At 32.3% G+C, this 61,027-nt stretch overlaps 5 protein-coding genes, 1 long non-coding RNA gene and 1 pseudogene across 8 annotated transcripts in view; 3 read left to right on the forward strand and 4 right to left on the reverse strand.

The window, feature by feature from the left end:
• Positions 1-593: 593 nt before the first annotated feature.
• LOC110667398 (serine hydroxymethyltransferase 3, chloroplastic-like) lies at positions 594-4,790 on the forward strand (annotated as a pseudogene).
• Positions 4,791-5,472: 682 nt separating this feature from the next.
• On the forward strand, positions 5,473-12,151 carry LOC110667400 (uncharacterized protein C6G9.01c). 2 transcript variants are annotated; one of them, XM_021828226.2, is made up of 2 exons: positions 5,473-5,769; positions 11,586-12,151. In XM_021828226.2, the coding sequence occupies exon 2, from the start codon at positions 11,611-11,613 to the stop codon at positions 11,986-11,988; it is 378 nt and encodes a 125-aa protein (XP_021683918.2). In that variant the 5' UTR covers positions 5,473-5,769; positions 11,586-11,610; the 3' UTR covers positions 11,989-12,151. The 2 variants fall into 2 exon arrangements, with proteins under 2 accessions (XP_021683918.2, XP_021683917.2); XM_021828225.2 differs by having other exon boundaries at positions 5,479-5,769; positions 11,600-12,151.
• A 1,531-nt stretch (positions 12,152-13,682) lies between these two features.
• LOC110667401 (uncharacterized) lies at positions 13,683-15,468 on the reverse strand. The gene is made up of 2 exons (XR_002497300.2): positions 14,104-15,468; positions 13,683-13,988 (listed from the first exon to the last, which is right to left on the reverse strand). It is a non-coding gene; the product is annotated as an uncharacterized LOC110667401 (long non-coding RNA).
• A 4,394-nt stretch (positions 15,469-19,862) lies between these two features.
• On the forward strand, positions 19,863-24,011 carry LOC110667402 (ferrochelatase-2, chloroplastic). 2 transcript variants are annotated; one of them, XM_058145819.1, is made up of 10 exons: positions 19,863-19,920; positions 20,086-20,153; positions 20,842-21,190; positions 21,286-21,429; positions 21,613-21,714; positions 21,832-21,935; positions 22,034-22,160; positions 22,300-22,452; positions 22,651-22,751; positions 23,432-24,011. In XM_058145819.1, the coding sequence occupies exons 2-10, from the start codon at positions 20,089-20,091 to the stop codon at positions 23,745-23,747; spliced, it is 1,461 nt and encodes a 486-aa protein (XP_058001802.1). In that variant the 5' UTR covers positions 19,863-19,920; positions 20,086-20,088; the 3' UTR covers positions 23,748-24,011. The 2 variants fall into 2 exon arrangements, with proteins under 2 accessions (XP_058001802.1, XP_021683919.2); XM_021828227.2 differs by lacking the exon at positions 19,863-19,920 and having other exon boundaries at positions 19,968-20,153.
• A 423-nt stretch (positions 24,012-24,434) lies between these two features.
• Positions 24,435-27,076, reverse strand: LOC110667403 (uncharacterized). Its single transcript, XM_021828228.2, has 3 exons — positions 26,737-27,076; positions 26,211-26,404; positions 24,435-24,825 (listed from the first exon to the last, which is right to left on the reverse strand). Exons 2-3 carry the CDS (start codon positions 26,390-26,392, stop codon positions 24,639-24,641), a joined length of 369 nt encoding a protein of 122 aa, XP_021683920.1. The 5' UTR covers positions 26,393-26,404; positions 26,737-27,076; the 3' UTR covers positions 24,435-24,638.
• A 24,070-nt stretch (positions 27,077-51,146) lies between these two features.
• On the reverse strand, positions 51,147-57,599 carry LOC110667404 (uncharacterized). Its single transcript, XM_021828229.2, has 6 exons — positions 57,220-57,599; positions 56,360-56,646; positions 55,987-56,076; positions 55,835-55,906; positions 55,519-55,635; positions 51,147-52,466 (listed from the first exon to the last, which is right to left on the reverse strand). Exons 1-6 carry the CDS (start codon positions 57,536-57,538, stop codon positions 51,297-51,299), a joined length of 2,055 nt encoding a protein of 684 aa, XP_021683921.2. The 5' UTR covers positions 57,539-57,599; the 3' UTR covers positions 51,147-51,296.
• A 1,493-nt stretch (positions 57,600-59,092) lies between these two features.
• LOC110667405 (NADH dehydrogenase [ubiquinone] iron-sulfur protein 7, mitochondrial) overlaps positions 59,093-61,027 on the reverse strand; it is a 2,750-nt gene continuing 815 nt past the window's right edge. The window contains exon 2 of the mRNA XM_021828230.2: positions 59,093-59,560. Within this exon, the coding sequence (XP_021683922.1) occupies positions 59,326-59,560 (235 nt within the window). The 3' untranslated portion in view covers positions 59,093-59,325. The remainder of the gene's footprint in view (positions 59,561-61,027) is intronic.

A 61,027-nucleotide genomic window follows, 5' to 3' on the forward strand; every position in this document is an offset into this window, starting at 1 on the left:
AATTATGTCATACTAAATGGTAGTATCTAAATTCTAAAGTATTCGGTTAATTTAATCAAATCAAATCAAATCAAATTTTTAACTAATTAACTCTAAAAATATTAATTAAACGAAATTGAAATCGAAGGAAAACTGAAATTAACTAAACTCGAAAATATTATGTTGATTATCGATGAATTAATCGAAAAAAATAAAAAAAATATATTTTATATTATTAATTATTTAATAAAATATTAATAAAAATAAATTTATATTTTTTCATTTAGGAAAATAGTAAATATAATTTAATATTAATAAAATAATAATTATAAGTTAAATATTATTATAAAATTATAAAAATAATAATTATAAATAATATATTATTAATAAAATTACAATTAATATATTTATTAATAAAAATTCAGTTATTTCTATTAGTTTATTTTTTAAATCAAATCAAAACATAATCTAACTGATAATAAAAATAAAAAAATTTTATTCCTGTTATCCAAAAATGAACCAAGTTAAATTTTGTCAATTAAATTCGTTTCAATCATTTTATTATAATAAAATAATGCACAACCTACTATTAGAATTCATTTCAAAATAAAACACAAAACTTGTAAATATGTATATTTCACGTTCTCTCAGCCTCCGCTCCAGCCGCTTCTGAGCTCTTCGTATAAGCTCTCCATTTCTTCTTCGACAATCTAGAGGCTAGAGCTAGCAGTTTCGCTCTCCATTCTCTGCTATCTCGGACTTTGTTTTCTAAATCATTTTGCTACAATTGTTCTTCTCGAGCAAGCTCTGTGTGAATATCTCTAATAGGTACGATGTGATTGCTTGTGAGCTTCTAATTTTGTTTGTGTTTGGTTTTCGAGAAAATGTAGTTAGAGAGTAGAAGATGAATGCTTAGACCAATTAGGTTTATTAGTTTCAAATTATAAATTAATACTATTAATCTTTCTGTGCCTATAATTTTTCTTTTTAATTTGTTGCATAAGGAAATTTCCTCCTTTTTTTTCTTTTTTTTTCAGCTCATAAACAGTGAATACAGAATACTCCATGAAGGTTTCATTTACTGTAATTATTGGCAATTACTTGGGTGATTAGTAGTTAATTTTCAGGCTTATTCAATATGGAATTTGATTCTTGTATTTATAATAAATAAAAGAATTTAATTTTGATATTTGAATTCTCACATCGGAAGGTCTACGAACTTTGTCAAGTGTACTGGTACTGGAAGCGAGAATGCAGGCTTGCACTGGAGCTGCAGTGATAGGTTCTTTACAACAACCCATTGAGGCCAAGGGATCAGCCTTCCCTCCAATAAGCTTCAATATAACTGGGTTTCCGCATCAGATTAAGCTCAATTCGTTGAAGCCCTGAAGATATTCCAGTGTTGAAGGGAACTTGGTCACTGGGAAGCCACCCTTTTATGTGTCTGTTCCTGTGACTGAAAGTGCAGGTAACTGGACTCAGCTTCCATTCTTGTGTCTGTCTCTCTTTCTCTTCTTCTAAATGATAATTACGTATTTATAAGGGAAACAACACATAATATTGATATTTATTTTTCTTCTAGTTGCATCTACTGCTTAATAACTGGCAAGAATTATACCAGCCTGACTTCTTTTTAATACAATTTTATATTACAATGTCTAGGTGACAGAAGCAGCTTTATAGACTATGGCCTTAGTGAAGCGGATCCTAAGGTGTGTGAAGTTGTTAACAAGGAAAAGGATAGGCAGTTCAAAAGCCTTGTGGTTATTGCCTCTGAGAATTTTACATCCCGAGCAGTGATGAAAGCAGTTGGATCATGCCTCACAAACAAGTACTCTGTAGGACCGCCTGGTAAAAGGTAGACAGGGTCCATTTAATTAGTCGTGCTGTGCTCCTTTTTTCGTCTAAAACAATTATGATTGAATATGGCCAGTAATCTTATTTTAAATCCCAGATACTATGGTGGAAATGAATACATTGATGAGCTTGAAAACCTTTGTAAAGAAAGGGCTTTGGCTGCATTCCACCTAGATGGAAAGAAGTGGGGGTTAATGTCCAACCAATGTCCGGTTCTCCTGCTAATTTTGAGGTTTATACTGCACTTCTTAAACCACATGACAGGATAATGGTAAAATGTTTTCTTCTTACTCTCTTCATTCAATTTCATTATTAGTGTGGTGGTTTCAGAATGCTGAAATCCTCAGGTTTTACTTGAGCTAAACTTAGGGTTTGGACTTACCTCATGGAGGACACTTGTCTCACGGGTTCATGAACCCTAAAAGACGGGTATCTGGAACATCTATGCCATATAGACTTGATGAATCTACAGGTGATGCATTTCTAATATCAGATTTGCTTTGATTTGATGGAATGGTTGATCATATTTGCAGTGTGTTTTGTTAATAATTCCCTCAACCTTTCCTACAGGCCTGGTTGATTATGATATGCTTGAGAAAACAGCTAATCTCTTCCGACCCAAGCTAATTATTGCTGGAGCCTGTGCTTATCCTCGAGATTTTGATTATCCTCGCATGAGGAAGGTAGTAGGTTGCGTTTAGTTAATTTTCTCTTACTTTCTTTTTCTTTTCCTTGCCTACCTTTCCAGTCTCTAGCAGCTAATTAATTATGATTGATATCCATTGGAAGATTGCAGATGCTGTTGGTGCTTTCCTCATGATGGACATGGCTCACATAAGTGGACTTGTTGCTGCTTCTGTAGTTGCTGATCCCTTTGAGCATTGTGATATTGTGACAACAACTACCCACAAGGTAAGATCAAGTAAGAACTTAAGAAGGATTTGTCTTACTATGCATTACTTTCTGTGTCTGAGTCCACTCTTACCAATATAGCATGGTATGTAGAGTGCTATGGATACTATTTCGAGGGTGATATGCATGTGAAATAGTGTTGCCAACAGAGTCCTAGTATCTTACTACCTGTACAAAATATTAGTTTTCTGTGCTATGATTTGGCCATGAATAACCTGATCTGTTCATATATTTCTCTTCAGTCTCTACGGGGTCCTAGAGGTGGCATGATCTTCTTCAGAAAGGGTCCTGTTCTTGGAGTTGATTTGGAATCAGCCATCAACAATGCTGTTTTTCCGGGCCTACAGGTTAGTTGCTAGTCCATATCAGAATTTCATTGAGGTTCATTTGCATCTGCGGATTTCCACCTCAATGCAAACTATATGGAAATTGTTGCAGGGTTGTCCTCATAACCATACAATTGGGGGCCTGGCTGTTTGCTTGAAGCATGCACAATCCCCTGAATTTAAACATTATCAGAAGCAGGTGGTGTACAATCATGATTAAGCCTGGTCTGAGATGTGTCCTAATCCATCTAATTTAGTCAGTTTGTGCGTGTTATAGGTCATCTCAAACTGTAGAGCTCTTGCAAACCTATTGGTTGAAGTAGGATATATGGAAGTGATAATCACCTGGTTCTTGTAGACTTGAGACCACTGGTAAGTTTCCTGCTTCTTCCTTGTACATAGGCTTACTATTGAATTAGTATGGTTTATGCCACAGCATGCTGTGTCATAGGAACCTATCCAATTTTCAAAAGAATCCTCAGTGCAGACATGATCCCACAGTGTATTTAGATTTACTCAGATATTATATTGGTACAAACTTTTCCATATGTGCATTGAATGTTCTAAGACGGTTCTTCTCAATATTTTATAGACTTGATTACTATTTTCAACTTTTAGCAATGATATCATGGTACAAAGTGTTCTATGAATCATATTTTGGGAGCAGTAAATTCTTCCATATGCTTGATAGCAATCAACAACCTCTATCAACAGGGAATAGATGGAGCTCGGGTAGAGAAAATTCTTGACCTGGCATCTATTACCCTCAACAAGAATTCAGTGCCCAATGAGCTTCATTCTCTGCCCATTTATTTTGTTCTGTTTCATTTCGCTCACTCTTGTAACCATCCCTATGCTATCTGTAGGAGATAAGAGTGCCCTAGTTCCAGGTGGCATTCGCATTGGATCACCTGTTATGACAACTAGTGGATTTACTGAGAAAGAATTTGTAGCAACTGCTGATTATATTCATGAGGGTGTGCAAATAACAATTGAAGCTAAGAAATCTGTGTCAGGATCAAAGCTTCAAGATTTTTTGAAATTTGTTGCATCCCTTGATTTCTCTTTAAAAGATAAAGTGTCAGATCTCCAGACAAGAGTTGAAGCTCTGACAACCCAATTCCCGATACCTGGAGTATGAGTGTCATGGCCGGTCTATATAAGGTCGCTTTTATGATGCCAGTACTGTGATTGACTAAGTTGTGTTTAAGCTTAGTCTCTACAAGTTATACCAATAACAAAATGAGAGTAAAAATGCTTTTTTAGTGCAGCTCTTATCGTCTAAGGAATGATAGGAAAGGGTAACAATATTACTAAAAGTTCTTACAGCATTTGCCTTTTTCAGATTCTTTACTGACTTTTTTTTTTCTGTGATGAGGCAATGCAGTTCTTTGTTAGATTCAATTGGCTTACCATTGCAATGTCTGTATTTTTCCTCTTGTGATGTAGAGTTTGGACTTTTCTCCCTGCATCCTCCAAATCTGAACTCGAAGGTAAACTGGAAACTGTACCTTAAAAAGAAAATTCAAGTGAAATGGAAGGGGCAAAAAGAAAAGGTGGACTCAAATGTGTAGTTGTTGATTTTACAGCAGGATTAATTTAATTTTTCGCATTTTATTTTTTATTCATTTCAATGACTTTGCTGGAATGAGTAAAACAGACCGAGCAATCAATCTATCCAATATGCTTATAAATGTTTCAAGTTGCTCATTGATACTCCAAAGTCCAAAGTGATTGAAGATATGACAGACTCAAGTATCTCCTTGGTTTTGATTTTCATAAGAATACCTGAGAATTTTTATCAAATTTCTTTTTGCTTTTATTTGTCGTTTAAGGCTTTTGTATGATGTTTATCGAGACTCAGACTTGATCTTTACTTGTGAAAATAGTTTTATAATTGACAGAAATTCTCAAAGGGATCATGAAAGAGTGAATATATATTTTGAGTGTTGAATCATTATAAATTCTTGATTTATTTTTGTTATATTTTTTTATTAATTTTCATCAGATAATAATAGTATTTTACTATTAAAAATGATTCTAATACCAACGATATTAATATTGTTAAATTATAATTTACTATATTCGAATTAAAGTAAAATTAATAAAATATATATTTAGGAAATAAATATTCTTTTTAGCAGAATAATTTTTATTTTTTCAATATCAATTGATATGCAGGAATTTAATTAATTTATAATGAAATTTTATTTATAAAATATATTAATAGAAGTCATCTTATTTTAAAGGATTCAGTTATCTAATCTCAATAATTATAACATTTTGTTAATTTAAATATAATAATAATTTTTTTTGAAAGAATTTAATTATAATTATTAATTTTTTTTTATATGTTAAAATGTCTAAAACTACGTAAACGATAAACAAACCTAAACCCCCAATAGCTCCTCTTTTCTCATTCGGCCACTGAGTCACGCCGCAGCCCCCTCCCTCATCTATTTCTCATTTTCTCCCAATCCCCTCGCTGTCGCTGTCTCTGTCTTCCCGTCGGACATCCTCACTGAGTCACGCCGCCGCCCCCGGCCAGGCCCCAGCTCCCTCTTATAACTTTCTCTCCATTCCCTCACTGTCACTGCCTTCGAAGCCGCAGTACAAGACATCGTCGCCTGCCCTCAACCTCGCCGCTTCTCATCGAAGCCGCATCACTGAAGCTACTCGGCGGTGCTCCTCGCAGGTTAGTACTCGGATTTACACTTTTCAGTTAACTGATCTTTTCATTTTTTTATTTTTTATTTATTTAAATTTTGTTTCCATGTGAAGATCTTTGCCATGGATCTTGAAATTTTGGTTTAATAATACAGAGGATCTGCGGTTGCATCTACTGTTCGGTTGAATAGGGTATTGGTTTTAATTCTTTAGAAACTTCCATTAGCACTTATTTAGCCACAAATCAGAAGCATTTTCTTTAGCTGTCACTTCGGCAATGCAAATTTTCCTTTAAATTCAATTTTAGGCATCGCGATTTGGTATTGGAACTTAGTTTTGTTTGTGGACTTGGAATTTTCAAACTGAATGAAGTCCTTTTTTTTTTATTTTAAAGATCATAGACCAGTGTATTTGCTTGATTACTTCTCTATTATGGTCAGGACCTAAGCATGCTGTTGTCAATGGGAAAGAAGAAAACAGAAAAAAAATATTGTTTTGGCTATATTTTAAAAAATCAGGGTGGAAGTAGTAGGGTTGTAAAAGATAAGGTCTGAGACGGGTTTAGGTACTACATATATAATCAGTTACGGGTTTGGGTACCCTTAATCTCACGAGTATCCTGTCCGGTACCATCTCTATTGGCACCAATGCCTCCTCATTGTTGTTCACAAATCACGATTGCCATTCTCCCATAATGTTGTGGTTGGTGAACCTGGCTAAGGAGCTCTAAATAGCTGTCTGCTCTTATGCATTGCTTCTTTTCCTTCTTTTTTACACAAAATCTGTAAATGAAAATGCAAACTTATGGTTAAACTGGAAACATACCTGTTGATGATGAAATTGTTGTGCTTCAGGAAACTGAATTTGCAGAATTAATTGACATCAGAAACTGAAAAATGCATAGACAATTCTTCATCCATGCCCAAAAAGGAGAACAGTTGGATAAAAACCGCCCCTATAAGTTGACAATGTCAGTCATTTGAGTTCCTATCTAAATGCAGATCAACTCCCAACAAAATCCCATAAAAAATACTGTTTTATCCTTTCAAACAAAAAAAATAACAAATGGAAGCACTTTTCAGTGTTTATTGATAAGCAGCAACTAAATACACAGTTTAACTTTCCAATTTCAGTGTTGTTTAGCTCCTTTAATGACTAAATTAAAGTTGACTGTTTTCACAAAAGTGATGGGTAACTTGACATAAATATTTCCTAGAGTTACTAAATTTAGCATGCAAAAAGCAAAGCATGAGACATGTATAGTATAATGGATTGATAAGCTCTAAGCTCTACTCTAAATTATTATTAGTTTTAAATTTTTTTTTTTTTTTTTACTTAGTCTAGAGTGCCATTGATCAAATCTTTTTTAGTTGGAAAAAGGAATTAAAAAGACCATTCAAAATTTTATAAAAATGATATAGTTTTGCTAACATTGCATGAGATACCATCTTCTTGAACCAAAAAACAAACTCTCAAATTTCTAGGAAACATTTAAAGTTCATCCGAAGCAACTGCAACATCAATTGAACTAAAAAATCCAACCAAAAGGGCAAAACGTGGCATACTAAGTGTAATTGAACCAGCATGTCACAAATATGTAGAAAACAAAAAGAAAGCCAACAAGCCTCCTTTTAAATTATACTATTTCTGATATGCTATTTCTATTCCATTTAGCTAGAATTTCATTGTAGAGTCCATCTGATTAGAATATTTTCCATAAGAATAACATTACCTGCCCACCAAACTTGAATAGAACTATAGCAATTTCTGGTGAAACCAATGCTAGAGGAGTTTAATAGGATTCTGTTGAAGTGTGGAACGACATGTGCATGTTAGATCTTTGTTGGATGCAGTTGTGCTGCATTACTAGACAGCAAACTTCTAGCGAAACAATTAAAAAAACAAGTGAACAATCAAAGATCTCACATCTACCCGTCAATCCAAACACATATATGAATATGAATACTAAAAAACAGAGATAAAGAGAAGAGAGGGAGGAAAGAACTTACTGATCTGTGCAGGTAGTCTTTTGAGCTTGGCAAGCAAAAAATACGAGGTGGGTATGAATTTGTAGCTAAAAAATGGAGAGACTGAAAGATCTAGAGATGCAAGGCAAAAACAGTGTTATTAAAGGTGCCCTGGAGGCGCAAGGCTCATTGGGCGTGAAGGGCAGCACCTTAGAGCAGCAAAGGTGCACCCAGGTGCCTGTAGGCGCGCCCGAGTGAGGTTAGCCCACCAATTGCAGAGAATGATTGGAGGAAGCAAAAAAAAAAAGAAGTTATGTAGCTGTATTGGATTGCCTTTGCTGCTCTCGATGAAGTGTTGGTCTTTTATTGATTGAAACTGTAATATGTAATAAGGCTTACAATGGTAATGGGCTGATGGTGGTAATGGATTGATGGTTATTGGGCTTATTTATTTTTATTAATTTTTTTTACATGTAGTTTTTTTACTCTATTTTTCATAGATTGAATATTAAATATAAATTATTTTATATGCAGTAAATAATTATTCAGAATAAATTTATAGAATTCAATTTAAATTAGAGCTAATTTATTTTATTAATGTTTTTTTTCGTGTAGTTTTTTTTAATTCTATTTTTCATAAATTGAATATTAAATATAAATTATTTATATATTCAATAAATAATTCTTCATAATAAATTTATAGAATTCAATTTAAATTATTATAGGTTATGTTTAGTAAGGTATTATTAAATTAAATATATAATGAGAATGAAAATTATAATGCAATAAAAATAAAAATTATTATTTTAATGTTAGATTTGATTGAAAAATAAAATTAATATAATATAATTTGATTATAATTTTCACTAATATGTATAGTTTTATTAACAATAGTGGTGATGCAATGAGTAATAAAATGAATAAGATATTACATATATTTTTATATATAATTAATATTCTATTAATTAAATTTATGGAGTTTATGTTTAATTAATTTATAATATAATTTATTTTTAGTGGATTTTTTTTTTAATTTTTGCGTTTTGCTTCGCTCGGATACGCGCCTTTGCCTTGCCCTAAGGCTTTAAGACCCCTTGGCATCTTGGTGCGCCTTGAGCCTTATGGGCACAAAGACGCAAGCAAAGTTTCTATGGAGGCTGTGAAATTGCAGAAGAAGTTAGCGATTAGAAAGTGAGAGTCAGGTCTTTACAAATAATTCTCTAAACCAACCAAAAAAGTAATCTTTTTAAGTACATTAACCAACCCGACCAGTAGTTGGGACTCAAACTAATACATTTGTTTGGGTCAGGTTGAGTTGGTTGGATCGGTCAGTTTCATTCAATAAGTGAATAGCCCTATTAGCTTCCAACATTTGGGATTCAAGGTTAGTGCCTACCTCTTTTTTGGTGTCTATCTGTGGTTTTGGGATTTAAGGTTACTATCTACTTTGCTTTTTGGTGTGTGTGTAAAGTATGGTTTTCTAGATTGCCTATTATGCTTTAGTTCAATCTTGAATAGTAATACATAGCTTTAATTGACAAGTAAGATATTGTTTGCTAACAGGAATGTGCGCAAAAAGAAAAAAAAAAACTAGATTTCAAATTTTATTCTTATTTAGGATTGAGAATGGGTCCTTGGTAAGTGTTTTAAGTTTAATATGTTTTGTTTGGCTGAACTAAATAAAGTTATAATTTATTCCAAACAATATAATTCAATTGAATTCTCACTTATAAATTGATTCCAAATAATAGAACTCTTTTACTAATTGAATTGAATTGAATTCTATTAATAGAATTGAAGTGAGTTCTTGCAAATGATTTGTTCCAAACAAAGCTTTATAGTTTCACGATCTTCACCGACTGAAAAGAAATACTTAATTTAAATGAGAAAGGTTCAGCAATTTCCTTTGAATCTCTATTAATTGAAGTAAAATCTCTAAATTAAACTGATTGTTTTGTTTGCAAATATATTTTCTAAGGCCTGTTTGGTTTAGTTGTTAGATATAGCTGATAATTGATAGTTGTTGCTGTTAATTGATAACTGATAGCTGATAGTTGACTGTAGCTGATTTATATTAAGTGTTTGGTAAACTACGTATAATTATTGTTGTTGATATATAAAATGACTGATAAGAGTATATTTTGCAATTTATTTTACTATTGAAATAAATATATAATTATTAATTTATTATATTATATTATATTATTTATTATTGAAATAGATAAATAAAAAATAATAAAAAAATAATTTAATAACTTAAGAAGAAATTAAAAAAATAAATGTTACAAAGAAAGTGAAATTAGAGTGATAAATTAAAAATAGAAAGAATGTATTCTAATAATATTAAAAATTTATAAATAAATAAAATAAATAAATATATATATATATATATATATATATATATATATATATATATTACTTAAGAGTGTTGCAGTTCATGAACAGCTCATATTATAAAGCTGATAGAAAAGGCAGCTGTCAATTATCAGCCGCCTTTTTAAAGAAACTACCGAACAACTTTGTTCAGCTGTTTGGAAGCCTATCAGCTATTATTTGCGTTCAACAGCTGAACTAAACACTGCCCTAAAGTAAGCTGCCTTTTTAAAGAAATTACCAAACAACTTGGTTCAGCTGTTTAGATAACTATCAGCTATTAGTTGTATTCAACAGCTGAATATGTGTGTGTGTGTGTGTGTGTGTGTGTGTGTGTGTGTGTTATTTAAGAGTGCTGCAGTTCATGAACAACTCATATTATAGGGCTGATAGAAACAACTTGGTTCAGCTGTTTAGATACCTATCAGCTATTAGTTGTATTCAACAGCTGAACTAAACACTCCCCTAAAGTAAGCTGCCTTTTTAAAGAAATTACCAAACAACTTGGTTCAGCTGTTTAGATAACTATCAGCTATTAGTTATATTCAACAGCTGAACTAAACATCCCCCTAAAGTAAGTTGGTTCTGTATTTCTGTATGTCCTATTGCATTTGAAAGTATGTGTTGTTTATCTTCCATTTGTTTAAAATTGTGGAAATGGAAGTAAAGACGAGACTTGTATTTTTTTGGGCTGGTTGAGCTCTAAAATTGTATATGCATAATGTTTGTATGTACACTGTACACAAATATTTGTGATGTGCAATAATTAAAAAAAAAAAAATCCTAATTTCCACCAACTATAAATTAGCTTTCAATAAAGAGAAATTTTAGCTTTCAATAAAGTTTGATTTTGAGAATCTTAGTTAGTTTACTAATATGAACCTGCCCAACTTCATCTCAAAAGCCAACTCTCAAGGGGAAGTTTGCAAATTCATATATATAACACCTAAGATCTCCCTGCAAAATAGATATGGGATGCATCATTTCTGACCCCTTTAGACTGAACGTCCTCGTGAAGCAACTGGAGTCATGATTCATTCATTCCGACCTCTCCCGGAGAGCGTCAAGGAACTTTTGTACATGGCTCACCGACTCATACAGAGTGAAACTCTAATATCAAATGATATGAACTCGCCTAACTCCATCTTAAAAGCTAACTCTCAAGGAGACATTTACAAACCTATATATATAACACCCAAGAGCTCCCTGCAGAACCGATGTGGGACGCATCATTTACTTATCAAGGAAATATTCTGGCTTTTTTATGTTTGGTTTTCGAGAAAATGTAGTTGGAAGACAAAAGCTTAGACCAATTAGGTGTATTAGTTTCAAATTATAAATTATTACTATTATCTTTCTGTACCTATATTTTTTCTTTTTAATTTGTTGCATGAGTAAATTTCCCCTTTTTTCTTTATGTATTTTCTTGCTCATAAACAGCCAATGCAGAATACTCAATAAAGTTTTAATCTACTATTATTATTATCAATTAATATGTGATCAGTGTTGAACTTTCAGGTTGATTCAATATGCCCAAAAAGAATTCTTCAAAGGCAACTTTGCAAGCAGAAGAATGTACTGTTGTAGGGCCAGAAAAACCCACTTCAACACTGAAGAAACCCAGCAATGAGATTGATGAAATCTTCTCTGGAAAGAAGAGGAAAAAACCTGAGAAACAAAAGAATGATAAGGCAAATGAAACTGAATCTGATAAACCAAAATCATTGAAGAAGAAAAAGAAGAAGACTGAAGAAGATAAAGAGGGAAGGCTTACAGACCCACCTTCTAGGCATCGAAAGAAAACCAAGGATGGACTCAATATCTATACTGAAGAGGAATTGGGTATTAACCACTCCAATGCTGGAGGTACACCACTTTGCCCATTTGATTGTGATTGTTGCTTTTGATGATTTTCATCAATGGAGCAGCTTCTTGGATTGGATGGAACAATTTAGATTTAAATATAGTTTTGTCATTCTCATTTTGATTCTGGAATTCTGGTTTGCAGAAAATTTTGTTCAACTTTTTCCTTGTCTTGTTACATGCTAGAATTAGATTAAGTGGAAATCATTTAACCAGTGTTACTTTATATAATGTTTACTGGTGTGGGTTTGTTGGTTCTTAGCGTTTTAGAAACATTAACCACTAGCAAATCCTTCATGATTTCCGTCTCACTGAAGCAACTCAAGCGAGGCCAATATTATGGTACATTGATGTCATAATTAGTAATGGAAAAGATTGCGAAGGAGTTGTGCACTTTTGTTTGCCATTTGGTAGCCTTTTTAGCTGATCTTATGGCAGTGATAACTAATACTTGGGCATTTGCAACTATGACCAAAGAAGGTTGCATTAGTAAGAACTGTTTGAGCTTCACTTGATAAAGAGGTTTTTTGTGTGCTTTATCAACCAAAATAAATAAATAAAATTTCGGGGGTGTGCTCTCATGAATCTACTTCAAGTTGCTCTTATGAATGGGATTAACTAGTGACAATGTTCTAATTTCAAATCAGCTATACTGGTTCCTAGCAATACTTTAGAGCCCCTTTGGTTTTCTAAAAGCCGACCCAGTAATGCAGATGGATGAATGGAATTTCTTGTGGAATGTTTGAAAATTCACTTTTTTTTTTTTTTTTCATTTCCATTTTTATAAGGGTACATCTAATATAAATTTGAATTCGAATAGGAATAAATTTAACAATTGTTAAATTAAATATTTATATTAAGATTTATATAAAATTAATTAAATATGCATATATAAATTTACTATAATATAAATATTCTCGAACCTTCTATGATCCCATTGTATCTACTATAATTTTTTTTATAGACACTGCTATATCTATTATATCTAAAAAATATTTATAAATTATTATTAATTTATGAAATTAATTATATGCAATTTAAGTTTTATTAGATAGGTTATAATTTAGAAATATATTAATAAGACTTAATTGATTTAGTATTAAAATTTAATTAGAATAATTAAATGCGCAAATAAATTATATATTAAATAATAAATAAAAATTTAATTATAAACTTTAATACTCTCATTTATAGAGAAATATGAAAATTTTAGGTTAAGTGCAAAATAATTTTGATTATGATTCATATATATATATATATATACGAATTAATCACAGGAATTCAGGAATTTAATTCTGATTCCAGTGAAAATTCATCATTCCATTTTTATATGAATTATACGATTCCAATTTATGAACCAAATCGACCTAGGTTTTAAATCATGTAAAGGAATTGATGATGTTCTAAATGACGGTGTGTTGTAGATAATTCCCATCATAGCAAGATGTTCATCTGTTTTATTAACAATTATTGGGATTAAATCCCATCCAACACTCAATTACATTTCATTTCACTTGCTTCTGATTTCTGAATTTGATTATGAACTTAGGATCATTAACCACCCAATCATCATTGAGATATATCATGGCTAAAATTCACAACCTGTGATCTCGTTTTTTTTAACATTTTTACATTTTCTTTTCAGAGCCTTTACCATGTATGTTCCAAGTTGGAAAAAATTCAATGCAGTGCAAGGACTATTTGTTCCCCATGATTCTGTTCTGTGGCAGACCAGCAATTGCAAAATGGAATAGCTATCCTAAGATATTCAGGCAATTTATAATCCAATACAAGTAATCATTGTTTCAAATTCTCATGCAGAGTTACAACAGCATCTACCCCAAAGACAAAGTTGTTTGTTGGCTTTGATTCTGCAGACCTAACCCCCATAAGGTCATGAGGGGCAGGTTTCTACTATTACACAACCATTTTAGCGTCCACCCTCCAGGGCAAGGAATACCTCGTGTATCGTATCAAAATGTTCCTATCCAGCTTGATCTTTGCCTCTGCTGCAAATTGTTCAGCCTCAAATGTCCTAAGGAGACTGACAAGTACAAAGCAAATATCATGGGATACAATCCAATTTCCCTGATTGAAAATGTCATTGAGAAATTTAGCAAAGCACACCAAGAATAAAAGTATGTTTTAGGAGCATAAACCATTTATCATCTGAAGGCTTCTAAGGCATCAACATCAGAAAATGCCGATGACAGTTCCATATCATATTCTTGTATCCATCAGCAACTTGAGATTGAAACAGATCCTCTTTCAAATATTATATCCACTCATTTCACATTATTCTTGTAATTTTGTTTTTGAAGGAAAAAGAATACCTTCGATATATGAAAGGTCATATTCTCATATTAGAATATCAACATGAATTTGAATAAAAACATAGCATTCACATATGCTATTCCCATCACACGTTCTACGGTCACTGTTTCCACAAACTTAAGACAAAACACATCTTGCAGAGAGGAATCCACTCAATGAAGTATCCCTTTTATTTGAGAACATAGAATCAGCCAAATAAAAAAGGTTTTTCCCTTCCCATAAGTTAAAATTGTTTAGAACCCAAATTAGGTGTTAATCTGCAGAGCTTTTCAAGCTAAACTGATTCCAAAAGCAAAATTTCTAAGCCAAGCTTCTTTAAAACAAAATTGCATTCTGCATAATTCAAGCAAAACCATTTTAGCTACCATCTGATAGAACTTAACTTATAGCCAATTTGGTTATATAAGATGAATAATTATAGAATTTAGCTGCTCAAAATTTGAAGAAAGCAATGATTGCTCCTCCAATCGTGAAGAGTAGCTCTTTCTAGGCACCATGCAAAAGGTGAATTGGCATTAGATTAAATCAAACACCCGTGTCTGACTGAGTGCCATCTTACAAAGCAAAAAGGCTATATAATCAAGTTCTATAAAGGATTTGCAAGTTCATACACACAAGAGCAGATCGAACCATAAACCATTAACAAAGGAAAAAAAAAAAAGTATAGCCGGATTATTGTGACATGAAACAACAGTGAGTTTCAAGAATCTTCATCCGGCCAAGAAAATTCAATATTGGCTCTATGCGGCAGACGGATCACCATGAATTGGTGCCTGCTGTTGACTCAGGTTCAGAGCCATTAACAAACAAAACCAGATTGCAAGTTAGATACACCTGAAAGTTATTCTCTGAAAACTTTGGAAACCCTCAATAGAAAAAAGAGCTAAATTCCACTCCTTTTGAAGTATCTAGAGATTATACGCCCGCAAACTACAGAGTTCCTACCAAACAGAGTTACTTAGAGGCATTGAAATAACAGGAGAGCTTAGATTGTTGAAGCTCATGCTCCAACTCCTACTTATATAGTAGTTTTTTCAGAACCCTAAAACCAAAGTGAGAGCTAAATTACAATGGTAGACTTGTAAATTATGTCATCTGTTTCCTTATGGAAAGGGTAGATTTGGGAAAATGACCTATAAATTAAAAACGGACAAAATCTAAATATACCCTCAATTTTCCATAAAGCCAAATAAGCCTAATTTTAAATTATAACTTAAATAAACCCTCAACTTTTTATTTAAGATAAAATAAATCTATTTTTTTTTTAACAATACAAAATAATAATTTTAATTTTTTTAATAATTAAATATTAATTTTAATTTCAAATCAAATTATTTAATATTAAAAAAATAAAACCTAAAATTAATAATCCATATTAGAACGCATCCTGATTAAACACTGTCGGCGAAACAAGGGTGGAGGGTCCTTAAAAACCCGGAATCACTGTTGGCAAGAGTTTTCAAGGGGAAGTAATTCCCATTTATAAATTCATGAATAAGCCCTAGGCTCCAATCCTTCGTGGGGATGAAAAAGTATACTATGGGGCAGGGATATTCTCAATCGTGGTATTCGATGGCAGGTCCACGACGGCAGGTCTATTCTTTGCAAGGAGGACTCATGGATTCCTCGGTCATTCCCAAATTTTCCAAAGCTCAAGGCGGTACCTAATCCAGCTATTAATTGGGTGGTGCAGTTAATTGACAGACAACGAGGATGTTGGAACAGTGCTGCCTTAAGGGAAGTATTCGTAGGGGATGAAATTGTGAATATTATGGCCATCCCTATTCCTCTAATTCAAAGGGATGATCAACTAATCTGGCACTTCACTAGGGATGGGAAATACTCGGTAAAATCCAGGTATCACCTAGCACATGACATCCATGCTACCAATGCTACTGCCTTGCAACCAGGACCAGGACCCTCCTCTCAATGACAATGTTGAATTCTGGAAAAAAATTTGTGGAAATTACAAGTTCCCTGTAAGTTATCAATTTTTCTATGGAGATCTTGCAAGGAAAGTCTTCCTACTAAGCACAATCTTCACTCTCGGTTTCCTCACATAGCCCCAGAATGCAGTTGTTGTGGCCACCTTGAAACAAGTGAACATTTATTTTTTCTGTGCCTGAGAGCAGCTGAAGTATGGATCCACTCCCCCTTCCAACTTAGATTAGCTTTGTGTCGCAGCAATTCCTTCATAAACTGCTGGTTAGAATTGAGCTCTGCTATTCGTGGTATGGATGATAGAGCTGACCTCACTTCTCTCTTAGTATTTTTATCTTTGGCACATTTGGAAGGCAAGAAATAGCCTTACTTTTGAAAACCAAAGGATTCCATATCAGCAAGTGATAAATGCAGCAATGAGTCGTCATCAGAACTTCCTACAGTGCAAGATCCCAAGGTAGCAACTCTTTGGGAGGTCAACCAGCCTCAGATTTGGACTACCCCGCTCCGAGAAGTGGTGAAGGTAAATTTTGATGTTGCTGTTAGTTTGAATAAAGTAGAAGGTGTAGCGGCAGCTGTTGTTAGGGATAGCTTGGGGCATATCTTGTGTTGGAGTTGCAAAAGAATGACCAATGTGAATGATCCTCTTGTTCTTGAAAGTTTGGTTTGTAGGCATGCAGAGCAACTTGCAATCAGCAAAGGATACTCTAGAGTGATTATTAAGGGAGATTCACAAACAGTCATTCAAAGTTGCTGGGGTGCTGATTCTCCGATTAATATTCGGGGGATTATTAATGATATCACTGTTCTTGCTCTTTCAGTGCCTAATATTTCTTTTATGTTTAGTAGAAGAGAATGTAATAAAGCTGCACACAATCTAGCAGCAAAAGCCTTGCATGATGCAAATTTTCTATATAACCCCCTGAATCGGGCACTGTTTGTGCCATCTTCTTTGCCTTCCTAGGCTTTAATGAAAGCCTCATCTTTGGTTACCATAGCCCAAACGGTAGGCGGCCATAAATCTGGACATGTTCCAGATGGGTTTTAATTTTAAAAATTATAAAAAATCAAATCATTTTATAATTTATGATCTTATTTTTTTTTCCTCAATTGTATTTTTAGGTCTTTGCAAATTGAATCTTTTATACTTTTCAGTTTTTATAAATCTTCTTTTTACAGCATTTTAAGTTTTTTAAATAATATTAAACGAATAATATAAATTATTGAAAACGTATACACTTAATCACATATCTACTTATTCTAATCATTTGATAATTTAAATTTTTTATTAATTTCCAATTACTTAGTAAAAGACCATTAAAATTTATAAAGCCATGAAATTAATTATATTATTATAAATTAGTAAATTAGTTATTTTATTGAGAACAGATAAGAAATTATTTTGGTATTTTTATTACAATTATTTAGATAATTATCATTTTTAATGATCGGTTTGCAATAAATTGTAAAGAAAATTTTCAGTATTGAAGGTTACATATGTGTCTTTTAAAAAATTAAAATAAAAAATTAATTTTAAATTTTAAAATAATTTGATTAATAATTTTATTTAAATTACATGCTATATGGTAATTTTTTTAAATAACTTTACTAAATGAGATGGCATTTGGTGTGTTGATTATTTCACACGAGAATAGCAATTTATTAGAATAAAGAAAAATTTTGTAATATTAATTATTTTTTTTTAATTTTTATTATTTTCTTTTTCAATTTTTTTAGGCTCCGTCAAAATAAATAAAGGTCATTCAGATAAAAATTTTAATTCAATGCAATTTGAATTTGATATTTGATGTTTTTTTTTTTTAATTTAAGGATAAATTTCAATTTAATTTAATTTTATTTTAAATACTTATTTAATAAAAATCACTCTAATAAAATAAAAAAGATAAACTAAAATGAAATTTTAAAGATTTCTATCAATATATTTATTTTTTAAATTATTTATAATATTTTAAAAATACATAAAATTAAATAATTTAAGAAAAAAAAAGTTAAAAGAACAAGAAACAGAAGTAAATTAAATAGAAGTCATTTTCTAAAAGAGTTACATCTTAACTTAATAAAACAATACAAATATATTTAAAACATAAAATATTAATATAAGAGAATAAATATTATATAACTTTTTAATAAACACATTAAATTAAAAAAAAAAACTTTTCTAGATATTTTTTTTCTTTTGATCTTTCATAATTTTTTAATATATCTTAAACTAAATAAAATTTTATCAATATGCGTGAAAATATAGTACTATTAAATTAATATATTAAAAATAAATATAATCATAAAAATTTAAATAAATGAGTTTAGTGTATTGTTTTTGTTATTTTAAAATTACAAAAATAAATTAATAAAATGTTTAAATTTCAATTTTTTAACTTATATTGTGTTTGGACAATTTCGATAAAAGGGTAGTATTAGGGGTGTGCAAATGGTCAGTTCGGTTTTAAATCAAACCAAACCGATAAATTTGAAAATCAAAAATAAAAAATTTTAAAAATCGAACTAAATCAATTAATAAGAGAAAATCGAACAGAACCAAATCGATAAATATCTGTTCGGTTCAGTTTTAAACCGATCAAATCGAAATTTATAAATTGAGCATTTGATTTCCAATTGGGTTCGGTTTGTTTTAAACTGATCAAATCTAAATCTTATGGTTCGGTTTGATTTTTTTGATTTCCTTGATATATATATAAAAATAATTTCGGTTCGGTTTGATTTTTTTTATGAAAATAATCAAACCGAATCAATTAACCAAAATTATCAAAATTATAAATCGAACCGAACCGAACCGATTAAGTTTTAAAACTGAACCGATTGAATCGAATTGACTCAATTCTCTTTGATTTTTCAATTTAAACTGAAAACTGCTCTCCCCTAGGTAGTATGATGGCTCATAATGGTAAATTCAATTAATTAATTGATTTAATAGGCAGTTAAAAAATTAAAATTCATCTAATTATTTTAAATTATTTTAAATATCATATAAAAATAATATATTTTAAAGTTTTGATCAAACATATTTAGTATGAGGGTGGACTAAAAATAAACATATTACATAAATTAATTGGAAAAAAAATTTTAAATTGAAAAAGACATTATATTCTTTTAATTTTAACAATTTTATCATAATTTTAAAAACTTATATTAAACATGTCAATTTATTCATTCAAACCTAATTTAATAAAACAATAGTTGAAAAATATTTTTTAAATAAAAAGTGAAAAAAAAACTTTAAAGTGGGTTTAAAAAGAAATAAGAGAGAGAATAATTAAAAAAAATAACGAGAGTAAAATTTTTTTTTGTTATTTTAATTAATAAAATAATAATATATTATTATAATTTAATTATTTAATTAAATAAATGAAAGTATATAAACTTTAAAAATTTAATAAAAATATTAAAATTAAATAAATGAAAAATAATTATATAAAATAGATAAATTTCAATTTTATTTAAGTTGTAAATATACATAATTAACATGATAACAGTGTAATGCATATAAAAAAATTAATATTATTAAAATTAAATAATAAATAATTAATGTAATTTTATTTTAGTATTTATTTATTTACTCTTTATATGTCAACGATTTGATTTCGCCAGCCAACCCTGGCTTCCAGGAAACGACTTACCTAACCTAAAACCGACATTGAAGAACGTTTTAGCATTTTTGACTTGTACCTTTCAAACTTTTATTTTATTATTATATAAGAATAAGATCTCTTACCATTTTTCATTTCATTCCGACTTCTTCAATCCTAATCTTCTTTGCTTCTTCTCTTTGAATTTTTTTTTTAATATTTCTTTTCTATTAGCTTATTATTATAATTCATAAAATCCAGGTTATGGAGGCGGCAACCTTCTCTGCTGCTCGTCCACAGATGAGATTTTCTGTTTCCAATCATAAATTGTAAGTCTTTTTAGCATATTGTTTTGATGGTTTTGTTTTTCTTTTAATTGTTTTCTTAATTCGTAGAGTTGAATAGTTGGATCAAGTGGGCGACTTCTGAGTCAAGTGATTCTACTATGATCGCAGCCATGCATTTTGACCCTTTCATTGAAAACCCTTTGAACATGTAACTTTGACATGATTTTGTTGGATTTTATTAGATAACCATAGTGATTGTGCTTAAATAGAATTTGGGGGTTGCTGGGATTTGTTTATTGAGTTTGCTTTATATTGTATTTGGCACTGGAAGCATCATGCAATGGTAAAGATTATGTTGCTTGAAAATTAAGCCGATTGTTCCAGAATGCCACTCACTTTATGAAATTATAGTTAGAAATCTACAGCTCTGTTGGAATCATAATGTGCTCGAGCTCTGTCTCATTCGTGGAGTTTGTGAGTATGTCCATGGTAAATATCGTTTCTCGAAATGGGAAATGGTAATTAAATTTTTTGTGCTGCAAGGAGATATGTTACATGGGTTATCATTTGAGTTTTAGAGTATTTTTTCAAATTGACTGTGTATAGATTTCTAAGAATGAGTGTTAAAGAATTTCTGAAATATTTTGGCATTGTATTTTGTTTGTGTCTTATATCTAGTTTGTGATTTATCAAAGCTGTCAAGATTTCAATTGAGTTCTTTCATTTACAGGTCATGGCCTCGGGCCAAGTCTATGTCTGTTTCTTGCCACTCAAATGGTGAATTACCAAATTTTGATAAACCACCTTCTCAAGCATTGGGTGTTTTAAGTTCCTGTTCAGCTGATAAAAGCATTGCCATCAGTGGGGGATTATACCTGCTCAGTCCTGCTCAAAAGAGAAATCCAGCTGGGCAAACATTTTGTGCAGCCTCAGCAGCAGGATACACACATGTTGAAAATCTCGTTGAATCTCATACAGACACCACAGAAGACAGGGTTGGTGTGCTGCTCCTGAATCTTGGAGGGCCAGAAACACTTCATGATGTTCAGCCATTTTTATTCAATTTATTTGCAGACCCAGTATGCCTTTCTATCATTTCACTATGTTTGTTATGTTTCCTTTGTTCTAACATAAAATTCGTTAGTGTACTAATAGTTATCATATTTTAATATAGGATATTATACGACTTCCCAGGCTCTTTCGGTTTCTTCAACGACCTTTAGCTCAATTAATTTCTGTGCTCCGTGCTCCTAAAAGTAAAGAAGGGTATGCTGCCATAGGAGGTGGCTCACCTTTGCGTAAAATAACAGATGAGCAGGTTAAACACAAATTCTTTAGATTTTTTTTTTTTAAAGTTGGTATTTCTTTTCATTCATTCAACCTTTTTTGTGTAAAGTTCATGGTTAGTGTTCTTCTTTGTTTTCTTTGTCACTTGTATGTGTAAAAAATTTGGATTCTTTATTTTAGCATATGCATATAAATGTTGAGATACTTGTTGCAGGCAGATGCAATCAAAATGGCCTTGGAAGCAAAGGGCATGCCTGTAAATGTCTATGTTGGAATGCGGTATTGGTACCCATTCACTGAGGAGGCGATTCATCAGGCAAGACTTCAAATTATATGTTAAATTTACACATATTATGAAGTTGATTGTGAACTTCTCAATGATGACTTCTTTGCTTGCAACTCTATTTATATTTTCTTTTGTTTTATCTGGCAGATCAAGAGGGACAGGATAACAAGGCTTGTTGTGCTGCCACTTTACCCACAATTCTCCATCTCCACAACTGGCTCAAGCCTCCGTGTTCTTCAGAATATATTCAGGTATTATATCTCTATCAGTTTCTATTCCTTCATTTTAAAGCATATTAAGAGTTATCGTTGACCTTTGTCAACCTTTCCCGATGTGAGTGATCTTTCAGTGAAGATGCATATCTGTCAAGGTTGCCTGTTTCTATTATACAGTCCTGGTATCAAAGAGAAGGTTATATTAAGGCAATGGCCGACTTGATCAGGAAAGAACTAGAGCAATTTACTAAGCCTGAGGAGGTGTGTTTCAATGTCACATAGGTTTATTTTTCGTACTTTTGCTATGCCAACTTATATATTTTTGAGATTGGTGTGTCCAGGCCAGTATCTTTAATTCTGACTTCTTTGATAATCTTTCTTATTTTATATGGAATCTTAGGTCATGATATTCTTCAGTGCTCATGGAGTGCCTGTGAGTTATGTGGAGGATGCAGGAGATCCATACAAAGATCAGATGGAGGAGTGCATTTACTTAATCATGCAAGAATTAAAAGCTAGAGGATTTGACAATGATCATACTCTTGCCTATCAGGTTGGTGGCGATATCTAAGCTTATAAATTATAGCTTTCTAGTTTTGTCCCTTGGTGATTGTGATATCATGTTGGGCTGCTGTGTCCATTGCTTATTAATTTCTCTCAACTCTATCACAGGTTGTTGCTGTTACATTAGATTTGTCACAACTTATTTGACTTTTCACTTTTTTCCTTTTCCCACTCATTTTTTGTCCAGAGCCGAGTTGGGCCTGTTAAATGGCTGAAGCCCTACACTGATGAAGTTCTGGTTGAGCTTGGCCAGAAAGGTGTGAAAAGTCTCCTAGCTGTCCCTGTAAGGTATGCTAGTTGAAGTTTTCTCTGCATGTAGTTAATCACAGCTTTAAATAATGAAAAATTGAGAATTGTAGCAATCAAGTTTGTTTCAATGGGTTTATGCATATGTGTGTTGGTACTCGTTTTATTTATTTGCTCTTTTCTAGACTGTTGGCTTCTTTAGCTCCAACGATGTTTAGGAATGAATCATTGACATGTGGATTTTCAGAGACTATGATTATGAAGTATTAACTTTGAGGGCAATATCAATTTTGTTAGGTAAATGATTGATTTTGTCCTGGTATAAGATCCCCTAATACACTGTGCATCCTATTTCTCATTTAACAAACAAAATACTTAATGGCATGTATTCTTAGTTGTCTGATATATCTACAAACCTGAACGTTCTCCAGATGGATTTTAAATAATTTGAAGTTATAGGATCTCTGGAAATTCATTTTGGATGCATCTTTGGCAACAGTAGATAATTCCCTGCAGGATGAATGCGTGTACTCTGTCTAGACTGGAGCCATTATTTTTATTTGTTCATCAGGTTTTAAGTCTTACAATTGCATGTGTAGATAATTCTATGAGAAGCTTTCCCCAGTTATGCAAATACATTGTTGTAGTGCCATAGGTTGTGACAAACTTAGAACTTTTTCTCACAACAATATTTTTTGTTTTTGTCCTATTTGAAATTCCAGCTTTGTGAGTGAGCACATAGAGACCCTTGAAGAGATTGACATGGAATACAAGCATTTGGCTCTTGAATCTGGCATTGAAAATTGGGGCCGCGTGCCTGCTCTAGGTTGCACCTCAACCTTCATTACAGATCTTGCAGATGCAGTGATAGAAGCCCTACCTTCAGCTAAAGCCATTTATACCTCCAAGAGCACCTCACAAGAAGCTGATTATGATCCCTTGAGCTATGCTATCAAAATGTTTTTTGGTTCAATCTTAGCATTTGTTTTACTTTTGTCCCCAAAAATGATCCTCGCATTCAGGAACCATGTGTTTTGAAGGTGATAAGACTACTACAAGAAGTTTCATACAGGCTGCCTCAGATAATTAAGTACATAAAGATTGGGCAAGTTACACATAGTCATCTAGTATTCTTCTTAATGTAGTTGTTTTGTGTTTTTACTTGTTCCCAGATGCATGCGAGGCAAGAACTGACAATCTGAGATTTAAATTTTTTACATCGGGATGCGGCAGTAATTAGTGGAATTCTTTCCAACATTCTATTAACTTGTTCTCTCAAATGCGCAAGTCCTGTTGACCAAATATTCTGAGTAGTTGCCATTAACATCTCACAAATTGCATGTATGTGTATAATATTTTGGGTATCATCATCTGGTAAAGGTGGATCTGGAGTTAGTCATTACAACACACTGAAAACAGTAGTGGATTTGGTATGGTAACTAGCTATTGCATAACTGGGTAAATGGTATATTTGTGTCCAAGGACTCTGCTTGCCCAACTAAAAGGCCTGCTAGAGAAAGGAATTTTACTACCAATTCGAACCTACTCGATTGAATTCAAGTCAATTGAGTCTGCCATGAGCCGGAACTGAGATTTAAAAATCTTGATCTGGCTTTTGAATAGGGTCTATATAGAACTAGAAGCCAAAGTCCCAAAACTGACCACAATAACTCCCCACACAATTATTAGAGAGTGAATATTTCCATCCCATTTGAAAATAGACCATTTCATCAAACTCAAATTGCCAGAGGAAAGTGCATATTGTAATAGAGTAATGAGTTATTCCTAAATTGGTTTCAAATTTTATGCTGAATAACATATCTGGTCATGTATGTTGTGATCAATTGACAATAAAAGGGAAAAAGAAAAGGGTTGACACTTAATCAATTCAACTCTGAAAGCACTAGGCAGATCAACTTGAAGCAGCAATCAAACATAGTACCCAGTAAATGTAAATCCTCGACCTACAATTTCTCCAGCACAAAACCATGCAAAGCACTCCAATCCAAACAAAGCAGCAATGCCAGCATCCTCAATCCTAAGCTCCTGCCTATTTTTCCACAGATGCTTGACATAATCAAGCTCCTTCCAGAATGCTTCATACCGCCCAGGAATACTGTTTAAAACAACCAAATAGATAGATTTTTAAGCTTGAAAACATATGAAAAAAATGTGCAAATGCTGCATCGACTGTTATATATAATTACCCCATGCAAAGAATGTAGATTGGCCTGTCACATGCTAAAGCACACTATACAGATACAGATAACCTATGATTGACATCTTACCACCAAGTTCTACTAAAAATGCCATTGTGTAGAACCCCGACCCCGTTTTCATAATATTAGCTTAAAAAGCCAGTAGGTTGTCAGCTTCATTGGAGGACATTGCTTTCGTCGTCTAGTGTTTTGAGTTCTATTAGAATACCTTATCCTCCATGTTGTGACTTATTTTCTTCCTCCTTTAAATAAAATTTCTTTCCTCACAAAATAATAATAATAACAATAAAAAAGATGTACTGTTAACCCTCATTGCAAATATGTCACCATCTACTATGTTACCAATAATTACTAATCAAATGGCAGTGCAATGGGGATTAGCCTTCACGTTTCGAATATGAGAAGGGTATAAAACTGTGACTAGTGCCTTCTCCCCTTCAAGAACCTATGAAGTATGAACTATATCATATTGGATAACTAAAATATAATCTTCCAAATACAATGACTATGATAAAGTTGGAGACATTAACTCTCTGGCCAATTTATTTCATGGAAATCAATTACTCCCTTCAAAATGATTTCTTAGAGAACCAGGGAGATTAATGGTCACTTGCAGCAAGAAAAACTAGGCCAAAGTTACCATTTAGCATGTAAATGTAAAATAATAAAGAGGGGGGAAGATCTGCCAGTGATAAACATGAATGGCATTAAAAACTAGCATAATTCTCAGTATGTAAAAAAATTACCATGCGAAAGCAAGGCATTTCACATCCCATGAAAGTATTGAAAAGTAGCATAATTCTTTCTCAGCATCCAAGAAAATTAGACTTAGTGAAAGAAAGGCATTTCACACATCGACACATTCACATGCACGCAAATGAATATGATCTAAAATACGTTGCTGAATCAAAACATTTTGCCTGTAACAAGATACTCTTGGTAAAACATTACATCAGGCCATTCCAAGCCTCAGCCTAGTTTTGGAATCCAAATGGAAAGTGAATCAGCCAAAAGAAGTTATCCACTAACAAATAGATATCAGACTACTATATACCTAATTTTCATTGTGAAGCTAGACACCTACTCCGTTATTTCATATGATAAGATAGCATAACCATGGATGGCATTGGGAAGGTATTAAACATGGGAGATACCTAGAGATGAATTCATATATAAATTTTGCAATTACAAGTAGTAAAAGACAAAGAATTGGCCTAAAGTAGAACTCTTTATAATCAAAATCAACGTGATTAGCAACAATGACTTGGATAAAGGGACCAACCTCCCAAGACGAGTGTAAAACAACTGTTTTGACAAAAGATTGCATTTCTCAACAGTGGGTGGTTCCTGGATGTACTGCTTGTTCTGCTCTAATAGCTGCTTGTAGTAGGCAGTACCATGCTTGGCCACGAATTGCGAGGCCTGAGCAGCCTTTGATTGCAACTGAACTAGCTTTGACGCCATTTTTCCCTGAACCTAAAAAAAAAAAAAAAAAAAGAAAAAAAAAGAAAAAGAAAATGTGGATCACAATCAAATTCAGATCTGACATCAAAAATAAAAATGATAAGAAGAAGAAGAAGAAGGAATACTGACTAATAAAAGTAATCAAATTAAGAACCAATTAGATGAACAGAAATCGTTAAAACTGAACCCTAATCGATGAACTAAAACCGAGATTTGAGAAAGCAAGTAGAATTTTCGACATCAACATGTTTAGTTATTAGGATTACACCCTAGTTTCGAGTTGAAAAAAAAAAACTCATGCATCAAGAGCAGCAAATCGGATCATAGAAAAACAAAAAATTTACCTATATCTGCGTTGATGATTAGCGCGAGAGAATAGCTTCGTGTGGCTTTTATTGTGGGGTTTTTTGGGGTCTCTTCTGCTTGGGTAAATTTCAGATTAGGTACCTAAACTTACATGTTCTAACAATATGGTATCTCAATCCATGTTCACAAGAATTGTAGGATTGGATACTCGATAGTATCACTACCCTTTGGCCATTGAACAAAGTTAGACTACGCATCTCAGTTTTAATTTATTATACATTCTTTAACTTGATATTAGCAGCTTTTTTGTTTTAATAAAAAATTAATTTTGCATTTTTTTTAAGTAAATTACTTAAATACTCCCGCTTCAAAAATCATATATAAAGTAGATATTTATTTTTATGTCTCCAGTACGTAAAACTTTTGAAAAAAAAAAAATTATCACACATCGTTCTCTATAAATATAAATATAATTTTTTTTTAATTTAATTATTTAATTATTTTATTTTTTTTAATTTAAAGAGTTTATTACATGTCATAGTGTATAAACGTGTGTATAATTTTTTTATATTAATTATTTAACTTTTTTATATTTTTTTAATTATAGTTAATATTAGCATTGTTATCTTTTATTTTATTTAAAATTCCTTTTTAAAAATTAAGGTAGTTGTAATTAAATTCATTATTTAAAAAATTTCTACATTACTTTTTTTTATATATTTATTTATATAAAAATATTATTTGTCATATGTTACTATCTATATAAAAAAAAGTATATAACTCTCTTTATACTAAATATTTAATTTTTTTATTTTTCTTTAATTAGCATTATTATTGATATTATTATCTTAATTTTATAATTTAAATTATTATTTTCTTTAAAATTTAATTTTTAAAAAATAAGACTTTTATGATTAAATGCATTATTTAAAAAATTTTTATATTACTTTTTATTTATAAATTTATTTATGTAAAAATATTATTTGTCATATATCACCCTTCACAAAGAATAAGCATCTAATTACTAATTATTTGATTTTTTTTATTTTTCTTTTAATTATCATTAATGCATATCTTTATGCTAATTATTTGATTTTTTTATTTTTTTAATTAGTATTATTATTGACATTATTAACTTAATTTTTATTATTTAAATTATTTTTTTAATTTAATTTTTAAAAATTTAGTGCCTTCGTGATTAAATGCATTATTTTAAAAATTTTTATATTGCTTTTTATTTATAAATTCACTTATGTAAAAATATTATTTACAGCTTATCACGCTTCACAAAGAATGAGTATATAACTCTTTTAATTATCATTATTATTATTAGCATTGCTATTTTAATTTTTTATCATTTAAAATATTATTTTCTTTAAAAATTAATTTTTAAAAACTTAAGCCTTTGTGGTTAAATACATTATTAAAATATTTTTTATGTTACTTTTTTCAATAAATTTTAATTAATTTATACAAAACTATTATATGTTAATTTATACTTCACTTTTTTATTTTATTTTTAATTAATAAAATATCATTTTTTTAAAACAATTATAATTTATTTCATGTTGATTAAATAATAAATGTAAACTTTATATCATCATTACCATTTCAAATCTGCTTTCACTTTTGAGAGAATTTTGTATCATTATTACAACATTATCTCCTTAAATATCTCTTATATTAAACCTATTTACATATAATTATTATATAATTTACATAATATTATTTAAATAATCTCATATTATTACACCCTGAAAATATTATTTAATTGCATATTTTTACAATCAAGTTTAAATATTACAATTCAGAAAATAATAAAAATGTATTAATTGATAATATTATATTTAAGATGAATTGATTGCAATTTTTTAAATGAAAATATATTTTTTATGTTTTATTTTGCTTTTTATTTTTAATTTTCTTAATTATTTGAAATATCAATGTAAGTTTATGTTAATAATTAGTTCTTTTAACATTTTATATATTTTTAATGCATTTTAGAAATATATGTTTTAATAATTTATATAATATTAAATTTATATTTATTATATGATAATTGATTAATATTAATTATGAATATAAATATATTAACAATTTAAAAACAAAAAATAAAAATTAATAAATTCACGTATAAAAGCATGGGCATTTAGCTAGTTTGAAATGAAATAGATGGTAAAATGAAGGAAAATGGATAATTAGATACTTAATGTTAAAATTATTTATATATCATTAATATCATATAATAATAAAATCATAAATTTATAATATCCTAATAAAAAGAAATTTTCTATTTATCCATTCAAACAATAGAAAAAAATAATTTTTTTAATTTCCTTTATTTTAATTTTTTTTATAATAAAATAAGATAATAAAAGATAAATTATCAAAGTGTGAATTTTGAATGTTATGTAAGGAAAAAAAAAAAAAAAAAGGCATGGACCGAGAATAAAGAAAAAGGAGAAAGCAGGTGGGGATCTTTACAAGGCCAGCAATGAGCTCATCTTTCCCGACAATTTGAGAGCGTAAAGTGGAGGACTTAGATTCAAGAGAGGAGATACGTGTTGAGAGAGCAATGGAAGTGATTTTGCAGGCTACGTCGAATTGGTCAAATGGATCGAATGGTAGAACTTGCAGTACCTCCTCTGGAAGATTGAAGGTGGAATCACCCAATTCCTTCACCAACATCTTTTTCTATACTCCTCTTTCTTGGCTGTACATGCTTTTCTACATAAAACATCTCATCGGGGGTGTATGAATGCGTTTGGCTGCTGGTGTAGATGGTGATGCAGGGGGTTCTGGCGGCTCTGTGTAGGCGTTGCTGTGAGTATTTCGCAGGAGGTGATGACGGTGGAACCAAAGCTAACGGAGATCGTTGAGATTTATTTGGGTTACATAGAAGTAGATTGCTCCTCTAGGCTTGTTGAATCAATTGGATTCTCAGTTTGTTAAATTTTTAAATTTGATTTTGGATTTGTTCAATCTTCAATTTTGATTCTAACTTGTTGAATCAATTTCAATAAAAATGAATTTCATAATTTAAAAATTATAATTTTTTTTAATATAGCTCTTTCTATATCATTTTAGGTCTATTCTTTTCCCTCTTTATTCTTTTTAACATTAATTTATCACATTTCGATAACAATAATTTGTGAGATTTTTCCCCTATTCAGTAATGGGTAGAGATGGACATGGGATTAAATATGAAAGGGCTAAAATTTAAATAGTCATATAATTATTATAATTAATAAAAATATATAAATTACATTTTTATCAAATAATAATAAACATTTATTTTTTTTATAAATTATGTATTTTATTAATTTTAAATATCTAGAAAAATTAAAAAAAAAAAAAGGTTTATACAACACTCATGTTAGCAGAATCGTTGTACACATGCCTTAAATTAAGAAGATTTTACCGTATAATTATTCCAATACTAAATTAATTGTGTTTTATCAATTAAGAACCTACTCTTTATTATATAAAATATTGTCAATTAATCGCTTATAAATTAAAGTATGTAAAAACATAGATTTATTAAGGCATTTTAATAAACATGTAGAAAAAATAAGAAGAAAAAAAAGTAGATTTAGAAAAAATTAATTTGGTATTAGGATAATAACAATAATATTATTTATGAAAGGGTTAACAATTAAAATTATGGAATATTTAAATTTTAATTAAAATGATTGAATTCTTTTTAGTTAATTATTTAAAATAAACCAAAGTTAAAAAACATATACATTAATCAATAAGTAATTTAATTCTTTAAATATGCCATAATGAAGGGTGGTAAATGAAGGGATACAGGGATCTATATAGATTTTAAAGCATATGTAATAATCTGAATTTTTAAAATATAAGATTTATAAATTATAATAGTAATTTAATATTACTTTAATATTATTTTAATTAATTTACAATTTCATAATAATAAATTATTATTTTTATTAAGGTTTTAGTTAAATTTAATTTTTAAATGTGATAAATTAGATTTAGACTTAGTTGAAGAGAATTTTGGACTTAGTTGAAAATTTTTGAAAGTTAAAGGACCTAAATGTAATTTTTAAAAATACTGCTACTTCAACACCCCCCCTCCCCCCAAATTCTCTCTTTTTCTTTTCCTTTCTATTTCTTTTCTTTTCTTTTTATTTTTTCTTCCCTTTCTTTTTCTCTTCTCGGTGAAGACTAGCGCCGGCCAAGGACTCCGACTGAGACGGGCGACCATCAGCGACCTCCAACCGACATTCGGTGAGCTTCCAGCAGCGGCGGCGATGCAAGAGAGAGAAAAAATAGGTCCTAATTTTTAAATGTTCATATTTGGTGATCTCGAGGTCCGATTGAAGTGATTCTAGCGGATATGGACTCCTAGTAGAAAGCTCTTTCAGATGAGATCCGACTCCGGTGAGGAGAGAGAAATCAATGTTTTGCAACTTTTCGACAAAATTTCCGGCGATTAGACCGTTGAATCGGCGATCCGAGACCACTATTGAATTTAGCGTGTCGAAACTTTCGAGATTGGACTAGCCTCGCTCCGATCGGATAATATTTGAAAAAGGTGATCATCGGATGGTCTAGGTCACTTGGTGAGATTTTTTAGCTTTTTCAATTCTCAAAAATTAAAAATAATTTTATGATAATTATTGATAATTTTTTGGCTTTATTTAGGTGGGATCATATCGATGATAGCTCACGGGCACCCGAGATCGAGTTTTAGGTCAGATCCGGCTGCTCGGTAACCGGTCCTAGAATATAGTCAATATTATAGTCAATTCTAGTATTTTCAGACATTCAGGATGCATTCTAGGTGTCAGATTTTGCATAGGTAAACCCAAACTCCAAGTTATTTATTTTGCCTAATACTAGGTTTAGAATAAAATTCATAAAATAATCGTAGGTAGTTAGAAAATTGTGATTCCTTTTGCAATAGCCTTATAATGTTGTTAAGGACTGCGGACCATAATTTTAGAATTTTTAGAGCTAGTTTGGATGATTTTTGCAGAATGTTAGTTTTAAGGATTATAGCTGAATTATCTGAATACTTGAGTTTGGTCTGGTTTGGAGGGCCCAGGAGGAGCCATGTGATGTTGATAATATGTGACCTTGAGGCTTGTGATATTAAAAGTATTATTTGAACTACTTTGTAGGTTGGATAGGTCTCAGGTATAGGAGAAATTCTGCCAGATTTTTAGTATAAATTAAGATGTCTTTGCCTCTTTAAGTTCTTGATTTGAGTTCGCACTAATAAATTGATAATATAATTATTTAGGTGATCAGGGCTAGCCATCTTCCTCCACTCAACTGCCACAGTAATTTCCGATGTATTGTGAGCATATATTGATTTTATTTATAATTGCAATATTATTATACATACAAGGCATGCTGATACATTCACTTATAATTATATATATATAGCTATTATAGGCAAGTTTTGTGTCACATTATTATTCGATGAAATTGATGTGGGTGTTGGCTTAGGGTAATTTAGAGCTGTGAGCGTGTGTCGGTGTGCGTGATGTGTGGTAGTGGGTATGGATAGGATGGGCAGATTAGCTTGAGCCTGTAACACCCTCCCTGTAGTAACTCCGTACATTCTACTATTCCGGTGACCAGTGTCGGTCCTGATAGCTAAAACGTCCGGAAAAATATTTAAACTAAAGTGAGGAACCATAATTAACTCAAATATTAATAAGAAAAATTTAGAAAAAAATTTTAGAAATAAAATACAACCAAGTTAAATGAGCCGGTGCCCTAGCGATGGGTAACCCAGTGGAAAGTTGCGGTTCTTGCAACTAGGAGCCCTAGACCCAGGGAAAAATTCATAAAATAATTTTTGAGACTCCAGAGAAGGGTCATTGAGGTTTCTATGGCATTAGAATACCAAGAAAATGCTTAGAAAAAATTTTCAATCGGTACAGATAATTTTAGTCTGTTAAGCCAAACGGAGGGCATTTTGGTCATTTCGTTTTCAGAGATGATTTTTGGCCGACTTGTCCAGTTAAGTAAATAATTTGTATGACATAAAATATGAATAAATATTGCTAAAAATTGAATTAAAAATAGGTAGAAAAGAAAAGAAATGGAAATAAAATAAAACTCACATTTATGACATCAACATGATGTCATAAATGAATGAAATTAAACCCTAACCAATGGGAATTAACCAAGCCAATTAAAAGGGATAAATATAACAAAATTAGACAAAAAAATGAAAGAACATTCTACTCATCTCCTTCAATTTCCGGCAGCCTCTCTTTCCCTCACTATCTCCATTAAAGCTTTCTCTTTTTCTTGCTAAAACCTCACCCTTTACACCATAAAACCTCATCCTCACTTCACTAAAGTTTATCCTCACACCCTAAATCACCTTTAGGCAGCCATTAGAGGGAGATATCTTGAAGATTAACAAGCTCAAGTGGGAGCTTTAATAATGTTAGTGTCCAATATCTTTCTCTCTCTTTAAATTCATAACTAGAAAGTTAATTTAATTTGAAATTTATAAGAAATTCAAATGAAAACCTTTGATGTACTCACTTTATATTTTTGGCAGCTATGGATTTATTAGAGTTTTGATGATTTCTTTGGATTAAATGAGTATATAAGCTGCCCTTGATATGAACTTAATATTTAGCACATTGAATTGTAAGTTAATGGAAGAGTAGAGAAATTGAGAATTTAGGGTTTTGAGCAAATTGGAGTTTTGCTCCTATAATGGTGTAGGAACATTTTAATGGTCAATTAGTAACCATTTGGTAAGTTTTAAACTTAATATGAAGCGAATTGAGTCATTAAATGTTGGAAAGGATAGGCTGCCTTGAGTGCCCTGTAAGTTTGGATGTGAGTCCAGCAGGTTTGGGCAGCTATAACTTGGATTGTGTAGGTTCAATTGGTCCAAGGCCAATTGGACATGAAACTAGATACATAATGGTACCACTTTGGTGAAGAAACCCTGCCCAGAAAACCAAACCAAGTTGACCTAAAAATTGCCCTAATCCGGGTGACTTGCATTCTGCCTGGGCAAAATGACCAAATAAATAGTGTTTATTCATTTGGTTATAACTCAGTGTAGAAAGGTCCAATTGACCTGCAATTTTACCAGTAGATATCTGAGACATAGACCTACAACTTTCATGAAGAAACGAAACCCAAATTTTGATCATAACATGTTCAAAAACTGACCTGCAGTCAGTATACAAAACCTGCAGAATTGGTTCTGCCCAGAAAAATCTAGAAAATTGCAATCCGGCTAGTTATGGTTTTTAGGCTATAACTTGAGCTACAAAACTCCAAATGGAGTGATACAAAAAAAGAAATGTAACTAGACATAATAAGGAACAACTTTCATGAAGACAATTTTGCCAAATTCCTATTGTACAAATGACCAATGAAACAGTAAACTTAGTGCTTGAAATCTAAAAATTGTGAATAAATAATACTAAGCTTTGAAATGGAATTGGCAACCAATGCCAACAACTTTGGAATGCAAAATGTGGTATGTTGGTGATATGTGAACTAATATACCTATTATCTATGAAAAAGTCAATATTTTAGTTAACTAATGAAATGAATAGTAACCTTACATATAAAGTATAAATATTCAAGAAATAACTTTATAATATGCCCTAGTAAGCCTAATGTGATTGATTTGGATAGGTTGGCATGCTAATAGGGTTCTAATAGCAATACTACGTATGATATATGGCTCCATGCCATTCTGTGATGATAGCCTATGGCTATACTGATTATGATGTTATACTTGGCTTTATGCCTTATTGCTTTTATGGCTTATTAGCTATTCTGTTTGCACATCGGGAGACACATTGTGACCGATGGTGTGACGGCCTGAGGTATTTGGTATCCAGTGCTAATTTACCCGTTTATCCAGTTCGGTCATTTGTATAGGTTACTTGGGCATGGAAAAGTATAACTGTAATTGAACTGATTATTAAAGAAAATAAGGAAATGAAATATCAAGATAAAGATCAAGAGTGATTACAATAAAATATAAAGAAGCTCAAAATCATCAAGAAAACAATTAACAAAATCTATGAAGAAGTTAATATCATAAAATGTAATTAGCCTTCGACTAAATAATAAGTTAGTAAATATTCATTTCTTATGAACACAATAACTAGGAAATTTTTACTTTTATTTGCGTATTATATTTTCTTGTATTATTGGCACTACTAAACTTTATGCTTAGCGTGTCGCTTTTGCAACGCGTAGGTACTGAAGATTTGGACAGAGAGCACAGTAGACCACAGATTGGGTAAGGCCATTCATAGTTCTGCTTAGTGTCCTTGTCACCTCACTGATGTCAGTGCATTGGTAGAACACTAGGTTTCATTTTGGGTATTTTGTAATTAACTTTTATTTTCTCATATGTAATTGAAACTTACGTAATATATTTTGGTATTAATGTAAATAGTGAAAATTGTGTTTATGAATGAAAAAGTGAATATTTATTTATGACTTTTGCATGAATATCATATGAGATGAATGATTGAGAAATGAAAATGTTATTGAAAAATATTGAGATTTTGTTGATGAAAAGGAGTTTGGGATTGATTGAAAACATATTGGAAGTATTTTTCACAGGTTCCGAAGAACTATTTTCTTCATTTTTAGCCGGCACTCTGCCGGATTTTCTGGAAAATTTTCGAAACCTTAAATTAATTCATAATTTCAATAAATAAATTAAATGGCATAAATTTCACTTTGTGACTAATAAATGAATAAATAAATAAATTAAGAAAGAGTAAATTGTAATGAAATAAGATATGGTGCTCTGGCACACTGTGTGGCATATCTTATTCGGCTACATTGTAGACGGGTAAGAGGTGTCACAGAGCTAGTCTCGCTTGGGGCTCGGTCCTTTTTGTAATAAGTTAGGGTGAGTACGGCTTTGAGTTAATCTTGCTGAACCCTGCATTTAGATTATTAAGAGAAAGTTCAGCTCGAGTTGATTTCGCTGGCAAGTATTGGATTAAGAGAGCTGTATAGAGGATCAGCTCCCATTTATATATTTGATTGATGTGACACATGAGTGTGTCAGTACTCTAAATTATTCTGTGTGTGAGTACTCTAAATTATTCTTTGTGCGAATATTGTTTGAAATTGGTTGAATGTGTTGGTATATGTTGCATTTCTTCCTTAGGAATGCATTAGGCTAGATAGTTATAAAAATTATATTTAAAATCAATATCTTACTCTATGAGTCAAATGCTAACTCCTGTTCACCCTATTTTTTCAGTTTACAAGAGGATTTCTTTTTTAGAATAACATACTTCTTTTCTCGCAGGTTTATCAATGGCTACTTATTTGTATTATTATTTTCTTAATTTGTAATTTAGAACTCCGCATATGCTAGCAATAGCATGGATCTTGTTAGAGACTGAGTTGATTTTAGTTTTTTGGTATTAATTAATGAAAAATTTTTATGATATTTAAATAGTTTATAAATAATGGTATCAGGGTTGAGCTAGGCTCCCCTTGCTTTAGTTTTTGATGGTTATCAGGTTAGGTTAGTCCGAATAAAAATATAATATTTTATTTTATTCTATTTACATGTTGGGCCTTAGTTTTTGGCCCTAGTTATGGATTTGGGAATAGTAAGGCTTACTATGGATCTCGAGAGCTTTATGCCAATCCAGGTCCTAGTGCTGGTCCAACCCGTGGGATCGGATTGTGACAAAGTTGATATCAAAGCATAGGCTCTAGATTCATGGAAAAGTGTGCATTTAGAATTTTTTTTAAAAAAAAAAGAGTCTTGTTAGGAGGTCACATGTGGAGTATAGGATCCTGTTTCATCTTCTTCTATAATTTCTTATTTTTAGATTCTGTGTTATTCCTTAGGTAATTAAGAGTGCTTCAATTTAGTATCGTAGTTTTCGTGGAGTACATGGTGATGTGAACTAGAGTTAGCAGACGTGTTGAGGTCTACCATAAGGATACATACTACAAGAAATGCTATGTTTCAGTCAGTATGGGTTTAAGTGGCAATATAAAGGTGACTTTTGGCAGTATAGCTACCCTAGATGGGAGTGAGGGTATCACTACTAGCAGTCATCAATGGATAGCCCAATCAGAGAAAGCTATAATATTAGTACATTCGAGAGAGATAAAAGATTGGGAAACTAGTCTTTTGGGACGTACTATAGTAACTATGCAATATTCTCGATATTTATGCTGTAAGCTATAAATTACAGTATCGACATGGGATTATTGTGTAAAGTTGCGTGCTTTCCCATGGTGCACTATGATGAGGGTGTTTGCAAACAGCCTCTATTTTGGTATAGTTATGTCAAGACAGAGTTCTATTTCTGTAAAGGAGTTAGGAAAACTCCTAGTTAGGGTTTAAAACCCTACAGATAGAACATCAAAGGTCACAGTTGGGTGATAACTAAAGTCAATGACTCAATTATCCTAACTTGAGCACAGAGTTATAGCATAAGTGGCACAAGACTAAAGGTTTTTAGTATAGTTACAGTGTAATGATGAACCTAATTAGTGGGATCATCTGGTCTTCGGTATGAGATCGCTGGTTGTGTTGGCATTACAGTGGACATATTGCTTAAAGTTTAATGAAGATAGCATCTCCTTTGTATGACAGTAGAGCATAAGTACGGTTCTACTCCCTAAAGGAGACTGGAGGTTATGAATAATATTCATAGCCTGCGAAATGGCATTTAGGAAAGTTTACAACATAAAAAGAGAGCAGATAGCCTTGTATAGTTGTGGTAATGTGGTAGAGGTAGTACCTCTCTTGCAGTCAGTTATGCTACAGCGTATGATAATGTCTTCTTAGGAGAGACGAAAGAGTACCACTAATATAACAATCTGTGAAATGTTGTCCTAAATGGGACTGTAGTGTGATAGAAAATAATGGCTCAGGTACCCTCCTTAGGAAGAGTGCAATTTTAATTGTAAGGATTATAAGAGATCAGATCATGATGGATGCAAAGCTTTGGAGTAGCAAAGGAAAATGGGATCCTATAGATTCCCTCCTTGAGGTATTAGAGGGTAGGTTGTTGTTAAGCAGAGAAAAGGACAATGACTGTAAGTCAATAAAAATAAGTCATAGAATATCAGTAGATAAAAGGAAATATAAAAATGAAAATTTGGATAATTGGTTTCAGATATAATAGGAGAGAAATTCAAATGGCAGTGTAAATGCTAATCAGAGTGGTCAGAAGACCAATTCTGAGTAGTACAAAGGTTAAGATGACCTAGCATAGACACTGAAAAGTACAATTATCTAGCATAGCTGTTAGGTAAAAAAAAAGAATGGAGCTAAGGAATAAAGTAATCAAGGTTCTATTTTGGGTAAGATAAAAGAGATGAATTAAAGAGCAAACTAAATAGCCAAGAATAGGATAAGATTAGGCAAATCAAAGTGAGAAATAAAGCACATAAAGTGCCATATTGGGCAAGGTAAATAGGATGAACTGGAAAACAATATTAGAAAGCCCAGAACAAGATTACATGAGTGAGGATAGTTGTCAAGATATAGGATCTAGAAGTGTAGGACTTAGAGCAGGTGATAGTTTAGGCAACGTCAGTAGTCAAAACATGGAATTCAGAGTTGAAAGATATGGATCAAACTCTATCTATTCCTGTTCCCAAGATGGAATAGGTAGTATTGGGATAAGATCCATTTAAACTTCTAATAGTGTGAGGAAAGTTAGTTGAGGAATGCAACTAGAGCAAGCAAAGGTTATAGGATGGGTAACTGTGTCTTGAACTGTCCTATTAAGCAAAAGAGTGAATTAATAAGTAGTAAGTTAAATAAAAATAAACTTGATGGTTCAAATAGGCATGACAAATAAAAAGAATGGTGGAAAATGACACATAGGCTTAAGTCATGAGTAGAGATGGTGAGATAGCAGATATGGGGTTTGTGATCAAGAGTTAGGTGAGCATTTTCAGTATGACTAATAGGATCACTTTATAAGGAAACATGAATGAAAATAAGTGAAAGAATAACAGTAGAAGGTAAAGCCGAAAGAGATATGTATGAGTGATAGTCACAAGTCACTAAGAAGTACAAGGATAAGAGTTATGGCAGTAAGTATGATTGGAATCAATTCTGGAAGAGTCTATTAGTGAGAAGTATCTTCTAGAATACAGTAAGATATAGGGATGCAAAAGAGCAAGGGTGGGCATAAAAGGTAAAAATTGAGTATAAGTAAAGACAGTAAATCTTAAGATGATATGTCAGGCAAATCAGTGGTACAACAGAAGGATTATTGCAACTGATATCTTATAGCAAGAGATGATGAAATTTCAAGAAGAAGACAAGATACATGGTTTGAACATTATTCTACAGACAATAGTGTGCTGATGATTGTATGAGGAGATTTCTCTTTCTCTTAAAGTCTAGCTCGTGCTTTTGGCTCTAGAAGACCACATAAGTAAGGAAAATTGTGTTAAGGTGACCCAGTATTTAAGAATTTGGTAGGCACTATTCTGTACACATTCTCCTTAAAAGGAAAGGACGGTAAGTGTGTACCTAATGTTAAGTATGAAAGGATGATCAGAGTAGTGATAGGAGTTAAATCGAGTTAGTTACCAAGGCTTGCAACCCTCCTGAACTATAAGCTGAAGGAAGTACTATATATGGATGAGTTTCAGTAGATGAAATTATTGCTGATGGGTAAATTTGAGGCTGAAGTTTGGAGAGCCATGGGCAGTATATGTGGTTATATTAAGGAGAATGAACGCCTGGAATATCTTGTCTGGAATTATAGCATAGCACACATTTTCCACAGCCTTGTTAGTTCAGGTGGAACTTATAGTTTTAAAGGCTCTTATCTAACCATGATGAGCAATTTCTTATAAAGGGTAGTAAGGAATGATGTTCTGATGGTCAAGTTGGGAAAGGAGATACAAGTAGAATTTTCTATGGTCAATTAAAAGTGTTACATAATGTGAAGAATGTGCTGATAGGAGCCAATTGTAAGGTTAAAAGTCCAAAAGTAATGGAACTAGTAATCAAGATAGGACTAAGAAATAAAAAGAAAGTTGAAGTTGATGATGGGATGGACATCTTTAAAGGAAAAAGGTATAAGGATGAGAGAGGACAAAGGTTAAAGAACAAGTACAGTTGGTTGGAAAAATATCAATAATAGCAGAAATAGGAAAAAGAAGTGCATAAGATCCAAAGGACAGGAGGAAAGCTCGGTAGAGTTGGTTACAATGATGAGAATAAGGAGGAATAAATATGCTAGGAACACACTAAGGGATGTTTAAAACAAGTTATAGTGAGATGATAGATTAAAAGAGTAGTGGAGCCTCGATCTAAGTGCCAATGTGTCAAAAAGTACATCACATAATAAGAAGCTTTAGGAAGAAGTTAAGATACTTCCATTCGAGAGAAGGAGTGGGAAATGACAGGGAATACAAACACTTTTGTCATATAGGAGAAGAGACCCCGTTTACTTTCCAATGTTGATAGATGGTACTGGTACACTTGGCACTTGAATGGAACTCTACATGACTAGTTACATAAGATTGATAGAAGTTGGTCTAAGGACCTTAGTAATGACACAAAGTAGATTGGAAATTCGAAGTATCATGGGAGTAAGTAGATGTATAGGTATTGACCATTGAGGTTATAGGACAAGTAAAGATTTCAAATGAGATGCATATGATAAGTGCTATAGAAAAGCATCTCATAGGATACTATAGGATAAGGAACATAAGTAATGTCTTTACGGAGCAGAGATTATTGAAACACAGGAATGGGGACTGAAGTCACTAAGAGACACATTAGGGCATAATGAAAGTGAGGTAAGCGCCAAAGTTGATTAAAGTTATGAGATATCAAGTCAAGCGCAGTGAAGTTATAATGAGTACTTGAGATGTCAGAAAAATGGTCAATGAATAGTTAAGAAGTAAGAGTTTCTCTAGAAAATAATGATGATAGCTGGGACCCTATAGCAGAGTCAAAGAATAGAAGAAATACGTTTAATAGCATATGGATAGTCCGAAAAACAAGTGGTCGCATTTGTTCTCATCATCCTTTTTTTTTTTCACTTTTCCCATTTGTCTGAACACTCAGGGACGAATATTCTTAAGGGGGAAAGATTGTAATAACCTGAATTTTTAAAATATAAGATTTATAAATTATAATAGTAATTTAATATTATTTTAATTAATTTACAACTTCATAATAATATATCATTATTATTTTTATTAAGGTTTTAGTTAAATTTAATTTTTCAATGTGATAAATTAGACTTGGACTTAGTTGAAGAGAATTTTGGACTTAGTTGAAAAATTTTAAAAGTTGAAGGACCTAAATATAATTTTCAAAAAAAAAAGTTGCTGCAGAACGTAGCACCTGCTGCTTCACCCCCCTCCCCCCCCCCATTCTCTATTTTTCTTTTCCTTTCTTTTCCTTTTCTCTTCTCTGGTGAAGACTAGGGCTAGCCAGGGACTCCAGCTGAGGCGGGCTACCACCGGCGACCTCCAGTCGACATCCGACGACCTTCCAGCAGTGGCAGCAAGGTAGGAGAGAGAAAAAATAGGTCCTAAAATTTGAATACTCATATCCGGTGATCCCAAGGTCTGATTGGAGTGATTTCAGCGGCTATGGACTCCTGGTAGAGAGCTCTTTCAGATGAGACCAACCTCGCTAGATTTGGTGGCCGTTTTCAGCGCTGACGAGGAGAGAGAAAATCGACATTTTGCAATTTTCTGGGGAGATTACTAGCGATTAGACCATCGTATTGGCGATCTGAGACCACTGTTAAACTCAACGTGTTGAAACCTTCAAGATGGGAGCAGCTTCGCTCCGATCGGATACCGTTTGAAAAAGGCTATAATCAGACGGTTCAGATCACTTGATGAAATTTTGTAGTTTTTTCAATTCTCAAAAATTAAAAATAATTTTATGATAATTATTGATAATTTTTTGGCTTTATTTAGGTGCGATCGAATCGATGATAGCTCACCGGCGCCCGAGATTGAGTTTTCAGCCATATCTGGATGCTCGATGACCCATCCTTGAATATAGTCAATATTATAGTTAATCCTAGCATTTTCAGACATTTCAGACGTGTTTCAGGTGTCAGATTTGGCGTAGGTAAATACGAACTCTAAGTTGTTCATTTTGCCTAATACCAAGTTTAGAATAAAATTCATAAAATAATCGTAAGTAGTCAGAAAATTATAATTTCTTTTGCAATAACCTTATAATATTGTTAAGAACCACGGGCCATAATTTTAAAATTTTTAAAGCTAGTTTGGATGATTTTTGCAAAATATTAGTTTTAAAGATTACAGCTAAATTATCTGAATGTTTGAGTTTGGTCTAGTTTTAAAGGGCTCAGGAGGGGTCATGTGATGTTGATGATATGTGAGCTTGAGGCTTGTGATATTATAAGTGTTATTTGAACTACTTTGCAAGTTGAGTAGGTCTTAAGTATAGGAAAAACTCGATCAGATTTTTGGCATAAATTAGAATATCTTTACCTCTTTAAGTTCTTGATTTGAGTTAGCACTAATAAATTTGCAATATAATTGTTTAGGTGATTAGGGCCAGCCATCTTCTTCCACTCAGCCACCATAATGATTCTCAGTGTATTGTGAGTAGATATTGATTTTATTTATAATTTCAATATTATTATACATACAAGGCATGCTTATATATTCACTTATAATTAAATGTATATAGCTATTATAAGCATGCTTTGTGTTGTATTATTAATCGATGAAATTGATATGGGTGTCACCTTAGGATAATTTGGAGCTGTGAGCGTGTCTCGGTGTGCGTGAGGTGTGATATTAGATATAGGTAAGATGGGCAGATCGGCTTGAACTAGTCTCGCTTGGGGCCCAGTCTTTTTTGTGATAAGCCGAGGTGAATATGGTTTTGAGTTAATCTCGCTGACTCCTGCATTTAGATTATTAAGAGAAAGTCTGGCTCGAGTTGATCTTGCTGACAGATATTGAATTAAAAGAGCTCTATAGGGGATCAGCTCTTATATATATATTTAATTGATGTGGCACATGGGTATATAAGTGCTTCAAAATATTATTTGTCCGAATATTGTTTGAACTAGGTTGAATGTGTTGGCATATGCTGCATTTCATCCTTAGGATTGCATTACCCTAGATAGTTATAGAAATTGTATTTAAAATTAATATCTTACTCTATGAGTTGAACGCTCACTCTTATTCACCCTATTTTTCTAGGTTACAGGAGGATTTCTTTTTCAGAATAACATGCTTCCTTTCTCGCAGGTTTTTCAGTGGCTACTCATTTTTATTATTATTTCCTTAATTTGTAATTTAGAACTCTGCATGCACTAGCAGTAGCATTGATCTTGTTAGAGATTGAGTTAATTTAAGTTTTTCGATATTAATTAATGAAAATTTTTATAATATTTAAATAGTTTATAAATAATATTATCAGGGTTGAGCTGTGCTCCTCTAGTTTTAGTTTTTTATGGTTATCGGGTTGGGTTGACCCGAATAAAAATATAATATTTTATTTTATTCTATTTATATGTTGGGCCTCAGTTTTTTGCCAAGTTATGGATTTGAGAATAATAAAACTTACTAGAGGCCTCAGGAGCTTTATGCTTACTCAGGTTCTAGTGTTGGTCCGACCCATGGGATCGGGTCGTGATAGCATCATTTTAGCTTTATATCTAATTCTTAAAAAAAAAAAAAAAGCTTGGGAGGAGGGGCAAGCCCACTTATATGCCTCTGAATCTGATTTTAGAGCAAGGTTATAATATGGGTAAACTATAATTTGATTTTTGAGATTTAGTTAAATCTATAAACTAGTCCATATAATTTTAAAGCAAAATAGTTTAGTCTTTGATCCTTTAAAAACTTAGTCTCTGTCATTAGAATTTCAATTAAATTGTCATTAATTCTAGTAAAAACAACTAAAATGCTCTTAATTATATTTTCAATTTGAAAATAATTTAGTATTTGAGTTTTTATTTTGTTAACAATTTAATTCCTGAGATTTGGTTAAACCTAGTTTAGTCCTTGTAGTTTTAAAATCAAACAATTTAGTTCTTGATATTTTAACAAATTTACAAATTAGTACCTACCGTTAGAATCACCGTTAATTCACTATTAAATCTAACAAAAATATCAAAATATCCTTAACTTAATTTTCAATCTAAAAAAATTTAATTCCTTAGATTTTATTTTATTAACAATTTACGTCTATATTCAGATTTTATTTTTCTTTTTTTTTATATAACATAATATAATATAATATAATATATGAAAATATTATAAATAAGTATATATGATTATTTATATATTATTAAAATAATAATGAAATAAATAAAATCTTATAAAATTATAAGTGCTTATTTGTAAATAGTTATAAGCATCTATTTATAAATATAAGGATAATTTTATAATTAATTAAAATTTTTAGGACTTTAAAATAACTAACACTTATTTTAAAAATTATAATTTAAATTTATAATTTTTTAATTTAATAGACTCATGTTTTAAAAATGTAAGAACTAAATTGTAAGTTTATTAAAATACATTTTCCATTTAAATTATTTTTTTAGAAAACCAACCTTTTTTTTTATTCTACTGAATTTCCCACAATTATTATTCTTTTTTATGATTAATTCTACATAAGCTTAGTTACCGATTAGTAATTTTTTTTTGTTATAATTACATAAATAATATGAATATTTATATAACAATTCAACAAACTGGATGTAACAATGTAATCTAAAACAATCACAAGAAAATTTTCTTTTTTGTTTAATAACAATCAATATGTTTATATTCTCTATATATTTTTTCATAATCTATATAATTTAATTTAAAATATTCATAAATTTTATAAAATTCACGTTAAAATATGTGTTGTTATAGTGTTAAAGGATAAAATAATCTTTACATATTTAAACTTTTTTTTCCCTTCCTTTTCCTACATTTTCCAAATAAAGGATAATATTTTCCCACATTTTCTTTCTCCTCATTTTCCACTCATCTCCAAACAAATGAAGAGATTATAAAATTTATCCCTCCTCACATTCTTTTCCCTCACTCCTCCCCATCATTTTCTTTTGCCTTAGATTTTCCGCCCAGAGGTTCAGTTCTACTATAGAGTATAGGCGCATACACCCATACTTTCACATGCAAATTGCTGCAATTATGTAAAATATTCTAAATTAAGAAACTTGAAGAATTTGGCTAATTTTTTTCAGTCGTCCTTCAATTTTAGAGTTTGTCACACTTTCATCCCGCATCTTCATTTTGTTATCATAAAGTGTCTCAACTTAAAAAATGTTACATAAAAGTCCCTCATGCTAAAAGCCCATCATATCTCTTATCAATTTGATACATGGCAATGCCACGCTATAAATGAAAAGGAAGGCCTTTTTTGGTGCAAAAAATATAGGTAAGTATGTTAATGCGTTTTCTATTTTTAAAGCTGAATACCTTATTTATATGTTTGGGTATAAAATTGTAGTATTCCAATTATTGTGGATATTTTGAGTGGTATGATAACCCAATTCCTATCGGGTAAGAAATATAATGTCTACACTTTTGAGCTGAATTAATAAACATAAGGTATAAATTATAGAAGAAAGATTAATATGAATTTCATATGTGACACTTTAGTTTTTTAATTTAATTTCTTTTTATTTTATAGTGTGGATATGATGAGATTTTGGCACAAGGGGCTTTTATGTAATGTTACGACCCAAATTATGGATCAGACCGGCACTAGGACTTGGATCAGCATAAGGCCCTCAAAAGCCCGTGGTAAGCCTAACTGTTCTAGCCCAACCATGAAGCCCATACTCTAAGTCCCAATTCAAGAAACTAACCGAACAAAGTCTGGCCATAACCTGGACTATCCAACGAGGAGTTCTTGACTCACCCGACTTTCAATCACAAAATATATCCATTTGGGGAGCTTAGCTTACCTTCATAATACTCAACACAGCAATTTAATTCAATAGGAGCTCAACTCCCCATCCAAGACAAATACCCATTCCATATATCCATATACGCATAAATATTAGGTTTACAATTTGAAAAATAAATAAATTATTACAATCCTAAATCAATTAAAATACTTCTAACACATGCGAAGCTCTAAATTTGCAATCAATATTATATAATACTGATTTTGCTGCTAATAGACCTGTGAGGAAGGAAGCAGGTTAATCACCAAACAAATTCTTCTATATCCTGAAAAAAAATATGGTGAACAGGAATGAGCGTTCGACTCATTGAGTAAGATATTGATTTTAAATACAATTTCTATAACTATTAGGGTTAATACATCCCTAAGGATGAAATGCGGCATATATCAACACATTCAACCAAGTTCAAACAATATTTGCACAAAGAATAATTTGGAGCACTTACACACTCGTGTATCACATCAATCAAATATATATGTATAACGCCTCGGCTCCAACCATTAGAGGAATTGTCCACTTTGGCCCACCCCATCCTGAGCCTCACGTTTTTGTCTCATAGGTGAAATGAAAAACTTTCCAGGAGGTCACCCATCCTAGGATTTCTCTCAAGCGAGCACGCTAAACCCCAGAGTTCTTCCAACTCTCCAGCCATTCCACCAAAAGGTGCCTCTAGTGATTAGTTTTCCCCATTTCAATGTATGATTCGATTCATTCCTGTCACCTACCCTAGACTTTAAGCAACACTCAGCCCTTTTACCGCAGCGTTCTCTATGTGGCCACTGCCATCTAGAAGAGGCGGGTTATTACAAGCCCACCAGTTTCCACCTGATTCGTCCTCGAACCACTCATCTACTAGAGGGGGTCCGGCTCTGATACCATCTGTAATGCCTCGGCTCTAACCACTAGAGGAATTGTTCGCTTCAGCCCACCCCATCCTGAGCCTCACGGTTTTGTCCCATAGGTGGAATGGAGAACTTCCCAATTTCTCTCAAGCGAGCACGCTTAACCCCGGAGTTCTTCCAACTCTCCAAGCCATTCCACCAAAAGGCACCTCTAGTGATTACTTTCTCCCATTTCAATGTATGATTCGATTCATTCCTGCCCCTTGCCCTGGACCTCAAGCAACGTCCAGTCCTTTTACTACAGCGTTCTCTATGTGGTCACTACCAACCCGAAGAGGCGGGTTATTACAATATGAGAGTTAATCCCCTACACAGCTTTCTTAATTTCAACCTCTGCCAGCGAGATCAGCTCGAGCTAGACTTTCTCGTAATAATTCAAATGTGAGGGTCATTGAGATTAACTCAATGCCATACTCACCCTGAATTATCATAAAAAGGACCAGGCCCCAAGTGAGACTAGCTCAAGCCGATCTGCCCATCCTACCCATATCCAGTGCCACACCTCACACACACCGACACATGCACACAACTCCAAATTATCCTAAGGCGACACCCACATCAATTTCATCAAATAATAATGCAACACAGAGCGTGCCTATAATAGCTATATACATATAATTATAAGTGAATGCATGAGCATACCTTGTATGTATAATAATATTAAAATTATAAATAAAATCAATATCTATTCACTGAGAGGATGACCCGACTACAACTGGTCCGATTGGATGGAAGAAGACTAGCTGGCACCATTCACCTATACATATATATTAACCTCTATTAATTAACTGATAGAATTAATTAATTGATTCAATCTACAAAAGCAAGAATAAATCCTAAGGTCTTACCAAAATTTTGGTAAAGTTTCCCTTGTAACTAGACCTAACCTCCTACATGAAAATTCAACAAAACACAACAGGGCCTCAAGCCCACAATAGCAATTAAAATACCCATTTGAGGTCTACAAGAAACCTAATCTAAGTATAAATCTCCAATCTTCAGCTTGGGTCCTTAATTCCTCTATAATCTAATTCAAATCACAATCTCAAAAGCTCTTACAAAAAAAAATCATGATATAATTGTAATCAAGTTCATTAATAAAACTTTAACTCCATATTAAATTTCTAATGAAAAATTCAACAACTATATTAACTTATTAACTTACATAACTAAAATCACAATTCCACCACCACTTCCTCCATAAACTCAAACTTCAACCCAAATTTTCAAAATATGTTCATATCACTAAAATCCAACTAAACACATATAATTATTTCTCAAAAGAAAAAAAAAATTCACAATCACTTAAAAATTCAATAAACACTATATCCCATCTTAAAATAATTTTAGTTTCATCAAAATCACTTATTCAATTTAACCTAACCCATTATACCTAATCCAATAGCTTATACATTCAAATTTATATACAATGATCCAACTATCAGATAAATCTCAAGTTTTAATCATATATTCAAGACATCCATATATAACATTAGTAAAAATTTTAGCAGCAAATCACCTCCACATCATGAGATATCAAAATATTCATCCAGCCCTTTAAAATCTAAATTTTTCAGAAATCATTCCTACTCAGACAACTCATACAAAATAATTTATATCTTACAAATCACAAGTCTAAAATTTACCAAATTTTATCACAACAGCCCCAACATCCTAAGATCATACCCACCAAATTTCATAGTTTTCTAAGAGTCCTAACTATTTATTTTCCTTAAATATCAGTAGCCAAAATTTATAATTCCAATTCCAGATAGCCTATGTTCAATAATACATTTCTCCAAAGCCAACCGTTGAAAAATTACTAAAGTTTAGCCATAACTTCTACACATATAGAGCTTAAACATAACAAAAAATCAACGGTAAAAGATACACCAAACTCACTTGGACGGATAGGAGAACTACTACCCTTGCAGAGTCCTGCTTCTGCCACTGTTCATCTTCTTCTCCATTTCTCTCTTTTTAATTTCTTATATCCTAGATCATAATCCTTCTTTTCTTTTTGTTGGAGTTCTTTCTTGCTAGAGAAATTCCAAAAAAACCAGCCATCTTTTCTCCCTCTTCCCTTCTCTTCTTCTCCTTCTTCCTTCCTTTCCTTCTTTTCCTTTCCTTTTCTTCTCTTTCCCAGATTCTCTTTCTCTTTTTTGCTATTTCATTTTCTTTTTTTAACCGCTAGACCATAAGTGGCCAGCTATCCCACTTTATGAAAAATACTCCTTTTGGTCCTTGAATTCTCCAAAGATCCTATTTTCAACCCCAAAACTTCTAAAATTTTTCTTTCAAGTCTAATTTCAAATTAATTTTTTTTCCAAAACTTTATAAATTATATTCTCATTCTAATAAAAACCATATTTAATATTTTTTCAAAAATTGGGGTGTTACATGTAACTTTGTTTTAAGTTAAAAGACTTTATAATAATAAAATGAAAATGAGGGATAAAAGTATAACAAACTCCAAAATTAAGAGATAATTAGTAAAAATTAACCTGAAGAATTTTATACCTATTTCCTTTGCTACGACTTGCAATTTCTAAGATTAAAAATTTTAAATTTGGAACTTAATTTTCAATTTTGCAAATATAGTAAATATGTGACAACCCAACAATGATATGAATTAAGTTCAAAATCTGGCTGTAAATCGATTTGTTTGACCTAGGTGTCTTAATCCATTTTTTAATGATAATAAACAATTAGTGTGCTATTAATTATATTGGAAATATTTGTGTTAAGTTTGTAAGTCCCAAATTTGAATTTGTGAAATTGTTTTAAATCAATGATGGATAAGAGCAAGAAAAGGAAGTAAAGTTTTACAGGATCATACAATGTAATTGTTCTTTTTTTTTTTAATACCTTGTGAATCTCTTATATTTATGTTGGTTCAAGTTTACGTACAACTTAGAAATTATTGTTTGACTTAGTTTTTTACCTAGTTCTTGATAGGGGATAGTTAAATTAGATTTTCATTTTTCAATGATGCAAAGTTATTTCTGAAAGTGTTTTAGTTGAAAATACATTGAATTAGTTTTTCAACACTTAAAACGCATTGAAAATTTGATTTCTAGATTAAAAGTTATGCATTTTTCAAGTCTTTGGAAAAACAGGACAAAAGAAACTTTAGAAGTCGAAGTAGAGGACTTTGACAACTGAACCCGCGTCTTTAAAAGTTAAAATAATAGGTTTTTAAGTGATTGGGCAGCTATTTTTTCATTAATGCACCTCCAATGATTATTTTTCTGCTAAAACTATAAATATAGAGTATTTATGGGTAAGGAAAAGTTACAACCACCATTTGATTAAATTTTTATTGATTTCAAATCTATATCATCTCTTTCTCTCTACAACTTGAGTCATAGCAATTAATTGTTTGAGAGCTTATATTTGAGTTGGAATTATTTGTGTTCTGAAATTGAAAGTGAGATTACTGAGTGATTTATTATATATCTCATTATTGATCATAAGCTTGAGTTTTTGCAGAGCATTAAATTCCTCTTATGTGAAAAAGAGCTTATAAGAGAGTTAGAGATCGCTCTAATCTACACCCAAAAAGATAGCTAGTGGAACGACTCTCAATAATCAGTTTATAAGTAACACATTAATGTGAACAATCCAAAATAACAATAATGTAAACGATTATTGTTGTTTTTTGAAGGCCCTCTAATTAATACTTCATTATCTCATACGGTTCAAATTCTTTTATAGTTAATTTGTGAAAAAAAAAATCATAATTTGTTTTGCCACTATCACATAGAGGATAGAAAATTATTCATATACTGTTACTTTGAATAGCATAAACCGACTATTAAAAATTAGAATGATTTTACCGCACTGTTACAATTTTAAATTCAAGAACAATTCTTTTATAACCTTCTAAAATTTAGAGACAACTCTTGAAATTTATCTCAATTTAAGATCACCTCTAAACCAAACAAAATCGTCCTCAAACCAAAATTCAAATTGAAACCTGAATAGGAAGAAACCAATATCTCACAAAAACCACCTGTTCTGATCCAAAAAAGAGTTGTGGCCAACACCTTGTATCCCAAGTATGTCACCAATTTCACCATCACATCTAAAACTATCATTAAAGTTCGTACTGCTTATATTAAGAAGACCCATGCAAGACGGAAGACGACCAATACAGAAAAGATACTCTGGCATTCTTGGCCTCTAGTTTACATTACCGGTGGATCAATTCCATTCTGGTTAACCGAGAGGTAAAAATTCTAGATAACGTACGACATATCGTTCTTCCCACAAATAGCTGAATAACAATATGCCTAGCGCATCTGCTGAAACAAGAGGCCTATTTTCATATTTCACCCAGAGGTCCACAGGAAGTCCATATTCATTGGGTGTATAAGTCGAAGTTCACTAGTCCAGGAACCAATCCTTTTTGAACGCTGATACGTAAGTATATTTTGTGAAAACTCATTCACAGTAACTAAGTACAATAAATATACAAGAATGCAACCCAAATTATTATTATTATTATATATAAAAAAAAAAGAGATTATTCAACGAATAATCCTCATATGCAATGTAGTGCCTGTAATGCATGACAAAAAGCAACCAACCTGAAAATTAACACAAGGATTAAATTGTAAAACACATTACATACTATCAAAACCAATATGTCCCAAGACATCTTTAAGAAATTACGAAACCTTCTTAAACACTACAAAACCTAACTTCACCTAACAGCACGAATACAGTAAACACCATCAAATAATATCCAACACCACATCAACTTTGTGGCGATGTTTTTGCAACTCCACCCTGTTGTACAGGCTGTGATGCAGCCGATGCAGTATCATAAGTTGCACGAGTATTATTGCCAGTATTGCCATCAGTAGAATACGCAGCAGGCTGAGAATAACCACCACCATAAGAAGTGTTGTAAGGCGGCATCCCCTGCCCATAACCGGATTGACCAGCTGGTGCTGAACCATAAGGTGGACCATACCCAGGTTGAGAACCTGATGCACCAAACCCAGATGGTGGTGGACGTTGTGGACCTGAATCTGATTGGGTATAGCCAGATGGTGGTGGCTGAGAAGGTGGATATCCAGGCTGCACAGGGGTAGCCTGGCCATAACCTCCAGGGGTGCTGGGTGATTGTTGTGTCTGTCCATAAACAGGGGGATTGGCTGGAGGTTTCTGTGCTTGAGGAGGTCCATAGTTGGACCCATATCCAGGTTGGGCTGGTGGTTGACTCCCATAACCAGTTTGGGAATTGGGGGTCATTCCATATCCTGGCTGGATGGATCCTTGAGGTGTATAACTTGATGGATTTGGGCTAGGCTGTTGTCCAGTAGTATAACCTTGCTGACCTATTGCAGCGGGCTGACTTGGTGCTTGGGCCGAGTCTCCTTGGGCTCCATAAGAGGAAGCATGTCCTTCTTGACTAGCATTGGCCACATTACCATAACTGGGAGCAGAGGTATAACCTTGTTGATCATATGATGGTGGTTGACCATAACCTGATTGAGGATACCCACCATAGCCATCCTGAACATAACCTTGTCCTTGCTGATTATAACCAGAAGCTGGTGGCTGACTGTAATTATAGCTCGTATTATCTGCTGGAGCTGCAGGACCACCAGGGGTTGGTTGAGAAGAAGCTGGCTGATTATAGTAATCATAACCCTGACCTGTCTGCTGATTGACAGATACATTTGACTGATCCCAGTTGGTGGGATATCCACCAGATGATGGTTGGGGTGGATATCCCGCGTAAGGTGGCTGAGACATATTATACTGAGACGATGGGCCAGGATAAGCTCCAGGCTGCATGTAGCCATAACCAGGTTGCTGCATTGGAGGAGCTCCAGGTGGGCCCCAGCTTGTAGGTGGTCGTGTTTGATATCCTTGCTGCGGGTAACCTCCAGCCATTGATTGATTCCTTGCACGATTCTGCATAAAATCATTTTTGCCCCAAATAAACCAAGCGAGCTTTGCACAAGTGCCAGCATATAGACATATTGTGTGACACAATATATGTATACATATAAACAATTAAGAAAACTAAAAACAAGCACATCTAGAAATCAGCATAAAACAACAGGCAAGCATGTCCAATGTAGGGATTAATGGATTTCATATTTTATCAGGAAGGGGTATGAATGCCTACATACCGTACTTGGTTGATGGAATTATTGAGTTACTCCTGCAGAAGCCCATCCTCTCCCTACTTGAAGTGAATGGGTACAAAAAGAATCCAAAAAAAAATATACTATACAAGCTTTACCACAAAAGTAAAGATAAATACACAGATCTCACTGCCACAATCAGGCAATGAGTTCATATTCATATTAAGTGCATGCTGCTATGATATGGTACCTATTTGATGCACTGTAACTAACGGAAGCAACAATACAATAAGGGCATTAACAAGTAATTATATCCATTAATTTTAACAAAACCTAACAAATTTATGTGCACATGCAATACAGTATCAGAATTTACCATACAACAAACAGCTGTGCGCAAAAAGTAAGTACACAAAAATAGTTTAAACCAATTTAAACTTCAGGGATAAACATTTGTATACAAAAAGAAGGCATACATTACATACCCAAAAATATCATGTGATAGATGAAAAACACCTAGTCAACTTCACCACACAAGCCTTTAGCAATTGTGAGAATATTTCATAAATATGGAAAACCAAATGAGAGTGCATTACGATCTTTCAAAATGAACACAACAACAAAACAAAATAGAGACACCACAAATGCCAGAGTAGCAGAAAGCAATACAATAGATCAACATGACCTCAAAGGCTTGGAGATTGTGTGAAAGAAAGGAATCCAGAAAAACAAGCCAAGCAATGTTGCCAGAGAATGCAACCAATAATTACTATCGGAGACTAACACAAGTAAATTATAACTAGAATTAAAACACTAATAAATATTCAAAATGAACTATAGAAGCTTCATATTATAAGAAGAAAGCAAATGAAAATGTTCCTAAAAGTTGAGTCAAATTAAAACCACCAAAATCAGTTGTAGTATATAAGATGACGCAACAGTTATCATCATTAAGGCACTCAGTAGCAAAACTAAGGGGCACTCCTAACAACAGAAATTATCCCAAAGGCTTGTGGCCCAAAAACTAATCCAATCTCATGAGATTGTACTCCTCATAAGTAAAGTCGCTTCTCTGCAGAATATAATTCACTATACATCAAAAAATGGGATTTAGAGCCATACCAGAGCAATGCCGAGGAAACACCAACACAAAGGAATGCATGTTGGTGTCACCAAAAGTCCAATAACACTAACCCTACAATAGTTCCCAATAACAACATCAGTCACATGACACGATCAATAAGCACAGATGGTGGTAGAACAGACTATAATCCAAAAACTATTCACCTGGGAATACAAACCAAGAACTACGGAAATATTGGGCTAAAACAATAAAAAAATTATAACAATGGCCTTATGAGCTAAACATATAAAGAATACACTTGCCCGGCGAGCGAAGGATCCAAGATATCAACATATCACTAACAACCATATAACAGAAGTAATCACTCTCAATAAAATATTAGCACTTTGAAATTTAATTTCATCTGTCTTGCAATTAACCCACATACCCACCAACCTCAAACATATGTTGGCAGACACTATGAATATAGACCGAAGAAATTGTTGCAGTTGGCAAGACATAGACAATAAAGACTTACACACATTGTCACTCACAACTTGATCTCAGAAATTCAGATATATATCAAGCAATGCACATTACCATGCTAACCAGCTCCTAATATAAGACTATAAGCCAGCAAATTTTAATAAATAGGCCAGGAGTCAGTCTCTCTTCCCCTCTTCCAGACGTCAGTTTGACAAAAGGGGCAAAAATTCTTAACCAGCTAAAGCTGTAAATGCCAGGAGGATCAGCAACCAGAAGATATCTGCAACTTTCTCAATCTAAATAGTCCACAAGGGAAGAATATAAATTGATACATCTAACACATTTGTTGATAACCAAAAAGTTGCCTCAGGAAATTATGGTTTGGAAAAAGACCCAATTATATTCACAGTAATGACATATCTTGAAACATATCACACAGACAAGAAAAGAAATTAGGCGAAATATAAAGAGAATAGTAAAATCAATTTCTATTTCCATGCTAAGGAGTACGATGATGAATATTCAAAACTAAGACAGCTCAATAACAAGAAGACAAGCCAGAACCATAAAGCAACTAAAATGACAAACTAAACAACTTAAGACAAAGATAGAAGCTCTATTGAAATATTTAAGAAATGAAAGGAAGAATTAAATAAGGTAAGCAGATGAAGGGAGAGGCGCGGGGGGGTGGGGTTGGGGTTTGGGGAGATGACTCAAATGACAAACAAACTAAATAGATTAAGACAAAGATAGAAGCTCTATAGAAATATATAAGAAATGAAAGGAAGAATGAAACAAAGTAAATACACACACACAGAGAGAGAGAGAGAGTAATAGACTTTAAAAAGGGTCTCCAGTACCAGGTCCTAATATTGAACTTCAACCTGAAGAACGACCCAGAAATGTATAAATAAATACATTTTTACAACAAGATATATACATATAAGTTTTCCATTCATAACAATAGTCTCACCATAAGCACAAAAACCTCATGTTTTCTCATCATAACTAACACAGCACTACAGTATCATTTAGAAGAATAACAGAGTCAACAAGGCTATCATTTAGGAGAATGATAGAGTCAACAAGGCTGAATAAGATCCAACAAAGTAACCAAGGAAAAAAAATCAAATAAAAAATGAAAGAAAAATTCACAATAACAGGAGCAGTCATAAAAAAAAGAAAAAATAGAAGCTTGGAGATGCATTATGAAATCAAATCTTGTCTCAAGTAATTTATTCCCCTTAGTTGGACCATGTTTCAGACAACAAAACCCAAGAGGTCCTAGGGTGCAACTCTGAAAGCAAACATCAACAACCAAGCATACCTCACTGATAACTTCATTAACCAACTGCTTAGCATGTTCAATCTGTTCACTAGTCCCCTCTATATGCACATTCCTTTCTGTTGCCGTATCACCTGGGGGTAAATGCAAAGGTATCACCTGCAGAAGTTTAAAATGCAAACAATAATTTGTAGGATTAATTTACTTCAATAAACTATATGATGTCAACAATAAACAAGTATGTGGCTGTGCTAATATTGTGATGAATTTCAATAAAACTACAAAAACTGCACAGCTAGGTCGTGATAGATGATAGAAATGATCATGTGAAGATGGTGCTTAGCATTTGCAAACAAACCTGAATACGAGCTCCAGTCCTCGCTTGCATGTTCTTGATTGTGTCACCTCCTTTGCCAATTACCAGACCAACCTGAAGCCATGCACATCACATGCTATCCTGAACAAGAAACAAAAACAATATGGCAACCAAATATGGCTTCTAGACTATACCTTGTTATTAGGAATTTTCATTGCAAAATGTTCAGAACCACCTTGTCCAGTAAACCTTTTGGAAACAGTGCCAGAACCTCCTGCTTCAGCCTGGAAAAAATATATAACATCAGGCAGAATTTTTATAACATAACAAAACCACCTTGTCACTATTTTAGTAACAGAAGTTACATTAAAGAACATAATAAGCCATTGGCATCACTCCAAGGCACTTTAAGAAAATTTGCATGCTAGAACTATGCATCTATGATTTCCATTAATAATTCCATTAATTTCAATTGAACATGCCATAACTGTCAAAAAAGATCTCACATAGACGAAAATCACTAAAGCGCTTGCAGAACCAAACAGCATCCAAGGCCTAAAACCCTACCTCTGCAAGAACTTCATTTATCAACTGTTCTGCCTTTGCAATTTGTTCAGGAGTACCCATGAGCTCCACCATCCTAGTTGGTGAATTGGGATCTGCATCCATATCTCGAGTAACCTGAATCTTTGCTCCAGACTGAATCTGCAGATATTTAATTGTCTCTCCACCTTTCCCAATGATAACACCAACCCGACCATTTGGAATATCTATTTTTTTGCTTGAACCTGACAAGTATGAGCCGTATGATACAGGAATTGCAGAAGGGGCCGAGTTTGACAGAGACTTCATATCTGCAGTCAATCAGAAGTCATCAAAATAACTTCCAAAACAATCATGTTAACATATCAAGTAGGGAAGTAAATCAATACATAGGTAAAAGAAAACGGAAATCAGCCAACCTGCAGTCAGTGGCCACATACTAACAAAATTAAGTCATATACGGCACCCACATAGATATACAACAGAAATCCTCCAAACATTCCCAATGCAAATCAGTCTACATGTGAAAACAATTCAGAGGCATAAAACAGAACAAATACCACAACCCCTAAACCCTAGCCCCGGTTATTCAGTTAAATCGACTAGTCGCATGGAAAGAAAATTAGAAGCCTCAAAACATAAAAACAACAGAGTGCACCGGCAGAAAGTCCACAGATTGAGCACTAACAACTAAAATCCACATACAAGAACAAGAAAGAACCAAACATCAAACAAAAATTTTAGTAAAATAACAACATAAAAATAAATAAAAGCAAAGAAGTTGCAAGAACATGGAAGTACACGGATCCGCACAAACAAATTCAGATCAATAAAAAGAAAATGTTAAATATTTGTTTAAATAGAGAAAATGGGAGAGTATCAACCATTAGGAGCTGAGCTAAAACCCTTATCATTGGAATCGAAGCCAGAAGCACCATTCTCAACCCTAGGGCGCTTAATATCAGCACCGGCTCCACTCAAGAGGCGAGCGGCTATTTCTTGAGCTTTCTGCTTGGCCATCTGGATCTCGTCAGTAGGCGGGGGAACACTGTTGTAAGACGGCGGGGCATGAAGGGAGTCCGGGGATGAGAAGCCAGTAGGACGGCGCGTTGAAGACGGCGGGGTTTGGTCATCGTATTTGCGCTTGTTGGAGGCGATGGGAGTGGTGTCTGCGCCGGATGAGTACTGCGAATCGTCTGCCATTGAGTAGAGAGAAAAAAGAAACCCTAGTTAATGACTCACAGCAGTTTATTAGACGATTAAAAAGGAGGAACAGGGCTTCTATATAGTTAGGAAGGCACGTGATAGGATAATTGTAGATAGATTTTTATTGGAGTTTGGCTTACGGGTACAAAGGTGTATTATTTTTGGTTGACGAATATCGTATTGGCTCATCATGGACCATGGTCCTCTCAAAAGTTGAGGACAGCTCGGTGGCTCCGGCTTCTTTCACCCAACCCTAACACCCCATTTGGCTTGCACTTAGCTGAATATTTTTTTTCTTATATATTTTTAATATTTGAGATGCTTACGAAATTTTAATGAAAAATAATAAAGAATAATTTATAATTAAGTTTTGAAGTATAGTAAAATTCATGAATTAATTCTTAATATAGTTTAAATAATAATTTTTATTAATAAATTAGTCTTTACTATCTAAATTAATCTAAATTAACAGTTAATTCCATTAACTATTTTTACTAATTTAAAATACTTAATTCCTAAATTTTTATTTTATCAATAAAAATAATCACTCAAATTTTATTTTATTAGTGAAATTAAATTAATACATATAAAATTAAATTATATTTAAATAATTATATAAATTATTTAATCTTATATAATTATTTAAACATAAAATAAATGATTATTAAAATATAAAATTTAGATGTAGAAAATATTTTATTAATAAAATAAAACTTCGTAAACTAATTTATTAACGTAATTAAACTTTGAGGATCAAATTATTAGTAAAGAATAAATCAAAGACTAACTTGTAAATTTTGCCATAACTCAAACACATAATCGTAAATTATCTTATAATGAATTTTATTTTTTTTAATATTTTATCTAACACAAATATTATTCAACATTTGATAAATAAATATTATAAAACTAAAATATGTTATCTCTATAAAGTAACTTTCCACAAAGTCGTGTTTAATGCTTGATTCACATACTTTCTTAATGTTTAATTTATCCATCTCTCTCTCTATATATATATATAGTAAAAACGTAATTCTAAAAAAATACCATGTGACAGAACTATTTTTATAATGGTTAGTATAACAAGTAACCGTTATTATAAGACAACTTATAATATATTAATATATATTAATCACATATATTTATATCTATATTATATATAATTAAATTTTAATTATTTTTATTATGAAATATTTATTAAAAATTTTAAGAGAGGAAAGTAATAAAAATAAATTTTAAAATAATTAATAAAAAAAATATTATATTATTTTTATATATTAAAATTAAAAATATATATATAAATTAAAATTATTAATAGCCAGGTGCATTACTATGACCAATTCCCTAATTTACTTATAATTATAGAAAATAAATTACGAAGTATGACAATATTTTAATATTAAGGCTTAGTTGTTATTGTTAGTTTAAATTCGACAAACAAATGATCCTGCTAGTGAAGACCATTCTCTCAATTACAGTATCATGCTGCAGCAGTAACAAAAATAAACTAAAAGAGAAGTTTACATCAGCAGTAACAATTACACAAGCAAATAATGAAGGCAGTTCATACACGTCCAAGTTATAATAAGTTTTTCAGGATTTGCAGCCACCAAAAGGCAAAAGGCAAAAGGCTTTAGTAAATACCAAAAAGGATTCGGATTTAGAAATGAAAAACAGAAAGAGTCTCTATCCACACAGCACTTAAGCAGCAGACAGATACATAATTGTATTTATTTAGATCATAAAGATGTTGCGAACTCTGCAAGTAACAAATTAAAAAGCACTCATTTGGTCCACCAATGGAGTAAATCCTTGCGTCTGTTGATCTTTTTCTGCAGCTGGAGTAGCCCATACAGCAAGGCCTCCGCAGTGGGAGGGCATCCTGGAACATAAATGTCTACAGGGACAATCCTGTCACAGCCTCGGACAACAGAGTATGAGTAGTGATAATATCCCCCACCATTTGCACAACTGCCCATGGAGATGACCCACCTTGGCTCAGGCATTTGATCATAAACCCTGTAAAGAATTTTCAGTACAATAGTCATCAGAATTTGTGGTTCATTCATGGTGCACGTATGTGGGTATGTTAATACAAGTAAATGAACAAACATAAATAGATATATACACAGAAAAGAAATATGGGGAAAAAAAAACTCAGGCCTGTACTAAGGGGGTATTTGATTCACCTGTCGGGTGCAGCTGATAGCTGATAGACAACCAAACAGGTAAATTAGATTAGAGTGTTTGGTAAGTTTAAAAAAATAAAGTTGATGCTGCAGACTGCAGTTTGTATCAGCTCTATTTTTAGAGCTGTTTCCAATCGCCAAAACATAAAAATGAAAAAATCGAACAGTTTATACCAGAAAAAACAATATGAACATCAGTAACAACCCAAAATGCTTATAAATTGGCATTTGTTATGGAGAATATTGCAGACCAAAAGTGGATTTACCAGCATTTAATATTTGGAATGTCTGCAAATTTCCAAAATATAAAAATAATGCATATGGCAGCAAACGAATGGATACATGTTTCTTTGAATACTACTCCAGCCTAACCCTTACCCTCTTCGCCCCCCAAACAAACCCAGTCCTAACCTTGGTAAATTTTCATTTGTGCTGCTTTAAAAACTCTCCAAAAAAAAAAAAAGCTATGTATCAGTCAAATTAATCTGCGTTTAGTCATAACCAAAATTCAATTCAAGCTTTTTAAGTAGCTCCAGATGATTTCAATGCACTGTGCTAAAGAAGTTAAATTGAACCATATGTTACAGGCTATATGACTATGGAAGACACATAACCCTTATGAACCTTGGGTTAATCAATTCCACAATCACACAACTTCAATTCCAATAACACTATTTTACATTTATAGTAATTTCAAATTAAGAGGCCAACGTTCAATTAGGCATATTGGAAAACTCCCTAAGGAGTGAGCTTGGGCACAGCATAATCAGGCCAGAAGTATCTGGTTAGCTAAACTCAAGCACAGCTTAGCACAGTTTGAGCACAACCAACTCTTAAACTCAAATATCCAAATTTTTTACCCTTGATACAAAATAAAAGCACTTTTTGCTGCATCATTCAAACTAGGCAGGAATCAAAACAAGCTAACCAATGTAGAATACAATTCTGTGAGGGAATTGATTCTCACTTGTGCACTTATTACAATTAATTAATTTCATCTTTGCTCATTTAAGCCTCAACTAGTATCAGATTAAAAATTTTTAAATGGACTTCAACACTAAATCAGTAAATAGTGTTCAAACTAGTGTATTATTATTCTTGCTTTTCTGTTACCCATAAAGAAAGAAGTAAGAACTAGTACCCATGGAACATCCACTTCCTGTAACACTCCCATTTTCACCGCTCGTTCCTTTCCTCCATCTAATTAGGGAAAAAATTTACAAGCAGCAACAACCAAGGTACTTGCAAGTAATATTGTATCAACAATTTATATAAAATGCAATCAAAACACAAAAAA

Source organism: Hevea brasiliensis, chromosome 4, assembly GCF_030052815.1.
Source record: "Hevea brasiliensis isolate MT/VB/25A 57/8 chromosome 4, ASM3005281v1, whole genome shotgun sequence".
In the NCBI taxonomy this organism is placed as follows: Eukaryota; Viridiplantae; Streptophyta; class Magnoliopsida; order Malpighiales; family Euphorbiaceae; genus Hevea; species Hevea brasiliensis.

Excerpts from the sequence above, each read along its gene's own strand:
- LOC110667400 (XM_021828226.2), top strand. The coding sequence starts at position 11,611 with ATGCCCAAAAAGAATTCTTCAAAGGCAACTTTGCAAGCAGAAGAATGT.
- LOC110667402 (XM_058145819.1), top strand. The coding sequence starts at position 20,089 with ATGGAGGCGGCAACCTTCTCTGCTGCTCGTCCACAGATGAGATTTTCT. Across the intron at positions 20,154-20,841 it reads TCTGTTTCCAATCATAAATT|GTCATGGCCTCGGGCCAAGT; the intron begins GTAAGTCTTTTT and ends TTTCATTTACAG. Across the intron at positions 21,715-21,831 it reads CTGAGGAGGCGATTCATCAG|ATCAAGAGGGACAGGATAAC; the intron begins GCAAGACTTCAA and ends TTTATCTGGCAG.
- LOC110667403 (XM_021828228.2), bottom strand. The coding sequence starts at position 26,392 with ATGGCGTCAAAGCTAGTTCAGTTGCAATCAAAGGCTGCTCAGGCCTCG. Across the intron at positions 24,826-26,210 it reads TTTTACACTCGTCTTGGGAG|TATTCCTGGGCGGTATGAAG; the intron begins GTTGGTCCCTTT and ends TGTTTTAAACAG.
- LOC110667404 (XM_021828229.2), bottom strand. The coding sequence starts at position 57,538 with ATGGCAGACGATTCGCAGTACTCATCCGGCGCAGACACCACTCCCATC. Across the intron at positions 55,636-55,834 it reads GGACTGGAGCTCGTATTCAG|GTGATACCTTTGCATTTACC; the intron begins GTTTGTTTGCAA and ends AAACTTCTGCAG. Across the intron at positions 52,467-55,518 it reads TTAATGAAGTTATCAGTGAG|AATCGTGCAAGGAATCAATC; the intron begins GTATGCTTGGTT and ends GATTTTATGCAG.